Raw genomic sequence first — 72089 nt, 5'->3', positions numbered from 1 at the left:
GTTAAATGTAAATATATACATATTAGAACAAAGAACAGAGGCCATGCGTATAGGATGGCATCCTGGGAAACAGTAACTCTGGAAAAAATGGGAAGGGGGGTAGATGAGCAGCTGAATATGAGTGTTTTCAGTGCAATGTTGTGGCCAAAAGGGCTAATGTGATCCTTCTAGTGGAGCAGAACCTCCACTAGGGAAAAAAAACATATTCTGTATTGTGTACTTGTGCAACTACTGGTGGAATACTGTGTCTAGTTCTGAGACCCACAGATTAAGAAATATGTTGATAAATTATAAAAGGCTCAGAGTGGAGAATGAATAAAGGATTAGGAGCATGCCTTATAGATAGAATCCAGGAGCACTATCTTTTCTAGTTTGGCAAAGAGGAATGAAGAGTGACTTTATTATAGCCTACTAGGGAGGGTTGTGTCCCCTGCTCACTATGCTTAACAACCCACCTCTCAGCCAGGGAGAGTTTGGGGCCGAGGTCATCCTGGCTCCAGCTCTTCCCCCCTGGCCACCAGGGAAAGTCTGAGGCCATCCTGGCTTGGCTCTCGGGTCCATCCCCACTCAGCTTCAGCTCTTGGGCCACCTCTGTCCCTCCCGGTCCCTTGCATCCCCCCGCCCCCAGTCCCTTGAATCATAGAGCTGGAAGAGACCTCAGGAGGTCATCAAGTCCAGCTCCCTGCCCAAGGCAGGACCAATCCCAACTAAACCAACTCAGCCAGGGCTTTGTCAAGCTGAGTCCCACTGGACGGGACCAGGCTGGGGCTGGGCCAAGGTCCGACCAGGCCCAGCTCTCCCCTGGCTCAGTATTTTTTTAGTTTTCACTAAGCTAATTCATGATAAAATGTATCAACTGTTAGATCATTTAAGAAGGGGGGAGAGGGGAATTGTGACATTTTATCTTATTTCCATCTTCATTTATTTATTTCTTTTTAAGTAATATATTTCATGATGCCTACTTTTCTGAATTTTAGCCAGAAACTTATATTTCATTAGCATAATTCTTGCAATTTATTTTAGTAACCTTAAACTGAATGTAGGGACATTATAATAAAAAAGCAAAAAGTGAAGAAGTGGGAAAGAACAGTTAGTAATATTTAGGCCTCTTTGAATACACAACCGCTTTTCTGAAAGTAACTTGGGTTTACATTGCTATCTTCATTTGAAGATATCTGCTCTGGGAAACATACATTTATAATGAACCAAGAAAAGAAAAGAGAGATAACAAACCTGGAATCATTATGCTCATGGACAAATTGATAGGTACAGAAGCCCAAATAAAGTTATCAGGAAAGATCTAAAGTGTGTGTTCAACTACAGTTCTATTATATCAAACAGGAAAGCAACAAAATTGTTTCTGGAAAACCTTGTAGTAACAAATACAAACAAAAGAGAAGCATAAAATTGATAAGAAAATAGAACTGGGTTGATTAGATCAATTCTATTAAAAGCTCTGAAAGACAATAAATGATTCAGTAGAGGTAATCTGCAGTTTGGGTTTACTCAGTAAGCCACTGGAGGCCTTTGTCAAAAGATTTTGACAAGCTAATTAAAAAAGACTGTTATGCAACACAGACTATTTACCTTTGTGAAATGAATCAACCCATCTTCAAGTTTCTACATGCATATTTTCCACTCAGCAGTGTCACAGTGACCTTTCCTGATACTATTAATAGACTCCTCCTTCATCATGATAGCTTCTGAATAATACACTATTTGAATAATGTACATTTTTAGAGATGTTTGTGTGAAAGAATACACATTTGGGGAAGTTGTTATATGCTGAAATCCAATTACTGCACATCTGTAGTATGTTCACTATATACTGTGATTCTGTTTCTCCCTCAGGAAAAAGGATTAAGTTGTTCATTTCTCAATATTCTCACTCGTATTTCTAACATTTTTACATATGACCCAAAAATGTACCCTGAAAACAAATAAAAGCCTTGATACATATTTAACACCACAAGTTACATTATTAGTGTATTTTATTTAGGACAAGTCTGAAATGTTCAGATAATATCTATTTGCTGATTAGAGCTGGTAGTGATTATGTTGTTTTCTTAGTTCGTAACTGAGGAATTGGTAAGGAATCTAATTCAGATTTTAGGCCAAATCTCAAACTACCTGTTCTTAAATTATAAAGGATTTGAATTGTCTCCCTGCCCTTGCTGAAATTCATCTTAGTACCCTAATAGTGTATAGCTTTGATTGTGAATGATTGTTGCCTTTTAGTTCTATCAATGGATCTGTTGGTTTTAGAGGGAGCAAGAGCATTTGGGGGCTTTGCTGAGCAATGCCTAATTCGTACATATCACGTACTATAAAAAAAAAAACCTTCTGTCCTGCTGATCATCTAAATTGCTTACATGACTTCTCAAGCTTTTGGGGATTCAGTCCCTGAATTGACACTATTAGATTGTTCTGCTTATACTTTAGGTAGGCTCTAAGCAGAAGATATGGCTTTTAGTCCCAAACCTGACTTTTTCAGTTAAATGATTTACTCAAGGTTATCTTTCTGCACCTCAGTTTCTCCTTCTGTAGAAATAGGATAATGATATTGACCTTTCTAAAGCACTTTGAATTCTGTATAGATGAAGCACTATGGAAATGCTAGGACAAATTCTGGCAGGAACCTGAGTGTGATGCCCTTCCACCCATTCCTGATGGGTACACACTTAAACTACAAAAGCAGTCAATGAGTGCCAATATCATGGTCAACATCAATGCCAGCAAAGCCTTCCAAACGTATTCCATTCTTAAAAGAGTAGGCACAATTTATACAAGAGGATGTGCAACAGTATGTCCATTCCTGTGTCAAAGAGCATGCATGCATAGACACATATACATTATGAACTACAGTCTTGTACTTTTGGACACATGCTCCCTATTGCTTCTGCTGAGGACAGAGAAGGTTTGTAATAGGGCCAGCCAGCTTATACTAGACACACTTACTCCAGAATTTCAGGTCCAATATGTGAAGTACCAGCTAGATTTTATCTGTAAGTATAATTAATAAGCTAGTTTATGGGGTTTTAGGGAACATCAGTGTATGAAAAGTATTTTTTTAGTCTCAAATTGGACTGATATGGCTGGGGCTGATCGTTTGTTAATCATACTGAAAGGGGCAAACTAATTAGCTGATGCTACTTACTATAGCTGATCTTCTTCTGGAAGTTTCTTTAATGTTCATAACTGCTAGATTTAGCTTCTTCCTAAATGAAATCTATATTCTTTCAGTAAACAGTCTTTTATACATCCTAAAAAAGCAATCAAAGCACATGCAATTATTATAACAGCAATCATGACAGCACCATAAGTCTTGGGACATTGCATCATGGCATGTGTGTATTAGTGATTATGATAATTTCACCCTGTTGTGTTTTTATTAATTCACTGTTTGTGAATGTGTTTTCATTGATTTTTCTACATTTACATATCTAAAGGAAACACTTCTCTGCTTAGGACCATGATATTTTAGGCAATTTATCAGTGTAGTCATCCTGGTTAATTCAAGTTGATTAGATCTGGGCTAGTTTAACATTCAGTGATAGCTTTTTTTGTACTAATTCCAGAAAGTCCTCAAACAATGTCATTGTCTTTTTAAACCCATCTGTGCTTTTTGGATGCAATCAGAACTTAGAGAGGTTTAGATTTCCATTTTGCAATCTGTGGGGCCTATTCGCAAATAATTGACATATGTTTTTATTTTCAGTTTTTGTTGACTGGCATTTTATTGGTATTTAAAATATGTTTAACACATTTTATTATACCTAAGCTAGGACATTCTTATCAAAGTGAGACATCACAAACTGATATGCAGCATTGTGAACAGCAAAAATCATCAGCATTCTTTGCACTCCTTCACCAAGCAAGGAAAAACAAATAAAAACCTGCATAGTATTCTCATAGCAGAGTCTGTTCTCCCCTTGATAGGTGCATGTACCTCATATTAATGCTAAATAGGGTAATGCCCCTTTGGTAAGCTCAGAATATATTCCCAGAATAGAACTTCACTTCACCAGATAACTGGGTGAGGGAAAGGAGTGGAGAATAAAATTTGGGGAAGTTTATTTATGAATATAGGAGTCCTTGGGTTATGTTACCCAATTTTCCATCAATCTTGTATTCTGCATCTGCCAGTAGTCAAGTATTTCAGAGGGTCAAGGAAAAATTAACCAGTACTTCCTACTCAATTTATGTATACCCGAGTTCAGTAAAACATCCCTGTTCTTCAAAGCCCTTGATTTTAACAGGAGTTAAAATTTTTCTTGCTGACTACAAATGGGTTAACACAAGTGCTAAAGTATTTTCACTGTATTAGAGTCCTAACCAGATGTGTGTTATTTAGGTAGAAAGGAAATCAGCTTACACATAAAAGCATAAAGTTTGGTGCACTTTTTCTTTCTCTTTTAAGCTATAGATAGAAATGGACATAAAATTATCTACCGCTTTTAAAACTTCAGTCATAATATTTGTCCCAATGATTTGCTATGGCAGTGAATTTCTCTGGCTGACCACTGCCTAAAATGTCTCTCTTTTAATTATATTCCATTTTATTGCATTTTAGCTACACTAAATTATATGACTGTGTAAAATGAGCTCTTTAGGTATCATGTAATTTGTGCTATGCCACAGGATAAAAAAAGACTTCTCAGTTTTGAATTTTCATACCTCTATAACTCAATTCCATTTTACAGTAAATAATGTTGGGCATTGAAATTTCTCTTCAAATGTTAGCTCTGCCTTATGGATAACCAAACTTTTCCATTGCCCTCTTCAAGAAATTTTCAGGTCACCACTAGATATTTTTAGCAACTAAATTGAACACAGCACTTCCGCTCAGGGATATGGACTGTTTTCATTTTGATAACTATATAAATTAACAAGTAATTATTTTAAAAGCCATTTATACCATGGAAGGATTCCCTTCTTCATCTTTCTTAGACATAGATAAATTTGTACCTCAAGAGACTTAATAGTGTTTATTTATAAAATTGCAAGGTACAGAGGCCACCAAATCAAAACCAACTTGTATAAAATATTTTAATAACCACAGTGTTTTTTTCCTGTGATCAAGTATGTGGCCTCTATATACAAATTTCACTTTTAACCTTTCCAAATTTCAATTTTTTCATCTCCTAATCCTGAGCACTTCTGACCATTTTGTTTCTCACAGGTAATTGTTCACAAATGACTTATCCAGCAGCTGAAAAATCCCACCCTTAAAATCAGTGGGAGATTTGGTAGTGAACAGCATCTTAAGGTCCATAGTCTTCAGCCAATGCTGATGTAAAATCTATAGTGCTAGAATTTGTGAGACTGATGAGTATGAGTCAATGGGAGCGGAGGACATTCATATGCGAAGCTCAACATTTTGCTGGATTAATCATTAAGGTCCTGATCCTGTGAAGAGTCACAGATTTCTGCATGCTGTGAGTAGACCCATTTTAGTCAATGGTCTTGCTCACATGCAACCCAGAATGGTAATGTTCTGACTACAGTGAGAATATGCTTTGAAAATAGCACCAAGGATTTCTATATAACTTGTAGAAAGGGAAACAGTGTCTGAAGTTTTGTGAGAAGGGACAGCTCAGTCATTCTTAACTACACTTATGTCAGATTTTTGTCCCTCTCTTCTAAAATGGTGCTTCTGAAAATAGCTTTTTGATTCCAAGGCTCACTCCATTTTGATGATGATCCATTAGTACTCCCCCATCGGAATTCGATCCTTCTGTGCCACACGGTTGTAGCATGGTGGCAGGAAAAAGGGGATGAGCTGAAGTTCAAGTGCCCCCTCCCCAGATGTTGACTCAGCTGCTGAGGGTGCAGGTGGATGGGGCTTTGTCCTTGTCCTATTGTGCCTGAGTCTGCTCCCCAGCACAGTTGGGCTGCTGAGGGAGGCTGCTGAGGGAGGCTGCTTCATGTCACTACATTGTGCAGCAGCTGCCTGTGAGAATCAGGCTTAGCAGCCTGTCCCATCTGCTTCTCACCTGGCTGCTGGGGACAGGGGCCAAGCAAAGCAGAAACCCACATCTAGCCATGTTTCCAGCTTGTTTAGTCTGACACCAGGAATTGAGAAATATTGGGAGATGCACAGAGCTTCTCCCATCACAGGTAACTCTGGTGGGGTGAGGACACCACATGGTGCCAGGCTGTCTGTGGGAGTGGGGAGGGGGGGGAACCTGCCGACTCCGGTGCTGGAACAGCTGGCAGTGGCCCCTCCGGTGCGCCCGGGTCAGGACCCTCCGGTCCCGGCTCGCTGCCTCCCGGGCTGGTGAGGACCGCCCCACCCCCCAGGAGTTGGTTGAGGGTGGGGAAGTAGTGGCAGGTGGCATCCCCTCCTGCGGCGTCGCCCCTACTGGCCCTGGCATATGCCTGCCGCAGCTCTTTGACTTTCAGGTGCACCACCTGTGTCCCTTTTGGGCCATGGTGGGCGCTATGTGGCCGTAGATGGCTGCGTTCCTTCTCCTAGTGTGGAGATTGTGTACATTGGGGGCCTGCCCCCAAACCTCAATGAGGTCCATGACCTCTGCACTAGTCCAGGAGGGCGCGCACTGTCTACGGCCCCTGGCTGGCCCCTGGGTGCTGGGGGACTAGGCGGAGGATGGCTGGCTGTTACTGGCTGCCTGGCTCATCCTGGGGCCACTGGGTCAGGGGCAGAGACTGCTGGCAGGGCTGGCTCTGGCAAGTGCCAGAGTCTACCCATTTAAGGGCCCCGGGGCTGGGGGAGAGGAGAGGACTTTTCCTGGTTTGGCCCAGAGTGGCCACCAGGGGGAACCTGGGAAGGGCTAGACTCCAGCTAGTTCGAATTAAGCACTCCACTATTTAGAATTAAATTCAAAATAGCAGTTTGTATGTATAGCCGCTATTAAAGTTAATTCAAATTAACAGCTGTTAGTTCAAATTAACTTTCTAGTGTAGACATACCCTCAGATCTGCTGGTAGTTCCTTGACACGAGTCTGGCTGCCTTACTGGCTCCTCCTGCTAGCATGCTCCTTTTTCCTCCCCTGCTTTGGGAAGAAAGCAGAGTGCCAGTGCCTCTGTGAGTGGAGGGAAGCCATCTAGGGCTTTTTGTGACCCCGCCCATTCACTATTGAGAGAAGGAGAAGGGACAAGTCTTGTGGGGCTTCTGTCTGAGCCATTTCCCTCAGAGTGGGAGGATGCCACCTTCACATTCTGCTCTAGGAGAAGATGGGAAAGTTGCTCAGGGCTTATTGTCTCCATGTTCTCTGCCAGGAACAAAGGAGAAGCTTTTGGGAATTCTTGCCTCAGCTCCCAGCAGAAAGCAGTGTCCAGCCCAGCTCTCCCGTGGAAAGAGACCTTTATTTAGGCGGCTTTTTAAGATAGTGCCTAGGAGACAACAGAGAACACTGCACATACTTAGAACAAAATACAGTCCTTGCTCCAAAGAGATTACAATCTAAACAGACAAGATGGACATTGGGTGGAGAAAAAGGGATAGCACACACCAGCCGAACATACAGTATGGTGGCAGCAACCATTAATGTTAGTTCTGCCATTTTTTTAGCTTTCTTTTATTTAAATCCTTTGCATGAGGTTATGTAGGAAAGGGGATTAGCAAGACAGAAAGACAAAGAAAATGTGGTGGGAGGAGATAGGAAACCATGAGAGTGGGAGGTAGAAAGGGGCATGGAGCAAATAGCTAATCAGCACAGAATGGTGGAATGTGCAGAATAAAAAAAAGTTAAAAAGCAGTCTGACATTACTGTGTCATTGGCTCCCTGCTTGAACTGCTGTCCACAGCTTTTTGCTGTGCTAGCTGCAGTCTGGCTGGGTTATTACTTCAGTTTCTTTCTCAAAAGCTACAGGGCTGCTGGGAGGAAATATGTCACACATAGATTCTAGTGTCCTCAGAGAAGGTCTTACCCTGGACAGTTCTCAGTTGGGGTGAATGTTGCCCCCAGCTGGGCCCATTATACTCCCTGCCTTGCCCTCTCTTCCAATGCAGAAGTGCCCATCAATTTGCTTGGGAGCTGTACCCACTTCTAGTCTGTTTACTCATATAAACCTCACAAGTGGAAACATACTAAATTATTTGCTGCAAATTAGTCTCTCAGCTCTAGTTACTATTGAATCTAATAATAATAAAAAAGATAAAAACTCCCTTGGGAAAATAACTACCTAGAACCTCAGGCTCAGGGTGCAGCTGTGGTCCCCTGGTTTGCTTGGATCTAGCCCCCGAGGCTCAGGACTCCCCTCACGCCCAGCTTTGGAGAGCCAGCACTGGCATTCCAGTCCCTCTCCCCCTGCTGTCCCACCATGGGGCTGGACCATGCAGAACCTACTAGCCTGGGCTCCCCTATGCTCTGGTGTGCAAGGGAAATGTGGGGAGTATCTTTGTCCTTCTCCATGCCAGTGAGGTTTTGTTTGTTTGTTTTGCTTTTCACTTGTGTGTGGCCCCTGACTGATTTTTCTGTGGGTTGGTCAGCAGCCCCAGCCCAAAAAAGGTTTCCCACATCAGGGCTAGAGATTCTCAGGGCCAAACAATATCCTTGCACTAGGTTTTTATTGGAAATTCCCTCACTATTTTACCTAGTTGAGATTGTGTCCTGAACACCTTCAAAACTTTAATGGAGCAGAGAAAAATGTTTTATACCCTAGCTTTAGCTTTATACCCTAACACATGCAATACAGTTGACAGCCTCTTTCATTCCCCTCTGATTAACTTTAGCGCCATATGCTGTCAGAACAGTAAATTCTGCCTGGAAATGGGGCTGGGCCAAAGTTGCAGGTTTTCTTACCCAAATATGTACCATGGACAATGTTATGTACTGAGGACTAGTTTTATGAGTATGACACCTCATTAAAGATTATTAGTATCACAGAAAAATAAAATAAAGGCATGCGGTTCTTTTGGATGTTATAAAGGAAGAGTGGGAGTTGCATCCTTTTATAGTAGACGTGTATTTATCTATGTCTATCAGATAAACACAGAAAAAATTGGGTTTAATTTTAAGGCCATTTACGTGTGTTCAAATTCCTGTCTGAAGAAGTCAGTCATCTTTGGTACAACTTTTCATTCCTCTAGCACTAATAAGGAAAGAGCATTTTTTTTCTGCTTAGTATGCCATATAAAGATTAATGATATTTTCTGTATTATAAACCTTTAAATATGTCCCCTGCTTTGTTGACATAGAAACTGCCATTTTGTTGATCAATTCAATGCAGAGTGTTATAGTGAGTCACTGTGTTTTCTCTCCCTTGGAGATTTTGTAGTTGTTTTCCTTTAACCACAAATATGTTTGTGAGTTGTATATAGGAAACCTCTACATGTACTAATCAGCTCTATTAAATACAGTGGGATTTTTATTAAGAAAGAGCTCTTTATGAGTTTTATGAAGTTTTATGAAGTTTTATGAAGGAGTCACTTTCAATTGAGTCTCTCAAGAACAGTGCCTTCTCAGTGCCTTCTCAGTGCCTCGCTTTGTTTTGTTGTGTTTATCGTGAAGTGATACAGAAGCTGGGAAAAACATATATTTAATATTTTAAAATGTTATTTCATTAAAATTCACAGACGGTGATACCCTGCAAATGCACAAATGTTATGCTTTAAAATGCTTCACAGTTTGTGCAGGAGTGAACATTTCATAATTGATTAGAAAGAGCATAGCTATTAAGAAAAGAATAAATGTCTGTTGTATTGTTGAGTATATTTACTGGGATGACTGTCCTTCTGTAAATTCTGTTAGGCAATGTATATCCCAAGGTGTTATGTGTCATCTGTTAGTAGTTGGCAACACAATTTTATTGTTTGATCTTGTCTAGGGTATTTTCAAAGAAAGTAAAATAAATTACAGTGATATCTCTATAAAATAGTGACAATCCTATGTCTGTGGGGGCTACAGAGAGATATTTTTGAAAGTGCTGGAGATGAATTTGTCATTGTAAGTGAAAAGTCTATCTTTTTGTCAGTGCCCTTAATACACCTGAGAAATAGTTCATAAGCTTATCATTGGACTCTCAGGTAATGGGAAACCACTTTTAAAACTCACAAAACCTTTTATCAGCAATTACATTTCAATCAATTTATGATAAAAAGTTATTTTTGAGTTCTGATTGATGCTTTTGTTTCACTATATGATAATCTATGTTAGATAGAAGATGAACTAATCTGAAAAGTTCAGGTCTCTCTCTAAATGGGGGGACCCATTGACAGTGGATATTTATTACCAATTCATTTTTTATCCAAGCCTTACAAAGTTGTTTTTAGTTTTAGTCTCTGCCCTCTCTGAATTTTACCTTTTGTAGTTTTTCTCACAAGTGCAGCATCTGCCACTCTTTCCCCTCTAGAGCTCATGGGGGGCTGGGAAATGTGACTCAGAACATCTCATGGAACAGACAAAAAAGCCCAAGTCAGAACTGGGCCAAGAACCCCTTCCCCTCCCCAGATAGCTATCTGAACAAGCAAACAGACCCATGAGCACATGGTCAAGATCAGATGTTATGTTAAGGCTAAAGAAAAGAGTTCACAGGAGAACAAGGGGGCACTCTCATACAGATAAGGACAAGTCATATATGTCTAAGACTTGTCCTATAGAGAAGGAATGTCTTCCCAACCCCAACAAAGCATGCATGGTTTCCTTATAGAGGTGCAATCCAAGATCTGACCTTTCATTTTATCAAATTATTCCACGAGAAAACAAATGAGTCTCTCCATTCCCTCAAAAATTTTAGACAAATGCTTCACTTGCTGGGCACTGAAACCCCTCCACACTTCTCCAAGAGGAAGCATTATAGACAAGTATAAAAGGCAAGAATACCTCCCCTGCCCTTGCATACGCAATGTCTTCAGGAGCCTTCATGCAGGACACAGAAAATATATATACCCAAGAACCCAGCCTATGCAACAAACGCCGCCACTTTGTTCTCTACTCCCCAGGTAAAGAATTTCTTTGGATGGAACTGTTAACAGCCATATCCCTTTACTGATATCACTTCATTCCCCTAATAACATGTTTGGAGGCTGCCTTATTCAATTTGTCAGACTGGGGGGCCCTATCTACAGACAAATGGGTATTAGAGGTTATCTGTAGTGGCTATTTAATCAAGTTTTTGACAACTACTTCCCATAATCCCCCTCTTCAGGGATCACTGTCATGAGGAGATTTATAATAGGTGGTTGAACTCCCTGCTCCTCGCAGAGTCATAAAAATGGTTCCATTTCAACACCACATGAAGGGATTCGATTCACTATATCTCCCAATACCCAAGAAGAATGGAGAATTGATTGCAATTCTCAACACACTTCAGTTAAATTTATCTGAATACTAAAATTCCATGGCATATCATTGCCATCAATAATTTTTTCAGTGGCAGAGGTCATATGATTCCTATCCCCCAACATGAAAGGAACATGTTTTCATATAGTTATCCATCCATCTCACAGAAGGTTCATCCGATTCCTTTTTTTGACCAAAACCTTTATCAATGCAGGGTCCTTCCTTTTGGTCTGGTCACAGCACCCAGAATGTTTATAAAGGTCTTTCAGTTTATACTCTTAAGACTGAAGAACTTTATCCTGATCACTTTTTAGACCATTTAACCTCCCCTTTCTTTAACTAGCACTAAATTCGTTGACAATACCATATGTATTGATTTTACCATACTACACTCTAAAATGTGGTTCTTAAAACAGGACAAAACTTAAGTGAGTACCTCTTCCTTTTAATTCAGCTGTCACTGTTTATCTGGCAAACAGCATTTGGGAGGTAATAATAGAATACTAGGATGGAAGGGACCTTGAGAGGTCATCAAGTCCAGTCCCCTGCCCTCGTGGCAGGACCACTGTCTAGACCAGTGGTCTCCAACCTTTTTACACCCAAGATCACTTTTTAAATGACAGAACAAGCCAAGATCTACTGCCCCACCCCTTCCTTGAAGCCCCGCTCCTTCCTTGAAGCCCCGCCCCTTCTTTGAAGCCCCACCCTCTCTATTCTCCTCCTCTCCATCACTTGCTATCCCCAGTCCTTATAATGCTGCTTTTCCCCCCCAATTCTTCTGTAGGAAGAAGTTTTCCAACATTTGATCTGTCTAGACTGGACCAAATGTCAGAAAAAACCCTTCTTTTGGAAGCCCTCTTATTCCTCATGGAAAGATGAATATAGGAGTGACTGAAAGATCATGTTTGCTCTTCCACTAAAAGAAGTAGAAGAACAAACGCATCCCTGGATGCAGAAGAGTTTTTCTGGGATATCTCCGGAAACCTGAAAAACTCCTGCAGTCTAGACATACCCTCGCTGGGTTAAAACAGGATGTGTAGGCTCTGGGGTGGGAATGAGGGATTTGGGTGTGGGAAGGGGTGAGAGGTGCAAGCTCTGGGAGGAAATCTGGATGCAGGAGGAGGTGGATAAGGGAACGCTGGCTCAGGAAGGGGGCTCCAGGCCAGGCAATGTTGGGGTCAGATGTAGGGTTAGGGTACTAAGTAAGCCACAGACTTCTGAATGTGAGGGTTCAGGAATTTGGGGTTGAGGTATGTGAGGGGCTCAGGGCAGGGGGTTCCAGTGTATGATAGGCTCAGATGTAGGGTCTGGGGGAAAGGGCAGTTCAGGAGTGTTATGATGCTGTGGCCAAATGGGGGCTTGACCCCAATTGGAGATTTGTTGGCCAGGCTTCATTTTCAAATAAAATACTATGTCAAATACAAAAAGTTTCTGAGTGTCTTTATTTCTGAGAAGGGCAGGGAATCTGTTTTGAGTCAGGGGTCACTGACCAACAGAAAAGTTAGTTGGGGCCACACAAGTGAGATGCAAAAAAACTCTCCTCCAACCCCACCTCCCCAGCTTCACTAATGTGGCTCCAACTGTATTGGTGGGAGCAGGGGACATAGTACAGGGGAAGGGTGCTAGTGGGTGCTTTGGCAGGTGACAGGGTGCCAGTGGGGACAGAGTTCTGTGACAGGGGATGGGAGAGGAGACAGGAGAGGGGACAGGGTGCTGGGAGGACAGGGGACAGGGTGGGGAGAGGTTTCTGAGGCTGGGGAGAGGGAGCTGGGGGGTGGGGAGAGGGAACAGAGGGCTGGGGATCAGGAAGAGGGGGCTGGGAAATGGGGAGAGGGAACAGGGTGCCAGGAGGACAGGGGACAGGTTGCCAGTGGGGACAGGTTTCTGCAGCTGGGGACACAGGAGAGGGAATATGGGAGAGGGGGGCAGTGGAGACAGAGAGTCCCCTGCACCCGCCTCCTCCTAGGATTCCCCCCCCCCCCAAGGGAAGCCAGCGCATGCCTCCCGCAACACAGCCAAACCGCCGCAGGCACCTGCCTCAGAGCCAAACCCCTCTCCCAGGGTCCAGCCAAACCCCCATGGGCGCCTGCACTGGGGCCAAACTCCCCTCCCGTGGTTCAGCCAAACCCCCGCGCGTGACTGCCCCGGGGCCAAACCCGGGGCCAACCCCAGCTCCCTCGGCGGAGGGAAACCCCTGCTGTCTACTAACCCCTCCTGCGGTACAGGGAAGCCGCTGCACTCCTCCTCCAGGGCCGACACCCAGTCCCGCAGCACGCCACAGAGCTGTGGGAGGGGAGTAGCCAGTGCACTTCCAGAACCCCTGGAAGTGGCATGAAGCTGCAGGCAGGCAGGACTTCCATCCACCCCACAGGAAGCTGGCACTATGCTGGAGGTAAGTAGTGGGGCTTCTCATGGGTGGAGGGAAAATGGGGGGTGGAGGGGCCCAAATGCCTCACGATCGACTGGTTGAGGCCTCGTGATCAACAAGTCAATCGCGATTGACTGGTTGGTGACCATGGGTCTAGACAGTCCCTGATAGACATTTATCTAACCTACTCTTAAATATCTCCAGAGATGGAGATTCCACAATCACTCTAGGCAATTTATTCCAGGGTTTAACCACCCTGACAGTTAGGAACTTTTTCCTAATGTCCAACCTTCTTTGGAGCAGTTTGAGCTCATTGCTTCTTGTTCTATCCTCAGAGGCCATCCTTCTTCCTCCTCCTTGTGACACCTTTTAGATACCAGAAGGAATGGGAGAAGCTGCAGGATAGGGAAAGACTATCTAGGAACATTTTTGTTATCAAGATCGAGACTGTGGATTTTAGAGCTCTACAAGTAGCTGACTTTTAAATAGTAAGCAAAGCTTAAAGTTACCTACAGAAGAGATACTGCTCTGCTCTAATGAAACTTACTGTAGGGGCTGCTTCTGTGAGAGTTAAACTCCTGCTGTGAGAATATGAGCATGATATGAAGATTGCCTGGTTGAGCCCAAAGAGACTGTCAACCAATTTTCAATCTACTTTAGCACTGATGGAGTTCTAAAGTGTACATAAAAATGTAATAATTAGTTACAGAAATGACACAGTATCATCAGATGACATAAGGAAAATTGTGCCAGAGTGGAACAATTCTGACACAAGGGAGCTGGATTTAATACTCCTGAGCTTTCAGATGATTCATCCAAAGGAGGTATCATCGTCCCGGATAAAAACTGATCAAAATGCACCACCTACATGAGACTAATTTGTATGTCTGTTGTTCACAATACTGGGCTTGACTTGGTTAGCTTCAGCTCCTGAAGCATAGTTAAGGATTAGAACTGCTTGCTCTGTTTTTGATTGTTTGTTTGTGTTAATAAAATCAGGTGACTGGCTTCTTTCACAATTTTCCCTCTTCATGTCAGTCTTTCCTCACCTATGATTTCCTTAATAGTTTTGTAAATCAAAACAAGCAACACAACTGATGTCCAAACAATAAAGTACTGGTCTTGTCTCTGTAGTGTTATGTTATTTGTTTTGGTAGGAGAATAAGAAATAATTTAAAATAATTAATTACTTTAGGATCAGATGATCATGCTTGTGAACAGAGATGGTTGAACTATTCATCGCAAACCATCTACTAGACGAATTACCCCTCCCAACTTTTGTGTTTTCCAATTGTTCATTAACAGACTTTGATTTTTACAGATTTGTTCATTAAGCATAATTGTTTGAATATCTGACTAGTTCCTGAAAAATGATGAAGCATAGCAGAATATTTTACTTTAATAGCAACTTAGTGTGACAGAAATTCTTTAAAAAACCTATTCCATATTTTTAAAATCTGTTGCATTTGTAAAATCAATATTTAAATAGTGTGTAATGGATTACAGCATTTTCTTAAGATTTAAAACCATGTGTTAGGATAGTTTTATTATCAAAGAGTTTCAGAGAAGCATATTTCCTTTGTGAACTTTATATTTATCAATCTCTAAAAAAAAAAAAAAATTAGGAGTAATGTATGGACCTGATCTTGCAAATAGTTTTGTATGTCCTTAACCTTGGCATATACATAAATGTTTGCAGGATCAGGAACTAAGTCAAAAGCAAGGATTTCTCACTGTCCCATCCTCAAAATATGTATTTTTACTTTTTTTAAAGAGAATAATCTGAAAAAAAATACAATGATATATAGTGGTTTACTGGAGGATATAGCATTACATAGAACTGGGAGTCATGGTCATTTTAAGTACTAAAATTATAGCCAGGTGAAAGGAAATAATGTCTAAGCTATCTCAGGACCCAGCTAAGAGAAGTTTGGATTTGTGTGTAGTATGTTGGATTAAGTAAAAGGTGCAGATAATTTTTACCGTGTGCATTGTTCACTGTGAAAAAATATAGGTGCCATGTTATAAAACTTATGCATTATCCTTTGTTTTGCACTTATGAGTATTTGCATAACTTTGCTATGCTACTGGATTTATCCTATGATAGAGGTTTGCCTTCTGATGTTCTACATTCGCAGTGGCTGTGTCTAGACTGCACCACTTTTGCGGAAAAGGGATGCAGATTAGACAAAGCGCAATTGCAAATGAAGCGGGGATTTAAATCTTCCCCGCTTCATTTGCATGAACATGGCTGCTGCTTTTTTCCGGCTCAGGGCTTTGCCAGCAAAAAGCGCCTTCTAGACAGGGATCTTTCGGAAAATAAAGCCTTTTCCGAAAGATCCCTTATTCCTGATTTTAAGAGGAATAAGGGATCTTTCGGAAAAGGCTTTATTTTCCGAAAGATCCCCGTCTAGATTGGTTTTTTTTTTACGGCAAAGCCCCGAGCCGGAAAAAAGCGGCAGCTATCTTCATGCCAATAAAGCAAGGAAGATTTAAATCCCCGCTTCATTTGCAATTGCGCTATGTCTAATCTGCATCCCTTTTCTGCAAAAGGGGTGCAGTCTAGACACACCCAGTGTGTGGCAAGGGCTCTCTGTTGCTTTCTTTCTTCTATTTTCCCCAGTGCTTCTTTCTGTAAACATTCCTGGTCATTATCTGTGATTGATTGCAGTCACAGAAGACCCCTTAAGATTGTTCCTCCGTGTGTTGATTCCACTGACACTCATCTTCATGTTCTCTGGGTTTCCTCGCCACCTTGTCCTGCTGGGCCAGATCCTCTGGCCTCCCCCAGATAACATACAGAGTTGGGGTTACTGACTCCCTGCAAAACAATGCAGGCACTGAACCAATTCCACATATTTTCATAAAACATATGGAATGTCATGTCTCACCACATTTAATATTGCAGCAATATGACATTAGCAGATTTTTAATAAGGCAGGTGTTATTAAATTAATCTTTACTTTTTTATCTAGATTGACACATGCAGGTTTATGTTACAAATGTACTTGCACATATAGCAACATTCCAGTCCTTTAAAGGTAATGTGGACTAGACTATGTGCACTGGAACTTAGGTGGGAGGTGGTTCTAACCGCAGGTACCACTTGTCACTTTGTTAGATCAGGCCTCAAATGAACACACTGTTTATGGTCATAACTTACATTGGCACACAAAATATAAGCAACTGAGATGTAATTTTCCCTAAAGAGAAATGATCAAGCAAATACCTTTTGCAGATTAAAGTAATATCTAAAATGTCCCCTGGCATTTTTTGTCTCAGCACTGTCCACTAGGATTTGGCTACACTGAGATATTTATTTGTTCCCTGATTCAAATTAAAAACTCAGGTTTGAAAATGTTGGGCAATATAATAGCAAAAAAATTGTGTGTATAGAGTGTGGGTAGCTCTCATCCAGAGAATGGATTCCTTCTCCTGCAAAATGCATGGGTTTCCATACAGAAAGGTTATTTCTGTCCCTTTTCATTTTCAACCTCAGAAGAAAAATGTAATCAGCATTACAAGGTCACACAAACAAAGCACTTTCAAACAGATAAATCTTCATTAAAGCTTTAGATTTAATCTGAAAATATGGCAAGTGCATTGTTAGAAATTAATTTCGTCTATGGCATTTCTGAATATAAGGAATCTTCAGCCTGCTCACCGGCACTGCAGCAATTATTTTTCCTCCATTCTAATAAGTAATTTCCCCTAGAAATCTAATATCAAAACAAAATGCCAAAATCTTGTAGGACAATGGCTTGTTCCTTTTTTTTCTCTCATCAAACTTTTCTGTTTATATGTGATATACCAAGATAAATGGTCAGATACAGTATATTATCAATTTGCTGAAATGAGGGTGTATATGTTTAGCATCCTACTGTAAATGGGAAGTACATATGTAAAATATGCTATGTGTAGAGCAGAGACTGTTTTATATATGATGCATTCTAGGTGGGGAATTCAATTCATTCCATTTCCTTGCAACACAGAATAATAAAAAAGTAATTCACAAAATATATGATTCTAGAAAAAAGGGTGTTTCAAGAAAGATACATTTACGTTGAAATAACTTTGAATCCCTTTTCATTCTATTTTAATCAGAATGTATCATTATTAAAACTTTCAAAAATAGAAGCATTATTCATATACTATGGAATGCCCCTTGTCCTTTATTTTAAATGTTGGCTAATATTTCAGAGGTAGGTGTTTAAAATTGTTGCATTAGAATAAAAGTTTTCAAAGGTTGAAGAAGTGAACTCCAACTTAGCTCCCACTTAAATAATGGTAGGAGCTAATTTCTCAGGTCTGGTTTACACTAAGCACTGCCCTTTCTACTTGCTATGCAAAAAGCAGTGCACCAAAAATAATATGCATACCAGAGGGAGTTTCATTGAGATGGCTTTTGGAACTGTGGGAGCTCATATTGTCACTGAGGCAACATCTAGACTGCAGGCTTCTTTTGGAAAGAGATCTTCGGGAAAAACTTCTTTCGAAAGAGAACGTCCACACAGCAAAAGCGCATGGAAAAAGTGATCTGTTTTTTTTAAAGATAGTATCCACATTGATTGGACGCTATCTTACATTAAAGTTGTGATTAGTATGGATGGAGTGGCCACTAGGGCACCTGTGCTTTTTCCTGGAGGCCTCTTCTTTAAAAAAAAAACCTTCTTCCCCGTCCACACATGCCTCTTTCAGAAAAAGGCTTCTTCCTCGTAGAAAGAGGTTTACCACTGCCAGAAAACTACTTCATTCTTTCAACTTTCTGTTGAAAGAATGTAATTGCAGTGTGAACATAAGTGTAGTTTTTCTGAAAAACTCTACAGTGTAGACATACCCTGAGATGGTGCAACTCATGGCACAGAAAGGACTTGAACTCATATAGTAGTTTTATGCCTGTACAATGAACAAGCATTTGCCACTTGCAGTACAGGCAGTCCCCGACTTACGCTGATCCGACTTATGTCGGATCCGCACTTACGAACGGGGCTTTTCTCGCCCCGGAGCTCACGGGTGGCGGGTTGCCACCTGTGTCCTCTGGGGCGAGAAAAGCTTTGCTCCCGGGCAAATGAGCAAAGCCGCCCAGGCGGCGGCTTTGCTCGGGTGTCCCTGGTCTTCTGGGGGGGTCCAGCGGCTTTTCTGGACCCCCCCAGCAGACCAGGGGGACAGGAGCAAAGCCGCAGAGCACGCCCGCTGCGGGCGTGCTCCAAGGCTTTGCTCCCCGACTCCCTGCAGACCAGGGAGACGGAGAGCAAAGCCGCGGAGCACACCCGCAGGGGTACAGCTCAAGTGCGCCCGGGCTGTCCCGCTGCGGGCGTGCTCCAAGGCTTTGCTCCCCGTCTCCCTGCAGACCAGGGAGACGGAGAGCAAAGCCGCGGAGCACGCCCGCAGGGGGACAGCTCAAGCGCGCCCGGGCTGTCCCCCTGCGGGCATGCTCCACAGCTTTGCTCCCCGTCTTCCTGGTCTGCTGGGGGGGGGGGGGTGCAGCTAGTGCCCCCCCAGCAGACCAGGCTTTTCTTGCCTATCCCTGGAGTAGAGCAGCTGGGGGCTGCCGGGTTGGTCCCACAGTGCCGCTCTGGACCAACCGGGCAGCACCCCAGTTGCTCTGTCCCAGGCATCCTGATTCAGCCGCTGCTGGTCAGTTTCAGGAGGAGCCGCGCTACTGGAGCAACCCAGCAGCACCCCAGCTGCTCTGCCCCAGGCGTCCCGAAGTCAGCCACTGCTGAAACTGACCAGAGGCTGACTACAGGAAGCCCGAGGCAGAGTTGCCTGAGTTTCTTAAGTTGAATCTGTATGTAAGTCAGAACTGGCATCCAGATTCAGCCCGACGCCTGAGTTTCTTAAGTTGAATCTGTATGTAAGTCAGAACTGGCATCCAGATTCAGCCGCGTTTGAAACTGATCAGTTTCAGCAGCGGCTGACGCCAGTTCCGACTTACATACAGATTCAGCTTAAGAACAAACCTACAGTCCCTATCTTGTACGTAACCCGGGGACTGCCTGTATTTAACACACGTCTTTCTGGAGATGCAAGCCAAATCCACTTGGACATTAAACAAATTTTATGGCTGCTTTGCATTGCCAGACCAGCACAAAGTATCTGGAGCATATTGGTGAATTGGGCTTTGAATTTTTAATTTACCAAGCATTCTGTAGACAGTACTGGTTATATTGCACTCAAATGGGCACACAAATAGCCTTGCACTGTACAGCATATGTATCAATCAACCTACAATACTTTGCTGATCCTATTTAAGTCACATAAATCAACCTACAAGACTTTGGCGTTTTAGCCATGCATTTTCATGCACCGTACCAAATTTTAACAAAACAGCTGGACTCTAGACAACTAGGAGGTATGTTGCCAGGTGAGCTGCCTGAAGTCCAATACTTTGAACAGGAATATACATTGGCACATTCCAAAACTATGTCATAAGAACTAGGGGTTATACAATGCAATCTGTAGGTAGCTGATTTAAAATAAACATAGAATCATAGAGCTGGACGAGACCTCAGGAGGTCATCAAGTCCAGCCCCCTGCCCAAGGCAGGACCAATCCCAATGAAATCATCCCAGACAGGGCTTTGTCAAGCCGAGACTTAAAAACCTCTAGGGATGGAGATTCCACCACCTCCCTAGGTAACCCATTCCAGTGCTTCACCACCTTCCTAGTAAAATAGTTTTTCCTAATATCCAACCTAGACATGTCCCCTTCCCTCACTGTAACTTGAATCCATTGCTCCTTGTTCTCTCATCCATCACTACTGAGAACAGCCTCTCTCCATCCTTTTTGGAATCTCCCTTCAGGAAGTTGAAGGATGCTATCAAATCCCCCCTCACTCTTCTCTTCTGCAGACTAAACAACTCCAAATCCCTCAGTTTCTCCTCACAGGTCATGTGCTCCAGCCCCCTAATCATTTGGTTGCCTTCTGCTGGACCCTTTCCAATGTGTCCACATCCTTTCTACAGTAAGGGCCCCAAAACTGGATGCAATATTCCAGAGCTGAATAAAGGGGAATAATCACTTCTCTAGATCTGCTGGCAATGCTCCTCCTAATACAACCTAATATGCCATTAGCCTTCGTGACTACAAGGGCACACTGTTGACTCATAATCAGCTTCTCATCCACTGTAATCCCCTGGTCCTTTCCTGCAGAACTGCAACTTAGCCATTCAGTCCCCAGCCTGTAACAATGCTTGGGATTCTTCCGTCCTAAGTGCAGGACTCTGCACTTGTCCTTGTTGAACCTCATCAGATTTATTTTGGCCCAAACCTCTAATCTGTCTAGGTCACTCTGGAACCTATCCCTGCCCTCCAGCATATCTACATTTCCCCTAGCTTAGTGTCATCTGCAAACTTGCTGAGGTGCAACCCATCCCCTTATCCAGGTCATTAATAAAGATATTGAACAAAACTGGTCCTAGAACCAATCCTTGGGGAACTCTGCTAGAAACCGTCCATCAACTTGACATCAAGCCATTGATCACTACTCATTGGGCCCGACAGTCTAGCCAGATTTCTATCCATCTTACAGTCCATTTATCCAATCCATACTCCCTTAACTTGCTGGCAAGAATTTTGTGGGAGACCGTATCAAAAGCTTTGCTAAAGTCAAGGTATATCACATCCACTGACTTTCCCATATCCACAGAGCCAGTTACCTCATCATAGAAGCTAATTAGATTGGTCAGGCATGACTTGCCCTTCATGAATCTATGTTGACTATTCCTGATCACTTTCCCCTCTTCCAAGTGCTTCAAAATGGATTCCTTGAGGATCCCCTCCATGATTTTTCCAGGGACTGAGATAAGGCTGATTGGTCTGTAGTTCCCTGGATTGTCCTTCCCTTTTTTAAAGATAGGCTCTACATTTGCCTTGGGCCCTACATAAAGGATGTACCTCTTCACACAACACACTGTCAAACTGTGGAACTCATTGCCAAGTGATGTTGTGAAGGCCAAAATATAACTTTTGTCCTTTTGAGCCATACAGTAATTAGATAAATTTCTGGGGGTAGGAGTATAGGCCTCTAATTGCTATTAGCCAAGATGGTCAGGGATGCCACTCCATGCTCTGGGTGTCCCAGAAACTGAGACCTGACAGGGATAGATCATTTGATAATTGCCCTGGTCTAGTCATTCCTTTGAAGTATCTGGCTTGACCACTGTCAAAAGACAGGATACTGGTCTAGAATGTCCCACTGTTCTGAGCCAGTATGGCTGTTCTTATGACCTGAAGCAAAAAGGCTATATTGCTCCTTGGCCATAGTGTTTATTCATCCTGTCAAATGACAATGATCATCTGATGGTGTACAGTGTGATTCATACAAATTGTTTCACTGTGTTGTAACTATTTCAGGTGATCACTGACAATGGACAATACCAAAAAAGGCATGGCTGGTCTCATTGTGTGTTGTAATTGTAAACTTTGGACAGCTGAGAAAGTTTCCCTTCTCTTTTGGTCTGATGAAATTTATTGATGAAATGTGCCAGTGTAATGCCTAGAGAATCTCAGCAGGAAGGGAGGTAGATTTTAAATAAGAGTTCTATTAACAGTAGCTCCAAATCATAAAACTTGGAAAAAGATTGAACAGAACGTAATCAGTTGGAAGCTGTGGAACCCAACCCTATCTGTTATTGATCTAGCTAGCTAGTTGTTGATCATGCTATATACTTGATTTCTGCTGTTTTGAGAAATATATTTCAGCTATTTAGTTCTTTATAGATTATTCTGGATATATTTTAGTTGATTTTGTGTATAACTGGCCAATAAGGTTACATAATTTATTGATCATAAGGTTAGGCAATGTTATTCATTTGAAGCAAATGGCACAGCTAGCTGCTGAAATATATTATTAACCTATTGATCTTTAAACTTTCCAAATCCCACATTCAAAGAGATACTTTAGAAATCAATTTGCATGGTTTATTAAAGTGAATTTGCATTAGATGGAGTTTGCACCTTAGGTTTTGTATTTATTATACTGACATTAAGACTGGTTGATATTTATACTAAAGGCCATACCAGTCAGTCTTCACGCTGTTATTGTTGCCACTTTGCTGATCTGTCAGGGATGATCAGATGGTACTTGGTCCCACCATTAGTAGAGGGGACTGGACTTGATGACCCTCAAGGTTCCTGGCAGTCCTATCATTCTTTAGAGCTTGAATTACAAAAATAAATCAAGGAAGATCTATGGTAAACTCTCCTTTTATGCAGCCGATTGCATCCAAATGTAAACTCAGGCAGATTTGACTATAGTAAATATCCACCAAAGCATGTCCTCTGCTAGATCCTATCCAAGAAAAGAACAATGTATTACCCCCACTCTCCCTTAATGACCACTCAGTTAGGACTTCCCTAGCATGACTACATCAGATTCCTTCAAGTAGGCCTTCTGTGTGTAGTCCTGTCTATGGAAAGTTTAATAGTGAGTATTTATTGTAATACATTAGATTATCACCTTTTTCAAAACATTATTTTAATCTGCTTATGATCAGTGTATAAGCAACTGAAGACACATAGCAAATGAACTAATCATCTTGATGCATGCACAAATCAAAAATGAAGCCAATTCAAAGCCAGCATCTTCTGGGATTAGAGAAAAAATTAAGATTTGTTTTAGCCCAAAGTGATTCTAAACACAGAACTGATTTAGACCTCAATCCTTCAAAGAGCTCTACAGGCAGAATCCTATCCCCAGCCACTGCTTGTTCCAGGATTGGGGATTTACTTGGTAAAAACGAGAAGGAAAAAAGACTATGTACAGTATCTTTGTAGCCATGTCAGCCCCAGGATATTAGAAAGACAAAATGGGTAAAGTAGTATCTGCTGTTGTACCAATTGCTCTTAGAGCGAGAGAAGATTTTAATCTTACACAGAGTTCATCTTCAAGTTTGGAAAAAGTACTCAGAGTGTCACAATTAAGTACAATGTGAAACGGGTTGTTTAGCATAAGCAATTAACCATATTTCAAGGGACCATTCAAAATGAAGGGGAAACAGAGTTGCTGACTCTAGTAGACATTGAGCTTAAATCAAACTCTGAATTTACTTTGTGTTACAGCTGCACAAAAGAAGAGTTAGCCATTGGTCTTCATGAAGTCAACCTTGATCCTTGAATGATCCCTTGAACTATGTGTTAAGGTATCATCTTTGTTCAAGATGGTTCTCTCACCCCCTATCTCCTTTCTACTTTTTTAATGAGTGCCCTGGCCAAAAGCTTTCACAAAGATTAAATCACTTGTTTCCTTGAGGTGAAGGCTAAAGATGCAGTTTCACTCTGTTTCTGATGTTCTCAAAGGGATTTTTTGTCTTAAAAATCAGGAAGGTCTCCTGAGGATTCAGTTTCCTGTATCTATCTGGGGTCCCGGAGCCAAGTTAATTCTGCCTTTCAAGTTCCAGATAAGGATAATCCCGACTGGTTTTGCTCCTTAATTTTGCTTATTGCTTAAAAGTAAATTTAAGTAAACTCACATTGTTTTTTCTAGGGCAGACATGTTTATCACCTTTACATATGCTAGGCTGCTTTTAGTTTAATTTCTCTAGTAATAATACTAAGCAGGTCTTAGTATCATTACTAGAGAATTTATAACTTCACATAGAAGTCCTGTGGCACCTTAAAGACTAACAGATTTATTTAGGCATTAGCTTTAGTGGGCAAAAGCCCATCTGACAAAGTGGATTTTTGCCCACAAAAGTTTATGCTCAAATATATCTGTTAGGCCAAGTCTATAGTAGACGAGGCAGGTTGGTTTAAGGTATGCAACCCCAGCTACACAAAATGCATAGTTGGAATTGGCTTATCGTAAGCCGAACCATGGCAGCATCCACACTGCGGAAGGCTGACAGTAGCACATGCTTCTGTTGGCTCAGCACTCCTTGTTTTGCAAGGAGTAAAGGAACACCAGTGGGGACTGCCCTAAGCATTTGATTACGGGTCTACATTAGATCCGCTAAATAGAATGCTAGAAGATCGACCTCCAGAGGCTTGATCTTCTTGCTAGTATAGTGTAGTCTTTAAGGTGCCACAGGACTCCTCTTTTTTTTTTTTTTTGGATGCATACTAACAGCGCTACCCCACTGGTACTTCATACAGAAGTTTAATGCATGCATTTTACAGTGATATTAATGATCAGTATGTTATTGGTTTTCTTCACAGAGCATGTTTTGTACAAATATTATTGCAGCTGTGTGTCGAGTGTGAAGGTAGGGGTTCTTTCAGTCACAACCCTTACAGCTTGAATGATGACCCAGCATTTTTAAGATGTTGAACACAGAAAATACTGGATATGATTGCGGGCCTATTTAACAATGTGTCATTCATGCATTCCGGTAAGTAGCTTTCCACTTCAATTGTTATTGTGGAGGAAGTTCCTGGTGTGAAGCAGAGGCACTTAATGCTTTATGTACCCTTACTGTGCTCAATACCATGGCTCCTCATGCAGGCAGCACAGATAATTAATAATTGTGGTGTATTGAAAACTGTAATTGCTGTAAACAATTTCTTCCTAAGTACTTCGTATTTCTTCCCAAGTACACTTCATTTTCAGAAGGCTTTGTTTTAAGGCATGAAAGTGGATGTCCATGGGCTATATGGTTTTTTCACCTTTTTCAGCTGTTGAGCACATCCATAGTAACTGCTGAATAAAATCACATCATTGACATCCAGCACATCATCGACAAGCTACAGCCTCTTCTGGAAAATGACCCCTCACTCTCAGACTTTGGGAGACAGACAGTGTACAGACATAGCGTACAGACAGGACCATCCCTCCCCCAACCTTAAGCAAATACTTACCAGCAGTCGCACACTACACCTCAGATAAACTCACCCAAGAGCCTACCACTGCAGCAAACCCCATTGTCAACTCTCCACACAATTACATGAACACCACCATCACAGGACCGAACTACATAAGCCATAACATCAGGGGCTCATATAACTGCACTCCTCTAATGTGATATATGCCATCAATGCCCCTCTGCCATGTATATTGGCCAAACTGGACAGTCTCTGTGACAACGGATTAATGGACACAAATCAGACATCACAAATGGTAACACAAACCTGTAGGGGAACATTTTAAACTCCCTGGACATTCAATAAGGGTATGGCTACACTAGCCACCCTACTTCAAACTAGGGTGGCTAATGTAGTCATTCGAACTTGCAAATGAAGCCCAGGATTAAAATATCCCAGGCTTTATTGGTATGTTCCCGGGCACTGCCATTTTTAAATGCCCGGTAGTTCGAACTCCCTGCCCGCAGCTACACGTGGCACGGGCTAGGTAGTTCAAACTAAAGCCTCTAATTTGGACTACAGTTACTCCTCATTGCTTCTGCTGTTATATATACTCTGAATTCTATCATTTCCACTCCAACTCATCTGATGAAATGGGTTTTACCCATGCAAGTTCATGATATAATATATTTGTTAGTCTCTGAGGGTATGTCTACACTACAAAGTTAGTTCGAACTAACGGACGTTAGTTCGAACTAACTTTGATAGGCGCTACACTAGCGCTCTGTTAGTTCGAACTTAATTCGAACTAACGGAGCGCTTAGTTCGAACTAGGTAAACCTCATTTTACGAGGATTAAGCCTAGTTCGAACTAGCTAGTTCGAATTAAGGGCTGTGTAGACCCTTAATTCGAACTAGTGGGAGGCTAAGGCTTCCCAGGTTTCCCTGGTGGCCACTCTGGCCAACACCAGGGAAACTCTATTGCCCCCCTCCCGGCCCCGGACCCCTTAAGGGGCCACGGGCTGGCTACACACTTTGTGCCAGTTGCAAGGCTGCCAGCACCCGTGCCAGCAGACCCTGCACCTGCCACACTATGAGCCAGCCACCCGAGGACACCCAGCCCTCCACTGCTCCCCAGGACCAGCCTGGCGGCTCCCAGGAGCCTGCCCGGGGTCGCAAAAGGCGGGCGCCCACTTGGTCAAGTGCGGAGATCGTGGACCTCATTGAGGTTTGGGGGGAAGCCTCCAATGTCCATGATCTACACACTAGCCCCAGGAACGCGGCCATCTACGGCCACATGGCTGCCAGCCTGGCCGCCAGGGGCCACCAGCGCAGCCAGGAGCAGGTGCGCTGCAAGGTGAAAGACCTGCGGCAGTCCTACTCCCGGGCCTGCCAGCCAGGGGCCGACCCGGAGGCCTGCCCCCACTTCCACGCCCTGGACCGCCTCCTGGGGGCTCATGCCATCCCTGCCCCCCGGGACGTGATAGACCCCGGGACAGAGGGACCGCTCCAGGAGACGGAGGAGGAGGAGGAGGGCTCTGAGAGCCAGGAGCCTGCCGCCAGCCTGCCCGGGACCCCCGAGGCACCCCACAGAGCCGCTCGCCTGTGTCGTCCGAGGCCGGGGAGGCGTCCACCTGTAAGTACCATCGTGTTCCCCTTATGTGTACGGGGGGCTGGGGCAAGAGGGAGCCCTGGGACCGTGCGCCTGGGCCTTGCCCACCAAGGAGCAGCAGCTGGGGATCCTGCAGGGGCCCTGGCCTTGCAGAGGGGAGCTGGGTTTCACACACCTGGGCCCCTGGGGTAATTGACCGCTGGTCTTGTTGCACCACAGCTGCAGCACCTGGGCCTGAAGGGTGCAGCACACCGCCTGCAGCAGCTGCCCGTGCCTGGGCAAGCAGGAGAGCCAGGAATGAGGAGGAGTACCAAAGGCGGCTTTCCTTTCCCTTCCTCCCTTCCCTCCCCTTCCAGCTCCCTCATCCCAGGTTTCTCCCTCCCCTCTCCCACCCTCATTCCTCCCTTCCCCCACCCCAGTTATGTGAAATAAACATACGTTTTTGTTTCAAAAACAGGTGTCTTTATTTTACAGTAGGTAGGGAGGGGAAAGGGGAAGGGGTGTAGGGTGGAAGAAGGCCCCAGTGGGGCATGCAAGGGAGAGGTCAGTCCTCCTCCTCCACCAGGAAGCTCTCCCGCAGGGCTTCCCGGATCCGGACGGCCCCCCGCTGGGCTTCCCGGATGGCGGCGGTGCGGGGCTGACCAAGGTGTCCAGCCATGCAGACAGCCTCAGTCATCCAGGCTGGCAGGAAAGCCTCCCCCTTCCGCTCACACAAATTGTGGAGCACATAACATGCTGCCACCATGGGAGGGATGTTGTGCTCGGCCAGGTCCAGACGGGTGAGGAGGCATCGAAAGCGGGCTTTCAGTCGCCCGAAGGCCCCCTCCACCACGATGCGGGCCCTGGTCAGCCTGGCATTGAAGGCATTGCGGGAGGGATTGAGGTGCCCCGTGTAGGCTTCATGAGCCAGGACTGCAGTGGGTAGGTGGCATCCCCCACCAGGCACACGGGCATGTCCACATCCCCGACCCTGATGTGGCGGTCGGGGAAGAAGGTCCCGGCCTGCAGCCGCTGGCACACGGAGGAGTTGCGGTACACCCGGGCGTCGTGTGCTTTGCCGGACCAGCCCTCATTAATGTCCATGAACTGGCCCCGGTGGTCACACACGGCCTGCAGGATCACGGAGAAGTACCCCTTGCGGTTGACGTACCGGGACGCCTGGTGTTCCGGGGCACGGATGGGGATGTGCGTCCCGTTGATGGCCCCCCCGCAGTTGGGGAAGCCGAGGGCGCCGAAGCCCTGGATGACGGCGTCTGGGTCGGCGAGGTGGATCACCCTGTGGAGCAGCACCCGGTTGATGGCCTTGACCACCTGCGGAGAGAGACACAGCAAAGCGCCAATCAGTGGGGCACCCGGGTGGCTGGGAGCGTTCGTGCCCTGGCAGTGCCCCGTGCCCCACTCCCAGTAGCAACCCCGCTGGTGGCGTGTAGTACGGCCGGGACAGACCGACCCCTCCGGTGAGGAGCGCTTTCGCCTCCTCCCGCCCCCTCTTTGTCCCTGGGGCGGCCCATCCCCTCCTCGCAGTCCCCCTCCCCCCCGACTCGGTGGCCGACGAGTGCCATATGTGCATGAGCACCGCTCCGACGGTGGATCTCCCCACGCCGAACTGGTTCCTGACGGATCGGTAGCTGTCCGGCATGGAGAGCTTCCAGAGGGCGATGGCCACCCGCTTATGAAGGGGGATGGCGGGCCTCATGCGAGTATCCCTTCTGTGCAGGGCAGGGGCGAGCCACTCGCAGAGCTCCAGGAAGGTGTCCCTCCTCATCCTGAAGTTCTGGGTCCACTGTCGGTCCTCCCAGCGCTCCAGGATGATGCAGTCCCACCAGTCGGTGCTGGTGTCCAGACGCCAGATGCGGTGGGGCACGCCGGTGCCGGGGCGCCGCCGCGGCTTCTCCACAGCCCCCAGGGTGGCCAGGCAGAGAGGCAGGGGGCTGACGTGCACCAGGTGGTGCCAGGCAGCCTCGAGCCATTGGTGGCAGGCTTGCAGCAGCAAGTCCAGAAAGTGCACCAGAAGGTGCAGGGCGAGCTGTGGCTCCATGTTGCCACCTGCGGCTGCCCCCCGAAGGGAAGCACCGACACAGACGGGCACAGAGACCAACGCTTTGCTGTCCCTCGGCGAGGTTGGCAAGGAAGCAGGAAAAGCTGAGAACCGGCTGTCCAGGGGGGGTCCCTTTAAGCTCGAGCCTCAGATAGCCTCAGACAGCAGCCACACAAAGCAACTACTGACCTGATGCCCTGCCAGAACCGGTTTCAGCTGCCCTTAAATGCCCCTCTGCATCCAATCAGTGTGGACGCGCTAGTTCGAATTAGCAAAATGCTAATTCGAACTAGTTTTTAGTTCTAGATGCGCTAGTTCGAATTAGCTTAGTTCGAATGAACTAATTCGAACTAAGTTAGTTCGAATTAGCGCTGTAGTGTAGACATACCCTGAGGAACTACATGACTTCTTGTTGTTTTTAAAGTTACAAATTATCATGGTACCCCTCTGAGACACTTTCACTGTGGTTCACTATATTAGATGTCCTATCACCATCAACCTTGGTGAAAACTGAAATGAAGTCATTAAGCACCAAGCACCATCAAGCTCTCTTGTGATATGTAATGAGAATAAGTGCCAACCTCAGAGCAGACTATTAAGAACCAAGGCACAAAACACATGAATTCTATCCTTATATTTTAACTAATCAGTTAACAAGTCCAAACACCTCAGGGATCATAACAACCTAAGTATACAATCACACACAATCCCCTTGGTGGGAAGACAGACTACCCAAGGTAATCTTATCTTTGTAATAGATGATCTTTTACATCTAATATCAAAGCAATATGCAGGCTACTCTTAGTCTCTAAGGACCCATGACTTACCCTGGGCCAATTTCACTTCAGATTTCACACCAAATAACATGTCTGTAGTCAGTACTATAATAAAATATCTAAAGATTTATTATATAGGAAAAGGATGCAAGAAAGTTATTTAGAAGGTTAATAAAGGTAAACTTATATACACACAAATGAGTTACAATCTTAAGTTTCAAAAATTAATAAAAACTTTTATCTCACTATATCCTTTAGGCTAACTCCGCTAATCCCAGGGAATCTTTTGCTTATGCCTAGTCAAAGTCCAAGCAGCATGAAATACAGTTCCCTCTTATTAGGAGTCTTAATACCCTTCCCCCTTCTGCTTTGAGCTCCAGCAATGGAGGGAATAATGGTAGGACTACATTTGAAAGATTCATCTTCATATGGGGTGGTGTTCATATGGAGTACCTAATGTGCCAATTTTATGGGAAGTCAATATTTAGGGCTTTTTCTTCTACAGACATTGATTACTGCCACCTCATCATGAGTTTTCACATTTTCTGGTCTCCCTAAGTGGGTGGCAAACACAAGAAAGTCTTTTGTATTCTCTAGTGCACCACTCTACTCCTTCTGGGATTGATAGTATTTCCTTGTTGGGAAGGACATAACACATTCTATTGGAGGTCAGCATTTCACACAAATTAATGTCTCTTTCCTGTGTTGCAATTTACACAGTTCCAAGGGTCTACAGTTCAAACATTACCTTACTGTATGGGATACAGATATAAATGAAATTAATGAATGCAGAAACTCACCAGCATTCAATAAAATCTAAACTGTAAACACTTTCTTATCATTATAAAACTTCCTTCAACAATATTAACACACAGTGCAATATCTGACAGAATTCAATTAAGACATAGAGATCTACCCTGAGAGAGCATCTGATATGTCACATTACATGAGTCACTAAACCGACTGCGAAGGCACCATTTGGGACATTAAATCATGCCCCAAATATAGCCTTCAGGATGCTAAACCAAGAAGTCTAGGGTCCCACAATGGAAGAAAAGAGTAAGTAGTTATAAACAAGCAAACAAACAGGGCCTTTTATGGGTCCGGTCCCAGTTCCTCTGGAACTGTTTAAACATTCCATTCCTATGTCTGCCAATCTGCTGGAAATTGCATGAGCCAGTTTACTTTAGATATTTTGGGTCAGGCCTGTGATACCTGCATCTGCTCCAAACTGGGAATTGAAGAGGAATTGCAGAGGAATACAGAATTAAATTAAAAATAACTGTGGCTACATTTTGTTACACTTCAACGGTGAGAGCAAGTTCTTGACATTTGAACAAAAGCTCCATTTGTTTCTTATTTTATCTGCACTAGTTTCTAAATCCCTAGCAATAGGAAAGCCACCAGGGATTTGGAAATCTCTGTGCAAGTGACAAAAAGGAATGTTTTATCACAGATATTGATCCAAGACAAGAAAATTTTACTTCTCTGGAAACAGTATGGTAAGAAATGGTTGACAGCTAATAAAATCTAATAAAATTATGTTAAAGCAGATTCAAGTTATAAAGGTTGTATAAAATTTGTGTGATGGGTGTCAGAGGCTGGCATATTTTTCCAGAAGCCTTATTTCCAGCCTTTCCAGAAGCCAGAAGCTAGACTGAGAAACAACAAAACTTTAAAAAATATTGCAAATTGGGGCATTGTATCTAGTCAAGAATTCCCTTTTATTGTACTTCCATTCTTGAAGCGGGTCAGCAAGTGGAAAGCAATGGTGTGGGTACCATGTCAACTCTCTGCAGTCTACGGGATTTTGCATGGGGGAAAGATGCTTGTGGGTGCATTTTGATTCAGGTTTGGGTCCTATGTTCATAACATCAGTCCTGGTGGATGTCACAGATATCTTTGATACTCCATGTATACTGATACTCATAACAATAAAGAGACTTGCTGGGGTGAGGCTGGAGATGTTGGAAACTTTGGAATATGGCTAATATGTATGCATATAGCTCCTGAACCAGACAAGTACTAGAACAGGCAACTTCAGCAGCAGATTGTCATCAGTTTGCCATACTCCCTGTACTAGTCAGGGTTTTTTATTGGCATTTAACAGAAATCAAGAAAATTACATGTAATTGTTGCAAATGTAATAACAAGGAATGTGCCAAAGAGAATATTCAGATGGAGGTTCCAATGCCGCTTTTGTTCCTTATTGTTGTTTACCTGTTTTATTTTGTGATAGTACCTCAGTCATCATGGTCCGGCACCCCATTGTGCTAGGCAGTGTACAAACATAAAGCAAAGAGCTTGCACTTTTTCCCTGCTACATTTTTCCTGTGTATTCCTCAGGAGTTCAGTAAGATCTTGCTGATTCTATTACTCATTTTGAATAGAGATACCTTGTCAATAGGACAGGAACTAAATTGATCTTAAATATTTGAGGAAGAAGTGATATGAGATAGCCACAACCCAACAGGCATGCACACTTGAAAAATTGCCCTAATTAAAGCTTTGTCACACATGATAATGAGATGCTTGCTTCCTTGGCCTTTTCTGGTTTTCCTTCATGATGATGATGAGGTATATGCCATTTTTAATTTGGTACTATCATATTGATTTTCATTTGGTGATACCGTTACAGATCAGTACACTCCAGCCAAATAGATAACAAGTAGTGGCAGCACTCGAATATTTTCCCCAAGGTTTACTGAGCAATGTGTCTTTTTAGAAAAAAATCCTGATTCCATAGTAATAAACAGTGAAGTTCAGCCATTTATCATACTAGACAAATATTAAACTGCTAATCAGTGCATTTAAGTAGCTTTTTCTCTGTCTAAAATCTTCCATGATAAATAGTTCGGATCAGATAAGATGTTTAATAATTAATTGTGACCTAAAACAGTAAATATCAGAATCTTGCTCATGAATCATGGAACAGTAAACTGAGTATTTAAGCATGGTGTTTTAAGAGAATTTTGCAGACAAGATATTGTTCCTTTTGTAGCTGTGAAAAGCTTTTGAGAATGAGAAAAAGAGCCTTCTGAACAAACTCGATAAAGAAGACATCTTTGAAATGCTCCTTCATGTGATATTTCATGTTAGTAGAAGAGTGAATTTAAATACCTCATCTACTCACAATCTGATTCTTGGACTTTTATTTTTTTTAAAGGAAGTAACAACTTGTAATTTTTCTGAAAGAAAAGCACAGTAGTATTTATTTATTTATATTTATTTATTTATAAATGGAGACTGTGTTCTGTTGTGAAAAAAATTAGCTTAAATGAATATGAATAATTTTATCAGAAATAATCTTTTCTCAATATGTGTGCTAGAAATGGTGACTCTACATTTATAGCACATTTTTCAAATATATGTATTCAAATTAATAACGTTGGAAAGGAATATACCATGAATCCCTACTTCAATGATCTGGCCATGAAACATTCATTCTGTTTCATAATAATGACAGTAGTGTTTCAACTCTTCAAAAATAGGCAAAAATATTTAAACTCTTATTTATTTGTTTGTTTATATTCCTTCAAAACTCATTGGATATTTAAAAGAACAGTAGCTAAAGTAGACTGACATGAGACAGAAATCCTTTTGGTTATTGGAAAATTCCGTTTATGAGCACAAGAGATGGATAGATTACAATTTTGACAGAGAAGAAGAATAGTCTCCTTTTGCAATTTTCTGACTTACCTTTAGTGATATTTGTCTATTATAAATAACATAAATGCACTCTACTATGTATAGGCAGGAGATAAAAGCTATTTCTTGTTTTCATCCCCGTACCGCTGCCTACTGTTTTCACGAACCTGGCTAAATTATCTTTTGGTTGCATTTTCAGATCCAACAAGATGTGACCAACTAAGGGGTCAATAAAATGATAATATTACAAAGAACTTTGTATGAAACCAATAATCTGAATATTCTCCTATAAATTAAAATGTATGGAAATTTTTAAAGAGGAAAAGACCACTTAGATTGTTCTGTCTTCTGAGTAAAGACTGCATGATCTGGCCCTTCCACTATATATAAAATCTGGTTTTTCAGAAGTACTGAACACATTTGCAATCCCCTTTCCTCGCACTTTCACACCTCCCGCCCCAGCTAAAACCAACAGTTAAGATCTGTAAGTGTTCAACACTTTTGAATGTGCAGCTGCAGCACAGACTGTATTACATGCAAGGAGTAGAACTGATGCAGTACGTAGTATGGTTACAAATGTAAAATTGACTCTTATAGGTCATAGATTCCAATGCCAGAAGGGATCGCCATCATAATACATTCTATAGAATTTATACAAAATAATTCCTAGAGTAGAACTTTTCGGGAGGAAAAAAAAATCAGTCTTGATTTAAAAATTTCCAGCACTGGAGAATCTACCACAACCCTTGGTAAATTATTCCAATGATTAATTACTTTTACCATTAAAAGAATATGTGTCTTATTTTCAGTCTGACTATATCTAGCTTCAGCTTCCAATCATTGGATCTCTTTTTCTAATAGATTGAAGAGCCATTATCAAATATTGGTTCCCCATGTAAATATTTAACTAGCATAAGGATCAACATCTTTTTAAATTGTGTGCACCAGCAGTGGTGGCACCAGTACCAAAACCAAAGGTAATATAATCACGCTACTCCTTCTTCGGGATCCCCTGTGTGTGCATTTCAGGAGATAAGTATCTCTTTTGGCCATAGTGTTACAGTGGAAGCTCATGTTCAGCTGATTATTTACCTGCAAATACTTTTCAGAATCACTGCTTCTGAATAAAGTCTCTCCACACACACATCCTGTAAGTATGTCTCAGAATCTTTGTTAGTAGACATATGCATTTAGTCATATTAAAACAAGTAGGCTGTGTCTACAGTGGCGCTGTGACGGGCTGTCACTGGTCCGGGGGCGGGGGATGACTGGAGCCATCATCCACCGGGAGCCGGCGGCTAGTCCCAAGCCCCCCATTATCCCCATTAAGCCGGAGGACCCAGCGGGACCGCTCACTGCCGCCGCACCTACACCGGCAGGGGAGTGTTGGCCCCTCCCTCGAGGCCCCGCGGGGTGGGGGCGGGGCGGACGCCCGGTGGGGGAGGAGGCCGGCACGCTGCCAGAAAGGGAGGGGCCCCGGGCAGCGGCCGGCGCGGCGGGCCATTTTAAAAAGGCTCGCCGCCAGCGAGGCAGGGGGCAGTCTCCTCTCAGTGGCGGAGGAGCGACCCCTAACCCAGGATGGACCCTGAGTGCCACCCAGGCCAGCAGTCAGCCCGGCTTTGGCCCCTGGGCCACCAGGACAGCCACCACCGCTGGCAGTCGGCCAGCCCCTCCTCCGACTGTGGCTGAACCCCGCCACGTCGGACCAGGAGGGAGCGGCTGAGCCGGGAGTGAACCCTGCCAAGGGAGCCCTCCCCGGCAACTTCACCCGGATGACCCAGGATCCGAGCTACTGAACCAGGGTAGGTTCTAGGGGTGGGGGCGGCGACCCCAAGAGACGCGGGGAGGGAGGAAGGAGCCTGGGTCAGGGCGCTTTTGGCGACCGTGGGTGGACGGGTTACAGAGGGACTGACCCCTGTCCACCGCACCGGGGCGCTAGCAAGCCCCGACGCTCAGGGCCCTGGGCTGGGACCCGGAGAGAGGGTGGGACCAGGTCCCCCTCCCTCTCCAAGAGGAGCATCCAGCTCCTATCAACCACAACAAAAAAGGGAAGTGCGAATCGGTACCCCGTGCCAGGGAGGACTCAGACTGGGGGCTTCAGCCCCATCCTGCAGGGACGGGCAACTATTTCAGGGTTCGCTGACCCCCCCTCCCCGCCGGGAGGGGGTGATCGCACCCAAGGGCCCGGGCCCCAGAGCAGGGACCCGGGGTACAACAAGAGACAGGAAGAGGACGAAAGGGTCCACAGACCCCCCTTCTCAGGCTGGGAGGGGGTGATCGCACCCCGAAACCCTCACAGGCGCGTTCTCACTCAAAAACTCTTTTGCGGAAGAGTACTTCTGCAAAAACTCTTCCAGAAGAGAGCGTCTACACTGGCATGTGCTTTTGTGCAAGAGCATCCATGCTAGTGTAGATGCTCTCTTGCACAAGAAAGCTCGGATGGCCATTTTAACCATCGGGCTTTCTTGCGCAAGAAGCCTGTCTACACTGGCCTCTTGCACAAGAACAGTTGCACAAAGGGGCTTATTCCTGAGTGGGAGCATCAGAGTTCTTCTGCAAGAAGTCCTGATTTCATACATTAGAATGTCAGTGTACTTGCGCAAGAACTCGCGGCCAGTGTAGACAGGAAGCAAGTTTTTGGGCAAGAGCGGCTGCTTTTGCGTGAGATCGCGCCAGGGTAGACACAGCTGGATTGTTTGCTTGTGCCCAGTTTACCAAGTGAAGCATATCACTCTGAATTTTATGTTTTCTTGTAGATCATTGGTAAAAACGTTACATGGGGCCAAGGTACAATCTATGAGGGACCCCACTATCTTGACCCAAATTAAGTCAATGGGAGATCAACCCTTAACTTAGAGGGATCATGATGTGCTCTTCAACATCAAAAAAGTCTGTCAACTAAGAAGTTAAAATTGTCATATGCAACATTATATACTTTGCACATCCTTATCCATGTCAACGGGTTTCATGAGGTCTGGTTCAGAGTGCATTGTGAATATAATAAGATTTATATTTATGAGTATCCAGTAATAAGTAATTTAAATTCAGCTATATTCAGTATTCAGGTCAGTAAAAATGAATAGTAAATAAAGATCAATTAGTGTTTTGATGAAACAGTGTTATTTCCGGGCACTGTGTTGGGGACCACGGAACTAGATAGTTCGGACTAGGCTTCCTAGTACGAACTACCGTTACTCCTCGTTTCACGAGGAAGCCTAGTCCGAACTACCTAGTCCGTGCTGCGTGTAGCCGCACAGCACGGAGTCCGCACTAGCGGACATTTAAAAATGGCGGCGCCCGGCTTTATGCAAATGAAGCCATAGGAAATTCAAATCCCGGGCTTCATTTGCAACTCCGGTTGCCTTCATTACCATCCAAGTTCGAACTAGGGTGGTAGTGTAGACATACCCTAAGGGTATGTCTACACTACAATGTTAGTTCGAACTAACATTCATAGCCGCTACACTAGCGCTCCGCTAGTTCGAATTTGAATCGAACTAGCGGAGCGCTTAGTTCGAACTAGGAAAACCTAATTTTACGAGGATTAAGCCTAGTTTGAACTTAGTAGTTCGAATTAAGGGGTGTGTAGCCCCTTAATTCGAACTAGTGGGAGGCTAGCCCTCCCCAGGTTTCCCTGGTGGCCACTCTGGCCAACACCAGGGAAACTCTATGCCCCCCTCCCGGCCCCGGACCCCTTAAAGGGGCACGGTCTGGCTACGGTGCCCGTGCCAGGTGCAAGCCTGCCAGCACCCAGCCAGCAGACCCTGCACCTGGCACGGCACAGAGCCACCCACCCGATGTCCCCCAGCCCACCCCCTCTTCCCGGGACCAGGCTGGGAGCTTGCCCTGGACCGCAAGAGGCGGGCACCTTCCTGGGCTAGTGCGGACATCGTGGACCTCGTCCACGATCTCCCCACTAGGCACAGGAAAGTGGCCGTCTAGGGCAGGAGAGCTGCCAGCCTGGTCACCCAGGAACAGGTGTGCATTAAAATCAAGGGGGTCCACTGAGACCCCCAACCCTGAGCCCTGAGCTTACAATGGCCGTCCTGGGTCAGACCAAAGGTCCATCTAGCCCAGTAGCCTGTCTGCCGACAGCAGCCAACCCTAGGGACCCTGGAGGGGATGGACCGAAGACAGTGACCAAGCCATTTGTCTCGTGCCATCCCTCTCCAGCCTTCCACAAACTTTGGGCAGGGACACCACTCCTACCCCCTGGCTAAGACTACTCCATGGACCCAACCTCCATGACTTGATCTCACTTCCCTTTAAACTCTGTTCTAGTTGTAGCCTTCACAGCCTCCTGCAGCAAGGAGTTCCACAGGTTAACTATTTGCTTTGGGAAGAAGAACAACTTTCTCTTACTAGTTTCAAGCCTGCTATCCATTCCTTTCCTTTGGTGTCCTCTAGTCCTTCTTTATGGGAACTCATGAAGAACTTTTCTGAATGCACCCTCTCCACCCAACCCCTGCTTTTAGAGACCTCTATCCTGTCCCCGCTCCATCTCCTCTTGTCTAAGCTGAACAGTCCCAGTCTCTGTAGCCTCTCGTCATCTGGGACCTGTTCCCAGCCCCTGATCATGTTACTTGCCCTCCCCTCTCCCAGCCTCTCTCTTCCCCTCTCCCACCTCCTTTTCCCAGTCTCCCCCAGTTTTGTTCAATAAAGACAGAGTCAATGTTGGAAGAAACGTTATCTTTATTTTGTACATCAATAAGAAGGGGGGTTAGGGAAGGGTAAGTGGAAGGAGGTGAGGGAGGAATGGGGTACGAGCCCCCGATGGGGAGGACTGGGCTGGCTCTGCGGGCTTCTGGGGGTGGAAGCTCTCCTGCAGCCCCCCGATTGCCCCCTCTCCCCAGATGGCAGCCTGAGGCAAGTGCAGCCAGGCTGATGGCCGAGTGGTGTGATGTGCCCAGTGTGGGCACTCCGGGCACTCCAAGCCAGGACTGCTTTGCAAGCAGGACACCCCTTAGAACTGTCTGTCCGGGGTGGGGGTCAGGACCCTTTAAGCGCAGCCCTCGGCTAGCCTGAGACAGCATCTCCATGCTCTATGTCCTTCTCTGATGCCCTGCCGGCACTGCTTCCAGCCATCCTTAAGCCCTGTTCAGGGTCCACTCAATGTGGACTTGCTAGTTTGAATTAGCAAAACGCTAATTCGAACTAGTTTTTAGTTCTAGACGTGTTAGTTCGAATTAGCTTAGTTCGAATTAACTAATTCGAACTAAGTTAGTTCGAATTAGCGCTGTAGTGTAGACATACCCTAAGATGGATATAAAGCTGGCTAGATCAGGGTTTCCCAAACATTTTACTTTAGTTGGAACTCATTTTTTTCAGTACTGTTTTTTGCAGCCCAAAACTATAAACACATATAAAAAAAGAATTAAAAATGAATACATTTTCAGTGTTTCACCCGGCTGCATCCTCTGCCCAGCCTGGGCCAGGGCTTGGGGGGCCTGGTGCCACATGGGTACTCCAGAAGGCGGGAGCAGGAGCAGATTGGGAGTAGGGTATCTAGCTAGGAGGCAGGGTGTAAGGAGGGGTGGGATTGCCAGGTGTCTGGTTTTGTACCAAACAGTCCGATATTTCAGGGTTCTGTCTGGGAAACAAATTGAGAAAATACCCGACATATAAAATGTCAGGTATTTTCTAATTAGATAAGTTTCAATATTATTAGGTGTATCAGTCCATAGCTGCAAATTAACTGGCTGGTAGATGTGCTCACGCTGCATGAGTGTGTTTACTAGACAGGTAGTTCGCAACTACTCGAGCGAAGGTATGGGGGAGAGGGGCAATATGGAATCCCCGGGGTTGGACTCGCTCGTGTGCTTGGGTCTGCATGTGCCCGGGTCAGTCCCGCTTCCTACCAGCCGATTCGCTCCCCCATCCCCTGCTTTTACTCCCAATCTCCTCTGTCCAGCCCTGCTGCCTCCCTCCAGCCCTGCTTCCAGCAGCTGGTTCTCCCGTCTTCCTCCTCCCTAGCTCCCCTGGCCAGCTCCTCCCCATCCCCGTCCCCTGTCCAGCCCTGCTTCTGCCAGCCCACCCAATCTCTGCTGGACAGCCCCGCTGCCCCCAACCCTACTTTCCGGCAGCCAGTTTCTCCTACCTCCTCCCAGCCCACTCCACACTCCTCCCAGCAGCCACGCTGAGGCTTGGTATTTTTTTCCCACAGTGCGGTACCAGGCCGTGGCCCATAGTTCGGGAAATGCTGGTTTAGAGCATTGAGAAAGAGTTTGGAGAGTTGAGAAGTTGTTTAGAGTGTGGAGATAGAGAAAAACAACTGATAAGGAGACCAGAGGAGTCAAGCAAAACCGCATCGTCCCTGCTAAAGGCTGCAGGGAGACAACAGAGGAACAAAAACCAAAACAAGGTGAGTGAATCTGATACTGTGACTCCTAAACTGTGGGACAATGGGCTGAACAGGGGTCAGGGGCTCAGGAGTGGGACTAACTCTTCCACAGGGGATTCGAGTAAAAAGTGAGATAAGTTACAGTTGATAGGACTATAGCTGAATGATAGAACTTGATATCTGATAAGATAATTCTGCATTCCTTCTGAGCACAATGCTGTTTGGATTTAATGGTATTGGACCCGAGTGAGATGCTGTGGAAACTGAAAGAAAAAGAATGTTTTAGTAGCAACAGAAGATGTGTAGGAGTACATAATTAAAAAGGAAGACCATTGGAAATGAGAGAAAGAAGCCTCTTTAGAAATATTGACGGGAAAAAAAAGAGTCCTATGAATCAGTATGACTCTGGAACCAAATAGAAATGGAAGCACTGAGACGAAGAAGTGCCTCTTTGGAACTTACACGGGAACAAAAAATGGAGGAAGTGGAAGGAAGTAGGGCATAAAAGGCCAGTTAAAAAACTCACATATCTTTGAGCCCCATCTTCCCTCACATTTAAAATAGAATATTATGGGGAATGTTGTAAGTTAAAAGTTTGTAATTTTGAGGATTTAATTTAGAGCAGTTAGCTATTCCATGAACTTATACAAAAGAAAGAGCCTTGCTTCCACCCAACCAAGTTTCTGAAAAGTATGCCTCTCAAATGAAGAGAGATAAATCAGTCTTTGTACCAGTAGTGGTCTAGTGGTCTATTGACAAAAGTTAGTAGTGTTGGTTGTGTTAAACTTAGTCAGCTTACATATGGTAGTTATATATTGTCCATAAGAGACCAAAATGAAGCTGCTAATTTGACTTAGGTCTGAAAGATGGATTTAAATCAGAGTCCTAGAGATGAAAGGCTTGTTCTTCATTAAGTAAGCTACCCAACCTTCATGCTTACTTCTGTTCTAAAACTATTAGCCTACAATCATGCTGAATACCTTTGAAATATTACTGTAGTCACTCTTTGATATGGGGTTCTGTTTTTCTTGCTCTGATTTGCACCTAAATAGCAGATATCTAATTTATATTCTCCTTGACTTGCTCTTCACCCACAAATTCTCCTGATTTTACATTTTAAAGGAAAATCCTTTTTTCCCTGGAAATATAATATGATTTTAGCATATCCCTTGTATAGACACTTTTCTTTTCTTTATTTCTTTTTCAAATGAGCTAGAATTTCCATAAAGCATGCATTCCAGTCTGACTGTGTGAGATGAAATAGCTTATTTCCATCATTCAGACCTGTCCAAAATCTATCTGGTCATTTTTCCTATAAGTATGAGATATTTGCATAAGGTTCTTCTTTTCATGGTGTTGCTGTGAGTTCTATTTACCATATTAGCACAGCAGCATAATAAAAGGGCTATAATGCCATCTTTTCAAAAAAATCAAAGCTCCCCACTGACCTCAATGGGGAGCATGCCTTAAAAACTGATGACACAAAATAGTCCTGGTATTTTGAAGGAGTGGGTTTTTTTGCACTTTAAAGATCTCTATGGATTTGCTAAAAACAGTTACATTTAAAAGTTTCATTCAATTACATTTAGAATTACTTTTGTGCTGAAAGCACTGTCGTTATGCCTTATTGCCTCAATACAAAGGCTCTGTGGCTCGCTGCCCTTCTGATATTTCAATTATTTGGTTGTAATCACATAGCAAAGCAGATATTGATTTCCTGGGTATTCAAATCGCACCTTTAAATGAAAAAGCAAGTAAGAGGGTTTAATAGTTTAAAATTATATACAATTTGATGAAGCAGACTTGTTCCAGAGTAAGAGAACATATTCTTCGATTTTGAAAGCTACATTATTGCCTCTTTTGACCTGAGGGGATAGTCAAAGTTTGGGACCCTGTGGGTGTTCCAGTTGGGAGTGGAAATTGGTGTTAGTTTGATATATCTTTGATGTGTATTGTGTTTCTGAATACAGGAGGAACCAATAAGCAAAGAAAACTGCATCTTTTGCTCATATCACCAAGAACACTTTTTTTAGTCTGCATCCTGTGTCAATAACATCTCTCCAGATTTCTCTGAAGATCAGCCACCATGCTTTCAACTTCTCATTCATGCTGCCTCTATCTGTTGCATCCGTGCCCAGTCCAGACGCGATTGTGTGCAAGAAAGCCCCGATCGCCATTTTAGCCATCGGGGCTTTTTTGCACAAAACAATTCTTCCCTGTCTACACTGGCCCTTGTATTCTTGTGCAAGAGGGCTTTTTCCCGAACGGGAGCATGGAAGTATTTTGTACATTACAAAGTCAGTGCTCTTGTGCAAATTCAAGCAGCCAGTGTAGACAGCTGGCAAGTTTTTGCACAAAAGCAGGCGCTTTTGCACAAAATCTTGCCAGTCTAGACGCACCCTTTGGATTCAATGTTTCTTCCTCAAGGTGTGTGTAACTCATCCAGGACCCCTATTAATTCTTGATTTCTTACTGGATAAACTTCAGATCATTTTATGAAGTATTTCATAGCTATCAGAGAGTACTGATGGCAAGCCTCTGCATTAGGCAAGGGCCCAAGAACTTCAATGATAACTCATTTGTGACAGGGTGGAGTAGGCCTCGACACCCCCTGTTGGAAGCTTCCTGCACCTCACCTCAGGAAAAAGGGCAGAAGAGAGGTCCTCCAAGCAGGAAAGAGTATCCACAGCAGAGGCAGGCATTAGGGCCCTTCAGGCCAATATAAAGGGAGCCTCACTGGGGCTCGAACCAGCCAGAGCTAGGTTCTGACTGAGAGGACAGTAGCACCTCAGCCAGCTCCAAGTGAGAGCTGACCTTAGACCTGGTTAAGACCCAGGTCCAGTAGCTGAAGACAAGTCACAACTGGCTACAAAACTCTGCAGAACCTGGGACAGGGTGTTGAGAACCAGGCCTCAAAGCCTTGAGAGAGAGAGCAGGATAGAGCAAAGTCTTGAAGTGGCCCAGAGAGCAAGGTAGAACAGCCTGGACAAAAATTGCAAATGCACCCTCGGCTACAGAGGGACACTAACAGGACAGTGAACCCTTTGCAGCATTTCATTGGGGTCTTCATGGAGGTCACGGAGGTCATATAATCTGTACTTCATTATATTATCCCTGGTGGCCAGAACCTGCAGGGTATCCTCATTGCCTCCTATGGGTACCCTGGATCTCCCAGCTGTCAAAAGATACAGAGGAACATCACAGCTCCCAACCACCATGGGTGATGGGATCTTCCCCAGAGTTCTGAACCTTTGTGGGTTTTGTGGTCACAGCTTGCAGTTGACATGGATGATGGGGGGGTGGGTACCCTGAGGCTCTGTTCCTCCTCCCTCCCCAGACATGGGGGAACACAGAGCTCAGAGCAGGCCCCATAGCTGCCCAGCTGTGGAGGTAGTGTGGTAATCCTGCAACTGAATTCCCCCTTTTGTCATGGATGTGTTGTGTTTAGAAAAAATTACAGAAGATCATAGGCTTCTATGATTTTTTTTTCTTTATTGCCCATGATCAGTTCATGACTTTTACAAAAAAAATGTTACTATATATGGTTATTGTTTCTTAGCTGGGGATAAATTTGGGATTTGACTTTTGATATTAGTATATCCTAATTAATATGCCACTGGGTGTTGCATTTCCCACAGTCAGATGAGACTCTTAGTTCAATGAAACTGAAAAAAACAAGAAATAGTCTGGTAGCACTTTATAGACTAACAAAACATTTGGATGTCTAGGACCAAAACTCCGGTCATCTAAAGAAGTGGGCTGTGCCCACAAAAGCTCATGATACCATCTATATGCTTTGTTAGTCTTTAAAGTACTACAAGACTATTTCTTGTTTTTTCAGTTTACTTGTACAGACTAACTCGGCTACCCCCTGAAGCTTTAGTACAATGAGAGAGGATAAGAGATAAAAGTGTTAGGCTGTGTCTATATTGGCATCCCTTTCCGGAAAAGGGATTCTAATGAGACACATCGCAATTGCAAATCCGCGGGAGATTTAAATATCCCCCGCGGCATTTGCATTTACATGGCTGCCGCTTTTTTCCAGCTTGGGGATAAGCCGAAGAAAAGCGCCAGTCTAGCCGTGATTCTCCGGAAAATAAGCCCTTTTCCGGAGGATCTCTTATTCCTACTTTCAAGGGCTTATTTTCCGGAGAATCACGTCTAGAGTGGTGCTTTTCTCTGGCTTATCCCCAAGCCGGAAAAAAGCAGCAACCATGTAAATGCAAATGCCGCGGGAGATATTTAAATCCCCTGCGGATTTGCAATTGCGATGTGTCTCATTAGCATCCCTTTTCCGGAAAGGGATGCCAATGTAGACACAGCCTTACAGTGTGTGGTAGTGTCAAAAGAAGGGAACAGTATCTCATGAAAAGTTTGATCTCAGTCCCTGAGGAAGTCAGAGTGACCATAAAGCTTTATGTTGACAGAACAAAATGCAAATTCACTTTCCTTCGGTAAATAAATACAATACATTTAAATGTACAAATGATGTTCAGGGCCTGTTAACCAGAAAAAAGAAAAAGATAAAGACTTTTCTCTCTTTCTCTATCTGTACATGCTGCAATTGGGATGGCACTAAGACCCAAATCTTCAAAAGCATTTAAGTGCCTAACTTCCATAGATTTCTCTTCTGCATGCCATTTAAGAACATAAATGGCAATTGTCCTGTGTCATGCCATAGCCTTTACCATTTCAGGGTATGCAAGAGACTGTGATTGGGATCACCAGGATCCAGTGATACAAGTTGCAAATACTACTTTTACTGGTATATAAGCTAATGGCCGGGATCCAATGTGCTATAGATTTGCCCAGCTGGAAACAAAAAACTTAAAAAAAACTGTTAAGAAAAAGAGAAGAAATTTTAAATACAGTTGGCATCTACTAACTTCTCTACATCACTCCATGAGACAGCAGCAATTTCTGTAAAAATGTTTGACAATAAACAAAAGTAGAACAAAACAACAAATGGTCTGGTAGCACTTTATAGACCAACAAAACATTTAGATGGTATCATGAGCTTTCGTGGGCACAGCCCACTTCTTCAGATGACCAGAGTTATGAGTTTGGGATGTGAATACTCGAAATAAATAGGAGAGGGGAAGCGGGGTGGGGGGAAAAGAGGGAGGGAGGTGGGAGACGGAGCATCAGTAAGTATCTGTAGAATGGTTCCTTAAACCTAAGCAGATAAATATCAAAGTCAATAGATAGATTCCCATGTCAGGAAGAATACTACTCAGAGAGCTGTTAGCACATAAATAGTTGTTAAATTGATAGTGTCCCAACCAACCTTCATCACGACTGAGTCTATTAGCACGTGAATTGAATTTGCAGATGAACTGTAATTCCAAAGCTTTCCTGTGGATCTGGCTTGTAGAGCTGGTTTGTGACAAGACAGCTACTTGGAGATCTGTCGTAGTATGATTTGGAAGGTTAAAATGTTCCCAATAGGTTTCTGTACATTTCATTTACATATATCTGATTCGTGTCCATTGATTCTTTCCTGCAGAGACTGTCCAGTTTGTCTAATATATATAGCAGTGAGGCACTGATGGCATTTGATGGCATAGATCAAATTACTGGATGTGCAGTCAAATGACCTTTTGATTTTGTGGCTTACGTTGTTTGCTCCAGTGATGAATTCGCCAGTATAGATATGTGGGCAGAGCTGGCATCTCTTTTGGCTAGATTGTTGGGCTCAATGGATAGTGATCAACAGCTCAATGTCTGTTTGGTGATTATTATCAAGTGGATTGCACCAAGGGTCAATTCTGGGGCTGGTTTCCTTCAACATCTTTATTAATGACCTGGATGAGGGGATTAATTGCAACCTCAACAAGTTTGCAGATGACACTAAACTATGGGGAGAGGTAGATCCATTGGAGGGTAAGAATAGGATCCAGAGTGACCTAGACAAATTGGAGGATTGGGCCAAAAGAATCCTGATGACAGATTTAATCAACAAGGGCAAGTGCAGAGTCCTGCACTTGGAAAGGAAGAATCCCAAGCACAGTTACAGGCTGGAGACCGACTGACTAAGCAGCAGAAAAAGACCTGGGGATTATAGTGGATAAGAAGATGGGTATGAGTCAACAGTGTATCCTTGTAATCAAGAAGGCTAATGGCATATTAGGGTGCATTAGTAGAGCATTGCCACCAGATCTAGGGAAGTGATTATTTCCCTTTATTCAGCCCTGGTGAGGCCACATCTGGAGTATTGCATCTAATTTTGGGTCCCAAATTATAGAAAGGATGTGGACACATTGGAAAAAGTCAAACGGAAGTGAGCAAAAATGGAGGCTGGAGCACGTGACTTATAAGGATAGGCTGAAGGATTTGGGCTTAGTTTACAGAAAAGAAAGGTGAGAGAGCATTCGATAGCAACCTTTAACTACCTGAAGGGGTGGGGAGTCCACAGAGGATGGAGAGAGGCTGTTCAATAGCGAAAGATGGCAAAACAAGGAGCTATGGTCTGAAGTTGCAGCGGGGGAGCTCTAAGGTGAATATTAGGAAAATCTATTTCAGTAGGACAGAGGTGAAGCACCAGAATGGGTTACCCAAGGAGATGGTGTAATCTCAGCCCTTTGAGGTTTTTAAATCCGGGTTTGATAAAGCCCTGGATGGGATGATTTAGTTAGGGTTGGTCCTGCTTTGAGCAAGGGGTTGGACTCAATGACCTCCTGAGGTCTCTTCCAACCCTATGATTCTGGGGCTCCATGGCTGCCCAGGCTGTTCAGCTGCCATGCCTGCTGGTGCTGCCAGAGCTGTGTCCCTCCCTCAACATGGGGATACTGGCTAGTTTGTCCCCCGCATGCTGCTCCTTCCATATGGCCCGACCTCCTTATACCTAGACTCTGTGATCCAGGAACACCCGTGATCCTGCCGGGCCACAGATGTTGCTGGACCTGAGAGTCCCAATTAAAGGAGGTACAACTTGTACTTCATAATCCACATGCATTATATTCAGTTACACATTAATATCAACAATAGAAAAATTTAATCTAAAAAAAGTTAGTCCCGACAAACATAGTGAGAAGTATTCCAATAACTTAGGTTTATTCACCTAAGTCTCAGTTATAGTTTTTGTTTATCAATAGTATATAGTCAGCTGAGTCAAAAAGCATTGTAAGATCTTCCCTCCTCTTGCTTGCAGTCCTCACCATCCTCCTCTGTAATAGTGTGGCTAACTAATTAAGCAACCTATCAGTATAATTTATATAAATAAGTAATCATGTTACAAGAAAAATACAAACCTGAGAATAGCAAAATAGAGGTGACTTCTTACCTAAATGTGATGATTGGAAAGACTTGATGGGCCATTCAGATTAAGATAGTTTAACTATAACCATTTGTCTAAAATCAAATAACTTTCAAACTATAAAATAAAAATGAAATAAATTAGTTTTCCATCCAGTTTCCCCTTTCTGTAACTAACACTGTTGAGGGTTCCCTGTAGGAAAGTTAAAATCACTAGCCTGCTGCAAAATGCTTCAGAGTTAGGGGAATCCAGTCTGCTTTCTGCTCTTGTGAATAAGCTTTTCCCAACCCATGATTATTCATGTCATATGTCCTTTTGTAAAGCAGCTGCCCTTACTATATGGCCTTAATGTAGCCTTTGAGTCCAGCACAGGAAGCCTATTGAACATGTTCAAAACTACCACAACCTAATTCCAGAAAATTCTAGGTGTGGAATGTTCATTGTGTATTTGTCTTGCAACAGTGACTCAAGACACAACTCATTCCTCCTTCTTTCTCTCTAAATCACCTAAAGTTATGTCTCATTAGGCAAGTAGGTTACACTACCATTCAGAGGGCTAACATCAAACTCATAGATTTAAGTCTAGAAGAAACCCATACATTGTCTAATCTGACCTGTATATCACAGGCCATTACATTTCTCCCAGTCACCCTTGCCAAATAACTTGTATTTTACTAATTCAAAGGTTGTGTTCAGCTAAAGCAAGGCACTGGTCTTTATCTGATGACATTAATAGATGGAGAATCCACCAATGAATCAATTCTGTTCCCATCAAGTCACTCACTTAGTGTTCCACAAAACGTCTAGTGACTTTGTACAGGAGAGTGAATTCCTCCTTAATGATTAATATAAATTAAAGAATCCTTAAGTGGAATTTAGTACGCTAAATTGTAATGGCTTTGAAAAAGCCATTAAAACTATTATGTTATGATGTATAAGTCCTATTATGATCATTTTAGCCTGTCTGCAGATAATGCAAAGAAAACATATCAAGAGAATCCCAGAACCTAATTTTAGATGTAAAACAATTCAGCTTTCAAAATGCTTTTATACATTTCCCTATTTAAAAAAAATACTTTTTACTGAAAAAGTAGACTTTGATTGAAATTTTTAATTTAATTATGTTAACTTTTAAAATAAAGCACATTATGAGTGAGAGCATTATGAACCTAGTGGGCAGCATTAAACTCTAAGGAAGTCTCTGCATGATTTCATAAAAATCTTTCTGCCTACGTTCATATAAAGAGATTGAAATAGTCAGCCATTTAAAGTGTGTCTAGACTACAGAATTTTTTCGAAAAAAGTAGCCTTTTTTTGAAAAAAACTACTCCTGCATCTAGACTGCCATTGCATTCTTTCGAAATTAAATTGAAAGAATGTGGGGGTTTTGTCAACAGTGGTAAACCTAATTTTACAAGGCATAATGCCTTTTTCAAAAGATCTTCCGAAAAAAGGCATGTGTGGATGTGGGGGAGCCAGTTTTTTTGAAAAAAAAAAAAAGGCCTCCAGGAAAAAGTCCTGGTGGACACTCCATCTCCACTAAACACCTCTATTACTTCTGCCAGCAGCCATGTTTTAAAGCCACAGGCAGCCAGGAGAATCACTGTTGTAGGATACCAGATCCTAGCCGGACCCTGACCGCATGGCTCTCCCAGGTACTGCAACACAGAGCCATGTCACAGACACAGGCCCCCAGAGACCTGCCTGGACCTTCTAGGGACAAATTCCAGGACCAAGCAAGGGACAGAAGATGCCAGGCACTGTCATGGTCTGGGCCAGAGATAAAAACCATCTTGCAGCTGTGGTCTGAGGAGTCTCTGCAGGCCCTGCAGCGCAGGTGGTGGAATGCGGATATTTATGGCCAAATGACTGATGGTGTAGCAAAGAAAGGCCACCACTCGTACACCCTAGACCAAGTCAGAGCCAAGGTCAAGTAACTGTGGCAGGGCCCATGAGCGCAGCTCACACTCCAGGGAATCACCGCATTACTGTGATGCACCGAATCCTGAGGGGGTGGGGAACCGCTGTCTCCAGGGACAGTTGTGGAGTCTGGGGCTACGTCTAGACTGCATCCCTCTGTCAAGCATTTTGAAATTGCTAATGAAGCAGGGATTTAAATATCCCACGCTTCATTAGCATAAACATGTCCGCCACTTTTTTTTGAAAAAAATAGCAGTCTAGTCGTGGATCTGTCAAAAATAAACCATTTTTCAACAGATCCTGTATTCCTAAAAAAATGAGGTCACGAATGTCCGTAAACTGTCCCCGGTGGTTGACCAGGGTCTGCAGCACCATGGAGAAGTAGCCCTTTCTGTTAATGTACTGGGCTGCTCAATGGGGCAGTGCGTGGATCGGGATATGAGTCTCACTGAGTGCTCCTCTGCAGTTCAGGAAACCTAGCCTAGCAAAGTTGGTCACAATGGTGTCCAGGTCTCCGAGGCGGACAGTCCTGTGCACCAGCTCCGAGTTGATGGCCCTCACCACCTGCAGAAAGGGACAAATAAAAACACAAAACAGGAAATAAGGGGGTGCCTGGGCCCTTGGGAGGTGCCCTCCCCAACTCTCCCCCCCAAGATCCCAGGAGCACTAGGGCAGGGTGAGGCAAAGAGGGCTCCCCCCACTCCCACCCCATCCCCAGCTCCTTCTGCCCTTTCCTGACAGTCCCCCTTTTCTAGCTCCCCACCCCACATGGACTGTCCCCCGAGAATGACCTACCATCATCAAAATGGACCCAACAGTAGACCTCCTCACTCCAAACTGGTGTCCCACCGAGAGGTAGCTGTCAGGGGTGGCCAGCTTCCACAGGGCAATAGCGACCCACTACTCCGGGGAGATGACAGACCGCAGGTGGGTGTCCTGCCATTGTAGGGCAGGGACAAGCCAGGCACACAGCTCCTGGAATGTGGCCTTCCACATATGGAAGTTTCTCAGCCAATGCTGGTTATTCCACCACTCCAGGACAAGACAGTCCCACCAGTCAGAACTGGTGTCCAGCCTCCAAAATTGCTCCCGCATGAAGAAGTTCGGTGGCAAGGCCATTGGTCCTGCACCCTGGATAAGGGGCTGAAGGCTAGGTTCCGAATCCAGATGGGGCAAGAGCATCATGAGGGTGTCACGGAGGTGGAGCAGAATTTTCAGCATGGCTGTGTGGGGCAGCTCCGGCTTCATTGCAAAAAAAGATTCAAAACCAGAAAAACTAACCAAGAACCAAACTGCTGTGGCATCCAACAAAGCAAGGAGACCAGAGCACGCACTGCAGAAATTTTGCTGTCCCTCTGAGAGGTAGGAAAGACAGCTGCAGCAACAGAGAAATGGCTGTCCAGGGGGGTCCCTTTAAGCATGCATCTCTGCAAAGGGCATGCAGCAGCACCCGGAAGTAAATGCTGTCCCTCTGCCCTGCCAGAAGTGTCTCCAGGTGCCCATACCCCTAGGCCACGTGAGAACCCACCCCACCTTTCTATTTTCAGGGTGCCCCTTATGCTGCCTTCTTAATGGTCCAGACTGCCTGGATGCGCATCGCTTTTTCAGTCTGCTTCAAGTAGTCTGGACGCTCTCTTTCAAAAGAAGCTTTTTCAAAAGCTTCTTTCAAAAAAGATTCTTTCAAAAGAAGTGTGTAGTCTAGATGTACCCTTAGACTTTTAAAAAAATGTCTGGACTCCACGTGGAAGCTTTTCATTGGAGCAAATCTGGTGATTTAACAGGCTGTCAGTTTTACTTTTCCGTTAAAAGTATTTCCACAAAATCATGCCAGTCTAGATGCAGCCCTGGTGTATCTTATTTTGATTGTATTTCAAATAGCTTATTTCAAAATTTGGCACATCTACACAACACCAAATTTCAAAATAATGCTTGGAATGAAGGTTACAGGGATGCCGAAATAGCGCACCCATTATTACGAAAAATATTTCAAAATAACGGGCACGTTTCAAAGACACGAGGTATCTATTTTGGGATACCTCTAGTATCCCGAAATAGTCCCACTGTCTAGATGTAGCCTAGGTGGAGTTGAGCCTGCATAGCAGTTCCTATGTTGCCCATTCTGAGAATGCTGGAAACTACATATCATCACTGAAATGTGTCATGTGTTAAGGTCAACTTTGCTTCTTCTGAAAAGTGGCAAGTACTGTTTGGAAAGTTTTGAGGATCTCATTCATCACAAGGTACCTTTCTGTTGTGACACTCATAGAAGTGTTATCAGAAAAGCCTGATTTCAATGAAATTTTCGTAAATGATTAGTCCATTCATTTGTGGCACAGACCTGAATTTAATTTTTTGTTTGTTTATCAGTTGTAATGTTGGTGATTTTCTTAAGTAGCTCTAGTGACCAGGTTAATAGCACACTTTGATAAACCAAGGTTTGTTCAACTCATTTACTTCAATAATACCTTTTTGAGTCACTTTCTGGATCTAAGCAAACAGCATTAGCACTGGTGTAGAGCTTGTATTGCTGATGTTTACTACTGCAAACTCCTGCTACAGAGATAAGTTCAAGTGGCATATCAATACCAGCTGCTATTTATAATGAGACAGTCACTAGCAATTATAAACCTAATTGAGCAGCTACTGATTGTCCATCTAGACTAAAGCTTTCTTTGATACCTCTGTCTGAGAGGTTTTGGTATTTATTAATTTTTATGTATTAAGGTCAAGGGCTTTTTAGTCACATTATATCAAAGAAAATTTAGCTCTGCCACAAACAAATTAACAAAGCAGAAGAGTTGATACTAATAGAGATGCAGAAAATGTGGGAATCCCACAAACTTAGTAGGCATTCAAGCCAAATTTCATTCTTTCCTTAATCTCCCACAAATACAGAAATGCTTGTGGTGGCAGACCTGGAGCTAAGCTGTAGAAATGTTATGAATTCTGGAATATAATTATTTTATGACTATCTTATGTGACCTGGTCAGCAGGGGAAGTTATTGAAGCTATAAGACTTTCCTGTGTGAAAGCATGGACCTAACTTTATGGCGGGGGTTAGTAAAGAATAAACAGGAAGGTGTCATCTTGGTCCCATATAAGCAACCACTCAGCAAACATTGCAAGACAATGACATGCTCCCAGGCTCTCATCCCAAGCAACACAGCTATTTTTGGCAGGCTGGGAGAGTAGCAATCAGAAGAACTAGGGCTGTTGATTAATCATAGTTAACTCACACGATTAACTCCAAAAAAATGATTGTGATTAATCACAGTTTTAATTGTACTGCTAAACAGTAGAATAGCAATTGTAATGTATTTAATATTTTTGATGTTTTTTTGCATTTTCAAATATATTCATTTCAATTACAATCCAGAATAAAAGTGTAGAGTAATCACTTTATATTACTGTATTACAAATATTTTAACTTTAGAAATGATAAGTAAAAGAAGTAGTATTTTTCAATGCACCATCTAGAAGTATTTTAGTGCAGTCTCTTAATTGTTAAAGTACAACTTACAAATGTTATTTTTGTTACATAACTGCCCTTAAAAACAAAACAATGCAAAACTTCAGCACCTATAAGTCCACTCAATCCTACTTTTTGTTCAGCCAATCTTTCAAACAAATTAGTATATTTGTATTAACAGGGGATAATGCTGCTTGCTTCTTATTACAATGCCACCTGAAAGGGAGAACAGACATTCACATGGCACTTTTGTAGCTGGTATTATAAGATATTTATGTGCTAGATATGCTAATCAATCGGATGGCTCTTCATGCTTTGGTTTCATTCCAGAGGACATGCTTCCATGCTGATGATGTTCATTAAAAAGTAATGCGCTAATTAAATTTGCGACTGAACTCCTTGGGGGAGAATTGCATGTCTCCTGCCCTCTTTTACCTTCATTCTGCCATATATTTCATATTATAGCAGTGTCAGGTGATGATCCAGCATATGTTCATCATTTTAAGAACATTTACACTGAAAATTTGATAAAACACAAACATGGTACCAATGTGAGATTTCTAAAGATAACTGCAGCATTTGACCCAAAGTTTAAGAATCTGAAGTGCCATTCAAAATGTGAGAGAGATGAGATGAGGAACATGCTGTTAAAATTCTTTAGAAGAGCAACACTCCAATGCAGAAAATACAGAACCCAAATGACTAAAAAAGAAAATTAACCTTCTGCTGATGGAACATGCTTTGGACTTTACTGTTTTGGCTCATTACTGTGCAGCGCCCATCCGCATAGATGCATTTCCTCTGGAATAGTCCTCAAATCATGAAGGGACATATGAATCTTTAGCACATCTGGCACATAAATATCTTGTGATACCTGTTACAACAGTGTTGTGTGAACATCTGTTCTTAATTTCAGATTATATTGTCAACAAAATGTGGGAAGCATTCTCTCCAGCAAATATAAACAAACTTGCTTGTCTGAGAGATGGACTGGACAAGAAGTAGTACTGAGTGAATTTTACCTTCTAAAATTATACATTGTTTTATTTTTATGTAGTTATTTTTTGTACATATTTATATATTTATAAGTTAAATTTCCAAGTTAAAGAGATTTTAGTACAGTACAAACTAGTGCAGTACAGTATTAAGTAAACTGAAAAATGCTATTTCTTTTTTTCCTTTTTTATAGTGCAAATCAAAATTAAATGTAAAGTGAGCACTCTACACTTGTATTCTGTGCAGTAATTGAAATCACTTTGAAAATATAGAAAACAACCAAATGTTTTTCAATAAATTGTATTCCATTGTAGCTTAACAGCATGATTAATCATGGGATTAATTTTTTCAATCATTTGACTCCCCTCAAAAGAAACAAAATGGTTAAAAAGCCTCTGGCAAGCTCAGTCAGGAAGAGAGCTGACAGAGACAGACTGTGTGGAAATCTCTATAAGGGATTAATCCTTCTCAGGGTTCCCATGTGGCTAAGTCAAATATTGAGGGAGAACACACTGACCAAGAGGGAAGGAAAGGAATCGATTGGAATAAGGAGCCTGATGAGCCCGGAACTGGAGTGGGGTAAAGTTGGACTGGGGACTAGCTGGGCAAGAAGACTGCTTCTGGGATCTGGCAGAGGAGTGAAGGTTGGGAATAGGTGCTGGTGAGTGAAGGGAAAGGGGAGAAGGAGAGTCTGAGAGTGGGCTGACAGGGAAGCTGGGTCTGGGAGCCGCTGATGAAATGGAGAGGACTGGCAGCCAGTTGGCCGGGTATATTAAGTACTATCTGTACTGAGTAATTTCCAAGAAACATTTATTATTTTAAGTATATTTTGCAGCAGATATTGGTAAATAAGTGCCTTCAGGGAGGTGGCTGGAAGTGCAGGAGTCAGGGTTGGGGGGATGAAGAGGGCCTCAGGCCAGGGAGCTGAGTATGCGGGTGGTTGCAGGAGTCAGAGTTTAGTGGTGAAGAAAGGCTCAGGCCAGGAGTCTGGGGATGGGAGAGGTTCAGGAATTAGGACTAGGAGGTATGGAGGGGCTCAGGCCAGGAGGCCAAGGTGTATGCCAGGTACAAGAGTCAGTTTGGGAGTGAGGAGGGGCTCAGGGCAGGGGGCAGAGAGTGTGGAGGTGAAGAGTCAGGGCTGAGTAGTGAAGAGGGCTCTGGACAGGGAGCTGGGAGTATGGGGGGTACAGCATTGGGGGTGAGGAGTGGGAAGCTCCATGGAGCTGACTGCAATGGGGTCCTCTCTGGTTGGTTGGCAGCTCTTTGGGGCTGGCCACAATGGGGGTCACGCTGGCTGGGCAATGGTTCTATGGGGCTAGACATATCATGCTGGCTGGTTGGTGGCTCCCCAGGGTTAGTGATGGTAGGGACTGCACTGGCTAGGGAGTAGGTGGGAAGCTTACCTCCACCCCTGCTCCCTGCTATTCCAATGAGTTTATAGCTGTCCAGGTCCCCATCTCTGAGCTCTTGTTGCTTCCTGTGGTCATTGCACAGTATAACTGTCCCCACTAACAACCCCCTCCCTTTCCTTTTTTTCTCTTCTGTTGTTATTGAAAAACAATAATATTTCAAGCACATCCCATTGTCCTGGTACAACCAAACCCTGACCTTGCTTTAAGGGGATAAGGGGAAGCTATATTCCGAATTTAGTGACCCTAGCTCTTACTGGTTACAAGGAGTTCTTGAACAAGCAGACAGACAGACGAACGGACAAGTTTGCTCATTCTCAGATAAAGTCTCTCAAATAAGTAGTCAATAATACAGAAATTCAAAATAAACAAAGAGCAAATGCGAAATAACTGATCGAGGCATTGTTCATATGCTTACCATATATGAAGTGTTTCCACTGAAATCAAGGTAAATGTGTTTGCAAAATTGGGTTTTTCAGAGTGGACAAAGGAAAAGTACATAGGAAAAATATTCATAAGACATACATAAGTGAAAATGGCTGTCTTGTTAGAAGACTAGCTTACAATGAGAGAAACTAAGGTTACATCTACACTGCACTCTAAAATAAAATTACATATCTTATTTTGATTTTACAGGCAGTCCCCGGGTTACGTACAAGATAGGGACTGTAGGTTTGTTCTTAAGTTGAATCTGTATGTAAGTCGGAACTGGCGTCCAGATTCAGCCGCTGCTGAAACTGATCAGTTTCAACAGTGGCTGAATCTGGACGCCAGTTCTGACTTACATACAGATTCAACTTAAGAACCCCAGGCATCCCCAAGTCAGCTGCTGCTGAAACTGATCAGCGGCTGATTCCAGGAAGCCCGGGGCAGGGGCTTCCTGTAGTCAGCCACTGGTCATTTTCAGCAGCTGCTGACTAGAGGACACCTGGGGCAGAGCAGCTGGGGTGCTGCTGGGTTGGTCCAGTGGCACCCAGAGCGGCGCTACGGGACCAACCGGCAGCGCCCCAGCTGCTGTACTACAGGCGTCTGGAGCAAAGCCGCGGAGCACGGGGGCAGCGGGACAGCCCAGACGCGCCGTGGCTATCCTGCTGCCCTCGGGCTCCAGGGCTTTGCTCTGCTCTGCTCCCCGTCCCCCAGGTCTGCAGACCAGGGGGAGGGGGAGCAGAGTAGAGCAGAGCGGCGGAACGCGCGTCCAGCTGACAGCCCAGACGCGTCTGGGCTGTCAGCTGGCCGCGTGCTCCGCTCTGCTTCCCCCCCCCCATGGTTTGCAGACCAGGGGGAGGGGGAGCAGAGCGGAGCAGAGCAGAGCGGCAGAACGCGCGGCCAGCTGACAGCCCAGACGCATCTGGGCTGTCAGCTGGCCGCGTGCTCCGCTCTGCTCCCCCTGCAGATCAGGGGGAGGGGGAGCAGAGTAGAGCCGAGCGGCGGAACGCGCGGCCAGCTGACAGCCCAGACGCGTCTGGGCTGTCAGCTGGCCGCGTGCTCCGCTCTGCTTCCCCCCCCCCCCATGGTTTGCAGACCAGGGGGAGGGGGAGCAGAGCGGAGCAGAGCAGAGCGGCAGAATGCGCAGCCAGCTGACAGCCCAGACGCATCTGGGCTGTCAGCTGGCCGCGCGTTCCGCCGCCGCTTTGCTTCCTCTCCCTGGTCTGCTCGAGACCAGGGAGAGGAAGTGCCCCGTTCGTAACTGCGGATCCGACGTAAGTCGGATCCGCGTAACTCGGGGACTGCCTGTATTTCGAAATAGGCCATTTCAAAATTTGGCGCATCTACACACAGTGCTAAATTTCAAAATAAAGCACTATTTTGAGCCATCCCTTATTCCTCCTGCAACAAGGCTTACAGAGATGGAAAAATAGCACGTCTGTTATTTTAAAAAATATTTTGAAATAAGGAGCGTGTATCTTTGATGTGGTATCCCAAAATAGCCCTGCAGTGTCGACATACCCTCAGATTCAAGTCCCTGCTCTGCCATGTTCAGAGGGTTTTTTTGTACCATATTGTCTTAGGTGCAGCAGAATGAAGATTTGTACCTCAGTCTCCTACATCCCAGACTAGCAGCCTAACGAGCCGACTGGAAAGCAGTTCTTCAGTGTATAATGTGCAGTCTTCTTATGATCTCCTGTTCAGTTGAGGTTTTTGGGAGGATTACTGAGAGGTGTGGGCTACAACGCTTCTAGAATTCTGATGGCTCTGAGCAACATTTCCCTATGGCCTCTGCCTAACTGGTCCAGTTGATCAATTTATTCAGAGTCTGCTTAAGGTTAGAGTTTTCACAAGAGCTAGATAACAAATGGCTGATCTGGATAAGGCAGTGCTAATGCTCTTAGGTTGGAGGAAGCAACCGGAAGCAATTAGAAATGAGATATTAGCTTTTTTTGACAAGTGGAGTGTACCCATCATTCTTTACCCATGTTCACTATTTGTGACTTGAGTTAGAATCTTGGCTGTAACTGGCTGGGTGGGTAGCAGTTACTGCTGCAGAGCTTATAACTTTTATGAATGCCTTTATCAACTCAGTTACACTCTTGTCACTTCTACCCTTTAGTGACACTCTGAAAATTTTGTGTGGGGTTCCACTTAGTTTTCTGGGTGAAATGTAAAGTGTTGGTTTTAAGGTTGTATGAAACCTTGATTAATTAAAATACCACTTTTTCTCCCTGCATAATACTGTCATAATAACAGTTGGCAGGGACATTCAAGCTAATTGCCTTCTGCTTTTAATGGGAAAGAAATCATGGTTTTTGTTAGGAGGCTTTGATTCTGGTATTCACTCTCTGTGATTTCATTATCTCAACTCTTGTTCCCCATCTCGCTAACCCTCAATTTCTGCTATCACCTCTTGAGTTATATCTAAATTTAGACCCTCATCTTGCAAGATGATTCACACAGGCAGTCTCTTAGTGTAGGGTCCTTACACCTTCCTCTAAAGCATCTTGATACTAGCCACTGTCAGAAATACAGGAATTGCCACACTAGATCATATCCAGTATCCCGTCTCTGAGAGGAGTTGTCATCAACACTGACAATGATTCAATCATCTCCATTGTGTTACAAGAATGCTGAAAGGTACCTTCCATGCTTGGGGACCCATGATTATGAAGACCCATAGAGTCAAAAACCAGTTTATACTCGTAAACCTACTCTGATGACTTATGAATTCCAGTTTGATTTTTATAAACTATCTGTATCCTTTTGTTTTTGGCTGTCTTTTACAGTACTCTTATGTCGTACTCCTTGTGTTAAGGAGGAGGGAGACATGGCTGCAAGTCTGCTAAGACAGTGTTTCTCAGCCAGTGGTACGAATACCCTCAGGAGTACTTGAGAGAAGTCTGGGGGGTACGTCAACACAACTGAAATGTGGAGAAAACTGAATTTTTGTTTTAAGTTTCACAGCGTTTTATTATTTTTGTAGTTTTTACACCCAAAAATGTCATCGCCCGCCTGGCTACGATTAAGTTGTTTAAACAAATGTGTTGCAATGGTAGAAAAAGATGTTGTGTGTCTGAAAACTGTAGGCAGTGGGGGTACTTATAATTTTTTCAAAGGTGTACTTTATAAAAAAAGGTTGAGAAACACTGTGTTAAGATAGTGGTAGAAATGTAGCCGTGTTAGTCTGGGGTAGTTGAAGCAAAATGCAGGACAATGTAGCACTTTAAAGAACAAGATGGTTTATTAGATGAGGTTTCGTGGGCCAGACCCACTTCCTCAGATCAAATAGTGGAAGAAAGTAGTCACAACCATATATACCAAAGGATACAATTTAAAAAAAAAAAGAGTTAAGATGTGTTAAGATGTGGCCTGAACAGAACAAAGGTTTTACCTGGATGGATCAGTTTATAGCTTTTATGCCTGGATACCATTTAGTGTGGCCACATTTCTGGTTTTCAGGGACATAGCAACCACACAAAAATCCAGTTACTGCAGAAAGGTGGAAGCTGCCAGGTCATTAACTCACATCAGCATCTGTATAGCTGGGACCACCTCCTATCTGCAGGCAGGCTCTTTGAGCTGATCCAGTGAGTGATAGGGGAAGAAGGAGAGAGGTGAACAGTGGGAGAAGGGCCTTGGAGGAAAGAGATGGGGAGGGGAAAGGCATCAGGGGGAAGGGGTGGAGATGGAGAAGAACTTCAGGGGAGGAGGGTGTAAAGGTAGTCTCAGGTGTCCAGTTGCCAGCAATTAGAAAGGTAGCAAAACCTGAGCTAAAGAAGTGGAATGTCCATGAATGGGAACAAACAGTTGAGGTATTGGAACATACCAGTGACTAGGTAGTTTGCAGAAAACCTTGCCAGCTGTCTACACTGGCCACTTGAATTTCTGTAAGAACACTGACGATCTCATGTAAGAAATCAGTGCTTCTTGCAGAAATACTATGCTGCTCCCATTCAGGCAAAAGTCCTTTTGCGCAAAAGCTTTTGTGCAAAAGGGCCAGTGTAGACAGCTCAGATTTGTTTTGCGCAAAAAAGCCCCGATTGCGAAAACGGTGATCGGGGGTTTTTTGCGCAAAAGCACGTCTAGATTGGCCACGGATGCTTTTCCGCAAAAAGAGCTTTTGCGGAAAAGCGTCCATGCCAATCTAGACGCATTTTTCCTCAAATGCTTTTAATGGAAAACTTTTCCGTTAAAAGCATTTGCGGAAAATCATGCCAGTCTAGACGTAGGCTTGGAGATGGAGTAACTTGACATGTGAAAATACTTTCATTACACTAAGGCTATGTCCACGCTTAAAAGTTTAAAGTGCAGTCACGGCAGCTCTTTCAGCAAATTTAAACTGAAAATGTAACTACGGCATGAGCTCTGGGAGAGCATTGTAAACCACATCCACAAGGGGAGTAGCTAACAGCGCATGGAGCCTAGCTATCAGCGCTGTAGCCTGATTCACACGGGCGCTTCACAGTACTGTAACTTGCTGTCCTCCCGAGGGGGCAAAGAGGAGAGGTGTGTTTTCATACTCATGAGTCAGAAAGTTGCACTCCTGTAAAGTGCCACTGCAGAATTAACTTGAATGTGACTCCACTCTTGTACATCAAGTTCTTCACATTTGTAGAGAGTTTGGAAGTCCTCAGTCAGTAATCAGGTTGGAAGTGAGCAGTGCAACACTCAGTTATTTTGTATTGTTATGCTGGAAGGTAACAATCTCAGAGTTGGGTATAATTCAAGAATGTACCATTGTGGCTAAATGAGAGAGATATTTGTTCAATGATAGCTGAAACAACAGAAGTCATTGCTCAAGATATGGGCTAGCATAGGGCACTATTAAGGGGGTGGGGCATTGATTCCCTGCACCTATGTCTGTGAGTCAGCTGCAAAAAGCAACCTGTCCAGAGAAAGCTAGCAGGAAAGTCAGAGAAGCTGTCATGAGTATGGCCCTTAGAGGGAGCAAAGGCCAAGAGCTCCTTGGGGAACAGAACTGGTTAGAGGCTCAGGCTTGGAAATTGCGAGCATGGAAACTGCCTGTTGTATGTTCCTACAGTGTCAGGGAAAACAGGACTTTATAAATAAACAGGATTGTATCACAAAATATATCTGACTCAATCATCTATCTTTCCTTCTAATCTAAGAGAAACAAGCCAAGAGAGCTCTGGATGTTGGCTAAGAGTATGTCTACACTTACCCTCTTTTGAGAGAGGGATGCAAATGAACACATTTAAAACACATTTAAATATCCTGTGTTTCATTTACATAGTCGCCTTATGGCGCTATTTCGAAATAGCGCTATTTTGAAATAACAGACTCTGGCAGGCTACGTCTAGACTGCAAGCCTCTTTTGAAAGAGGCTTTTTCGAAAGATACTTCAGAAAAAGCCTCTTTCAAACAAGAGCATCTAGACTACAACCAGTACTTTTGAAAAAGCAAGCTGCTTTTTCGAAAGAGAGCACTCAGGCAGTCTGGATGCTCTCTTTCAAAAAAGCACAGTTTGTATTACATAGCGCCTTTTTTTGAAAGAGCACTTTCGAAAAAAGGCATGATTCCTCGTAAAATGAGGTTTTTCACGGTCAAAAAAACTGCCATGTCCTTTTGATTTACTGTCAAAAGAACGCAGCAGCAGTCTAGACACAGGGGAAGTTTTTTCAAAGAAAGGTCACTTTAAAAAAAAAATAACCTGTAGTCTAGACACACCCACAATGAGGTTTACCAGTTATTTAGAGAGAAGGGTTTTCTCTTGAAATAACCGCGTCTTAACAGCGTCTGTTATTTCAAAATAGCGCTATTTTGAAATAGCACCATAATGCAAATATGCAAATGAAGCACAGGATATTTAAATCCCGGCTTCATTTACAATTTTGAATGTCTTCATTTGCATCCCTCTCTCGAAAGAGGGTGCAAGTATAGACATACCCTAAGTGCTCAGGCCAAGGCACAATGGCATTTTAGATATTCTTCAATAGGGAAGCAACAACCTCTGCTACAAATCTGTAAGGATCAGCTCACAGAACAGTATATAGTAAAATGGTCCCAAACAATCCCAAATTTTTAAGGTAATGAGATCAGAATCTGAACTTTGAGGCGTATACTCATATCCTCAATTAATACTTAATATTGCATTCGTACCTAAATGTCCCATCACACATGGGCCCCCACTGTGCTAGGACTGTGCAAATAGAACAAAAAGACAGTTTCCACCCCAGAGAGTTTGTTTCAAATTAGAAAATAATTCCGTTGGAAAAAGCAGGAACACACAGAAGAATCCAGCGTACAACATTTTTACCAATCCATTTTGCCCTCTTCATTTCGTTCTTCCTGAAATGAAAAACATTATGTTGAATATATATTTTGACTAATTCATTTAATATTTAGAATAGCTGCAAAAATTATCTTCAGTTAAAATAAAACTTTGCTCACAGTTAGGTGTCTCTGTCTTTACCACACGTGATCACACATTTTATCAGTAGCATTCTAATCAGTCATCACAGAAAGAGATGCCTATGCCTGCTGCTCATGTTCAATTTGTAAACGGTAAGAGAAAGTTTGTCAAATTGAAATGTTTACAACATCCTAGTTTATCACCATTTTACTGGTTAAAACATCACTCCATCAAGTGCTGCAGCGTTCCCAGCAGAAAACAGGTGCATGTTGATTATTTCATCAGCAGGGAGACAGCGATTCAGGTCCTCGCTTACCATGTCGTTACAATGTAAAGTAGCTATTGAAAAACTGGTGACAAGCTGGTGTGTAGTGAACCAGAGATAAAGTTTACGGGTGTCTGTGAAGTTCCCATTGTGAAATGGCAACTTTTTGCACCCTCAGGTGGATTTTAATATTATGTCACAGTTAAAAGTATTTTGATTTCTTTAATAAAGGGGAAGAGAAGCAAAAGAGACTGAACATCATTCTGATCTCTAATATACTGATGTAAAGGCTCTGATCAAGCCAAATGATAAAATATATGCTTAATGGTAAGCATGTGAGTAGCCCCACACTTATGTGTTTGATGTTAAGCATCTGCTGAAGTGCTTGGCTGGATCAGAGCCAATCTATAGTAATGCCACTGAAATCAATGGTTTCACCTGTAAAAAGCTCATCAATGAGCAGGCAACTTAGTTTAACCATAAACATTTCATAACCTGATAAAAGCTGAGGAGTTATGATTATGTCAAAAGGAAATGCATAGAACTGTTTAATCAATAATGTATTTCTTTCTAATGTGGAAGGGCTTTTTGAAGATTATTAAATAATATAAAATATTATGTACCAGCATAATGTGCTGTGAGAGCATTTATTGATTTTACTGTTCCGGAGAGTTTATAAACAGTAAAACAGTGCATATATTTGGACTGTCTAGGGTAATTAATTGTGCTTAAAAATAAACAAAACAGCATGAGAAACTAACAATGTGTGGAGATATTTGGGAATTATTCACATGCTGCTAAAGAAATATTTCTTTGCTAAATAAATAATCATGTAAGAAGAACAAAAACAGAAGGAAGAATACAGTAGAACAATGTTTCTCAAAGTGTTCCGTGGGCCCGCTTTGGGAAAGCCACTAGCAGGCCTGCAACATTTGTTTACCTAAAGGGTCCACTTCCCTGGCTCCACTTGGCTGGAAACAGTGAACTAGAACTAATGAGAGCTGCGAGGCTCTATGGTTATGGACCCTTTAGGAAAACATAGTGGTGAGGGCCCGCTAGCAGCTTTTTCAAAGCGGGCGTGTGGAAACTTTGAGAAATACTGCAGTTGAAAGTGAACAAGAGTATCTGTAAAATGAATGTAACTAGTTGTGCATCCAAAAGCAAAATAATATAACTAAAGGAAGGGATCATTGCATCACACCAAGCCAAATAAAAATAACGTATCTACATATATACATTTAATATATAGTTATTAAGGCACTCTTGTAGCTCCCTAGTTCAGCTTTGATTTAAGTAGATAGGAAAACTATCAGGATCATAACATATGAGTGTTTTATGATGGATAGGGAATTACACTGAGACTAAACCTGGAAAGTCAAAGAATTTTGAAGAACAAAGAATTCTTCAAAAAATTCTTTCAAAGAAGAGTAAAAGAAATGAAGATTACCTATACTTTTTTTATATATTTTTTTAAGTACATCAGAGCTAGAAAGGCCACCAGCCATTGGGTCACTTCATGAGTGATATGCCAAAGGAGCACTAAATGAATGCTTTGCATTGATCTTCACTGTACAGAATATAGAGGGCACCACACACCTCAACCATTCTTTTTAGGAGATGCATCTAAGAAACTATCCCTGACTGAGGTGTCAATAGAGAATGTTGAACAAATTGATACATTTAAAAATAAGTCACCAGGACCAAATAAGTGAGACAAGAGTTCTGAAGGAATTCAAATATGAAATTGTAGAACTACAGTACTAACTAAGTAATGTATCTTTTAAATCAGTCTCTGTACCAGATGACTGGAGGGTAGCTAATGTGAAACCAAGTATTAAGAAAGGATTATCAGAATTGTTTTTAGAGCTAACTTTGGCATTAGGGGAAACTGTTAAAGCTATAGCAAATAACAGAATATGTAACGTCCATGGACTTTATATACACACAACAAAAGAAGGATGTTAGGTATGTCTACACTACAAAGTTAATTCGAACTAACGGACATTAGTTCGAACTAACTTTCATAGGCACTACACTAGCGCTCCATTAGTTCGAATTTAATTCGAATTAACGGAGCGCTTAGTTCGAACTAGGTAATCCTCATTCCACGAGGATTAAGCCTAGTTCGAACTTACTAGTTCGAATTAAGGGCTGTGTAGACACTTAATTCAAACTAGTGGGAGGCTAGCCCTCCCCAGGTTTCCCTGGTGGCCACTCTGGGCACCACCAGGGAAACTCGTCTGCCCCCCTCCCGGCCCCGGACCCCTTAAAGGGGCACGGGCTGGCTACGGTGCCCGTGCCAGGTGCAAGCCTGCCAGCACCCAGCCAGCAGACCCTGCACCTGGCATGGATCGAGCCACCCACCCGATGCCCCCCAGCCCTCCCCCTCTTCCCGGGAGCAGGCTGGCAGGTGGACCTCGTCCACGATCTCCACACTAGGCACAGGAAAGTGGCCGGCTAGGGCAGGAGAGCTGCCAGCCTGGCCACCCAGAAGCAAGTGTGCAAAAGAATCAAGGGGGTCCACTGAGACCCCTGACCCTGAGCCCTGAGCTTACAATGGCCGTACTGGGTCAGAACAAAGGTCCATCTAGCCCAGTAGCCTGTCTGTCGACAGCGGCCAACCCTAGGGACCCTGGAGGGGATGGACTGAAGACAGTGACCAAGCCATTTGTCTCGTGCCATCCCTCTCCAGCCTTCCACAAACCTTGGGCAGGGACACCACTCCTACCCCCTGGCTAATACCACTCCATGGACCCAACCTCCATGACTTGATCTCACTTCCCTTTAAACTCTGTTCTAGTTCTAGCCTTCACAGCCTCCTGCAGCAAGGAGTTCCACAGGTTGACTCTTTGCTTTGTGAAGAACAACTTTCTGTTACTAGTTTGAAGCCTGCTACCCATTCCTTTCCTTTGGTGTCCTCTAGTCCTTCTTTATGGGAACTAATGAAGAACTTTTCTGTATGCACCCTCTCCACCCAACTCCTGCTTTTAGAGACCTCTATCCTGTCCCCCCTCTGTCTCCTCTTTTCTAAGCTGAAAAGTCCTAGTCTCTTTAGCCTCTCTTCATATGGGACCTGTTCCCAACCCCTGATCATTTTAGTTGCCCTCCCCTCCCCAGCCTCTCTCTTCCCCTATCCCACCTCCTTTTCCCAGTCTCCCCCAGTTTTGTTCAATAAAGACAGATTCCATTTTGGAAGACACGTTATCTTTATTTTGTACAACAAGAAGAGGGGCTAGGGAAGGGTAAGTGGAAGGAGGTGAGGGAGGAATGGGGCACGAGCCCCCAATGGGGAGGACTGGGCTGGCTCTGCGGGCTTCTGGGGGTGGAAGCTCTCCTGCAGCCCCCCAATTGCCCCCTCTCCCCAAATGGCAGCCTGCGGCAAGTGCAGCTGGTCTGATAGCTGAGTGGTGTGATGTTCCCAGTGTGGGTAGTCCGGGCAATCCAAGCCAGGGCTGCTTTGCAAGCGGGGCACCCCTGAGAACTGTCTGTCCGGGGTGGGGGTCGGAACCCTTTAAGCACAGCTCTCGGCTAGCCTGAGACAGCATCTCCACGCGGTAAGTCCTCCTCTGATGCCCTGCCGGCACTGCTTCCGGCCATCCTTAACCCCGGTTCAGGGTCCACTTAATGTGGACATGCTAGTTCGAATTAGCAAAACGCTAATTCGAACTAGTTTTTTAGTCTGGATCCGTTAGTTCGAATTAGCTTAGTTCAAAATAACTAATTCGAACTAAGTTAGTTCGAATTAGCGCTGTAGTGTAGACATACCCTTCCTGATCAAGTTACTTATCAACTGGTCCTCCTTTTGTTTTCTCTGGGTGTGTGAGTGTGAGTATGTGTGTGTGTAGGTGTATACCCCTGCCTCTATAATTTCCACTCCAATTCATCTGATGAAGTGGGTTTTACACATGAAAACATATGCCCTAATAAATGTGTTCATTTCTAATGTGCCACAGGACTCCTCATTGTTTAAACCTATAGGACTAGATTCACAAATGGGTGCCTAAGGAGGAAATGTCTTTTCCAATCCACCCTCTTGAAGCTGTTTGACTTTGTATGGATAATTATTGGAGAGGGACTTTGAACCTAACTGTCCCACATGAGTATCCTAATCACTGTGCTATAGAGTCTCTTTCTATTTCTGTCTCCCTCAGCCTGGACCTGGCTTTGGTGCCAAATACCAGGAGAGAGATCCCCAAGTGGCACTAGATGTCTCCCTCTAGCCCATCAATTTAGTCCCTATACGCCTTTGGTTATTTGGACCTTAAGTCCCTCTTTATTTTGCATTTAACTCCTGGTTACCATATCACCTCTGTGATGGACTAGGCCAGGTCTGGGCACCGCTGAGGGCCTCAGATCAGGGCAAATTGCTCAAAATCAGGGCTACTTACAGCCCTCGACTGGAGACCTTTCCCAAGTAAGCCACAAATCAGTCACACCGAGCGCTTCAGTGGCCAGTCTAGCCAGCAGGAAGCCTCACGAGCAAAACCCCTCAGACATCCCAGCTGTCCCTGAGCCACAGTCAGCCCCAGACTTTACAACAGGTGAGAGTTCTTGATGCAGGCTTTTAGCAGAGATGTTACAAACTGCTAACTTAAAAATCTCTTATGTACATCCTGTATTAAGATGGGCCAGCAATCCTTCCCGGCTCTCTGTCCCTAGCAAGGATGCTTCTGGAATCAGGAGAAAGATTGAAGACAAAATGGAGATGCCCTCATGGCACTCTTCTATTCCTAGTGCCTCCCAAACTGGAGCTGGTCACATGATCAAGTGACCTGTCTGTGTTTCACATGAGGCACTGGATGGTCTGTAGGTTTCCAGACGCATTCCTCAGGAAATGGCCACTCCAAGAGCCATTGTCTATGAAGCTGTGTTAGTTAGCATAGCCTTCACTGAACAATTGTTCCTCACAATAGGCAGTCCTGGCCCGTTGCTTTTTCCCAGACAGAGAACATTTACAATACAAGAACAGAGCCATATTCATAAATTCACATACAAATATCATACAAGTACACGAGTGTCATGCATAGAATCAGTAGAGCATAAGCTTTCATTTGACACCTCAGATGGCCCACTTTGTACAGAATTTGGGGGCAAACACCACCCCTGGGAACAACAATGATCTGTTCTGCTCACTTTAAAATCCAATAACGTGAAATCCTGCCCCCTTAGTTTGCGATCTTCTCCTCCCTCCCACCCCATACAGTTCATGGGGAGCCCAGATGTCTAATTTGGGGCTGTGACTTCCCCTGGATGGCAGGGTGCCCAGAGACGTTAGTCATTGTAATGCCTACATCCAGCTTGTGAATCTAGCCTATAAAGATTGCTCCTACCATGAAACTCAATAGCAAAATTCCCATTAACTTCACTGGGAAAGGAATAGGACTATGAAGCTGATAACTGCTAACAGTGACTTTGCACTTCTGGTGAAACCAACGAGAATTCAAACAGAAGGAAGCTGCCTAACCTTTGATTATAAAGGTTGCTGTGACATTTTCGAAGAGCACACAGAACAATGGGTTACCTTGATGACTGACATCTCAGCGAGAGAAAGTTTTGCTGGTGATAAACTGGATGACATCCACTTATCAGTAAGAAGACCTTCCCTCTTATCCCATGTATGCTTACCTTGCTTAGGAGCCATTGGCAAGGAACCTTCTCAGAGGCTCTCTGAAAGTCTCACCCAGGTTAAAAGACAGAAAACAAAGAACAGGAATATATATGGAGAGAGATAAATAGCAGGATGCCTCAGGGATCTGTACTGAGATCAGTGCTGCTCAATATACCTTAGGGCAGTTGATTAATTGTCGTTAATTCACACGATTAACTTAAAAATTAATTGTGATTTTAAAAATGAATATCAATGGATTGTACTGTTTAATACATTTTAATTCATATTATATTTAATATTTTTGGATATTTTCTACATTGTCAAATATATTCATTTCAATTCCAACACAGAATGCAAAATGTATAGTGCTCACTGCCTATTTTTTATTACAAATGATAAAAGAAATAGCATTTTTAAATTCACCTCATCTAAGTACTTTTGTGCAATTCCCTTATTGTGACAGTGCAGTTAAAATGTAGCTTTTTTTAGTTATATAACTGTACTGAAAACCGAAAAATTTAAAACTTTAGAGCCTAGAAATCCACTCAGTCCTATTTTTTGTTCAGCCAATCACTAAGGGTATGTCTACACTTCAGCGCTATTTTGAATTAACTTAGTTCGAAATAGTTAATTCGAATTAAGCTAATTTGAAATAACACATCTATACAAAAAACTATTTCAAAATAGCATTTTGTTCTTTCAAAATAGCGCGTCCACATTGAGTGGACCCTGAACCGAAGTTAAGGCTGGCCGGAACCAGTGCTGGCAGGGCATCACGTTAGGATTTGAGTGTGTGGGGCTGCTGCCTGAGGCTAACTGAGCTCCATGTTTAAAGGGACCCTACCCCCACCCCAGACAAACAGTTCTCAGGGTTCCCCGCTTGCTTGTCTACCTTGATGAGGGACAGCAAAGCAGTCCTGTCTTGGAGTGCCCTGAGTGCCTGCACTTGGGACAACACAGCACTCGGTCACATGGAGCCAGAGCTGCCCCTGGGCATGCTGGTGTGTCTTATGGGGTCAGTGCCATCAGCCCAGCTGCACTTGCTGCAGGCTGCCATCCGGGGGATGCATCAGGGGGCTGTCAGGATCCAGGAGGCCCTGAGGGAGAGCATCCACCATGAGGAGTCCTCAGAGCCTCCCTGGTCCTTCCCACTGGGGGCTCATGCCCCATTCCTCCCTCATGTCCTTCCACTTACCCCTCCCTAGCCCCCCTTCCTGATGTCAAATAAAAGACATGTATGTTCAAAAATAGAAACAGTCTCTGGGGAGACTGGGAAAAGGAGGTGGGATAGGGGAGGGGGGAACCTGGGAAGAAACAGTTGGGACACCACAGCACTTGGCAACATGGAGCCAGAGCTGCCCCGGGCACTCTGGTGCTTCTCTTGGATGCATTGCTGTGAGCCTGGCTGCACTTTCTGAAGGCTGCCATCTGGGAGGTCCATCGGGGGGCTGTCAGTATACAGGAGGCTCTGCAGGAGAGCTTCCACCCTGAGGAGCACTAAGAGCCTCCCTGTTCTGCCCCACTGGGGGCTTGTGCCTCATTCCTCCCTCGTGTCCTGCCACTTACCCCTCCCAAACCCCTCTTCCTGATGTCAAATAAAATACATGTATTTTCATGAACACAAACTCTCTTTCTTTAACAAAACTGAGGGTGGGGGAAATGAAACTCTGGTGAGACTGGGGAAAGGAGGTGGGAGAAGGGAGATTAGAAGGTGGGAGAGGGGAGGGGGAAACCTGAGAGGCAGGAGCTGGAAGGGGGAAGCAAGGGGAAGAAGGGGGAGGGGAAGCTGAGGGCTCAGGGTCCAGGGTTGGGGGTCTCGCCAGACAAACTTGATTTTCATGCAAACCTGCTCCTGTGTTCGCATGTGGCCATTGGTGGCCAGGTTGGCAGCTATCCTACCATAGACGGCCGCATTCCTCCGTCTAGGGCTGAGATCATGGAAGTTGGGGGCATCCCCCCCAAACATGAATAAGGTCCATGATCTCCACCCTGGACCAGGAAGACACCCACCTTCTCCAGCCCCTGGCAGGCTCCTGGGAGCTGGCAGACTGCTCCTGGGGAGCGGTGGAGGGCTAGCTGCCAGTGGCTTGCTGTCTCATGTTTTGGGGCCCTGGTGGCCACTCCTGGCTCTGAACTGGCAGGCTTGAAGTTGGCACAGGCACTTTTTCCAGGGCCTACCCCTTTAATGTCTCTGGGGCTGGGGGAGAGGAGAGAAAGTTTTCCTGGTTGTGCCCAGAGTGGCCACCAGGGCTCCCTGGGAAGGGCTGGAGGCCCCTTGTTTCGAATTAAGTGTCTACACAGCTCTTATTTTGAATTAGCTATTTCAAATTAGGTGTTATTCCTCATAGAATAAGGGCTCTGCTATTTCCAATTTATTTCAAAATAAATTTGTGTAGACAGCTATTACAGTTAATTCAAAATAACTGCTGTTATTTCGAATTAACTCTGTAGCGTAGACATACCCTAAGATTAACAAGTTTATTTATACTTATGGGAGATACTGCTGCCTGCTTCTTATTTACAATGTCACCTGGAAGTGAGAACAGGTTCACATGGCACTTTTGTAGTTGGTATTGCAAGATGACATACAAGACATGTTAAACATTTGTTTGCCTCTTCCTGCTTTGGACACCATTCCAGAGGATATGCTTCCATGCTGATGATGCTCATTAAAAACATGCACTAATTTTTGACTGAACTCTTTGGGGAAGAATTGTATGTCTCGTGTGCTGTTTCACCTGCATCCTGCCATATATATCATGTTTGGGCAGTGTCAGATGATGACCAAGCATGTTTTCTCTTTAAGAACACTTTCAGAGCAGATCTGACAAAACCAAAGAAAGTACCAATTTCAGATTTCTAAAAATAGTCACAGAACTTGACCCCATGTTAAATCTGAAGTGCCTTCCACAATTTGAGAGGGAGGAGGTGTGGAGCATACTTTCAAAAGTCTTAAAAGAGGAAACACTTCACTGCTCTAACATGATATATATGGCAGAATGCAGGTGAAACTACAGAACCTGAACTACCAAACAAGAAAATCCACTTGCTGGTGGCCTCTAACTCAGATGATGAAAATGAGCATGGGTCAGTCCACACCACTTTAGATCAATATAAATGTGACTCCAAAGACAAAAACTACTTCTTGAGGTTTTAGACTCCGAATAAGGGATTGCTGATTTCACATCGCCCACTCAAACTGGCATTTCCTATGGAGTTGTCTTTCTACCTATTGATTTCACAGTGCTTAATTTGCATTAAAGGAAGGGAATTAATTACCTTCCCTCCTGTCTGGGAGAAAACCTATTTCTGCCTTTGTTTGATTACAGACTTTAAAATGCAGTATCAGTAAATATCCATAAGTTTTCATATAATGTTAATACAAACATTTCAAAATGATAATAAAAGCCAGTGTGTTACCAGCTTTCATTTGATACCTTACAAAACACTTTCTAGATAAATATGATTACAGCACTATGTTAGATGTAATGAGGAGAGACTGGATGTGTGCATTATCCATTAAGAAGCTGCAGAAATCATGGTCTACAAGGATTTGTTGGGCGGGGAGGGGGGGGGGGAGGAAGTGGAGGCAAGGAAAGGGTGAAGTGGATGTGGCTGGCAATATACAGATTCTGCTCACAGATTTTCTCAGGAAGAACAGTAATTTGCTGCAGCATTTCATTTAGTCTCTCTGCAGTCTGAGCCTCTGTCATCTCAGGCACTCTTCAGACTCTTCACTTCTTTCCTTTCATTGTCTTTTTCACTAAGCCCACACTGCCTGCCAGTTATAGATTGTGCTTTATGTTTTGCTTGCAACGTCTGACCATGCAAAAGAGGTGCATGTAGAGAAAATTTTGGGGGCGTAGAGATTAAGGGTTTGTCTAGACTACTGGGTTTTGTCAATAAAAGTGGACTTTTGGCAACAAAACTATACCTGCGTCCACACTGCCGTCGAGTTATGTCGACATAACGTTGACATAACTCAGCAGTTTTGTCAACGGCTGTAAACCTCATTTCACGAGGAATAACTCCTTTGTCGACAGAGTTCTGTCGACAAAAGGGCAGTGTGGATGCAGGGGTAACGTTATGTCGACAGAAAAAGCCTCCAGGAAGGACCCCTTGTGGACACTCATGCCACAGCTTGCAACTCTATTTTTCCTGCCTTCAGCCATCTTTTAAAAGGCACAGGCACCCAGAATCAGCAGTCTGGCTGCAAGACAGATGCAGCCAGGATCCTGACTACGCAGCTCTTCCGGGTAGGGGCACTCAGGAGACATGTCACAGGGACAAGCCCCCCAGGAACACCCTAGTCCTTCCAGGGAAACATCTCCCCAGGAACCCCAGGGCACTAAACAGCGGGCACCCTCCTGGTCTGGACCTGAGATTAAAGCCCTTTTGGAGCTGTGAGCTGAAGAGGAGGCACTTCAGCTCCCACAGGCCAGGCACAGGAACGTGGACATTTACGCCAGAATGGCAGATGGCCTGGCCAGGAAAGGCCACCACCCCCGCACAGCACCATAGGTCAGAGCCCAGGTGAAGGAGCTGAGGCAGGGGTACATCAGGGCCCCTGAGCACAGCTCCTGATTCAGGG

The sequence above is a fragment of the Pelodiscus sinensis genome, chromosome 3 (assembly GCF_052426305.1).
Source record: "Pelodiscus sinensis isolate ZL-2025 chromosome 3, ASM5242630v1, whole genome shotgun sequence".
NCBI lineage: Eukaryota > Metazoa > Chordata > Testudines > Trionychidae > Pelodiscus > Pelodiscus sinensis.
This window is presented reverse-complemented; position numbering follows the sequence as displayed.